This window comes from Sphaerodactylus townsendi, linkage group LG14 (assembly GCF_021028975.2).
Source record: "Sphaerodactylus townsendi isolate TG3544 linkage group LG14, MPM_Stown_v2.3, whole genome shotgun sequence".
Lineage (NCBI taxonomy): Eukaryota > Metazoa > Chordata > Lepidosauria > Squamata > Sphaerodactylidae > Sphaerodactylus > Sphaerodactylus townsendi.
In genome coordinates, this window is record NC_059438.1 from 12870060 (window position 1) to 12942148 (window position 72089).

Genomic DNA, 72089 nt, shown 5'->3' on the forward strand with positions numbered 1-72089 from the left:
AATGGGTCACAGGTGTAACGAGGTCAAAGCGATATCTTGTTCTTCCAAGTATTTCAACAGATAGACAGACTTTTGATTGCGCTATCTATTAAAAATGGCTTTGAACCTTCCGCCAAAGCAGACCACTTCTGCTTTCAGAGAGCAACAAAGGTTTGGTCAGCAGATAAGAATTTCAGACCCGGGAAGGGGTAACGGCTCTCCTTTCATCTGGGCTCTGGTGTGTACATGAACTGTTTGCTTGGCCTGGCCTTTCTATCGTAAGGGCTTTTTAAAAAAAAAGAAAGAAAAAGAATTATCTCATTGATCTGAATCCCACACCCAATTGATAATAAGCAACAAAGAATAATGTCGATTTCGGTGGGGCTGCAGTCCCATGCCCAACACCCCAGTCCTGAAAAACATTTCAATATGTGGTAGGACCACAAGTCCACATAGAGATTTTAAGCTATACTATGTTTCTGTTTGTCCAAAGGTTCAAATTTTACAAGTCGCCAATTGAGTTTCTCCGAGTAAGTTAAATTTGAGTGGAAATTTCGCATATTTCGTGAGAACGAATTCGGTGTTTCAGATTCGCGTTCTGTTTGCAAAACCTAATGTTTGGGGGTCAATACCATTGGCCTACGTTCAGAATTTTAAAAATGCTTATGCAAAAGAGATTGCCAGCATAATATGTGATTGAAGCTAGAAACCTAATTGGAGCTATCTAGACATGAAAGACCTGAATTTAAATCCCCATTTCTCTATGAAACACATACGACAGTCTCTGGTTAAGCAACCACACAAGGTGTTGTGAGGATAAAATGGGGGAAACAATGTGTTGCTGGAAGGAGGAAGATCAAATATACTAGAGAATTTTTGAATGCAAAATCGTTATATTTGCTCCCCAGATATCTGGTTCTCTAGCTCTCATCTTGGATTACTGAATTCAAAATGTTTCCAGATGACTCCAGTCAACCTCTTCTAGTTTGGGGTCAATCCAGTTTATTTCTTAAATAAGCATGTTTGCTTTGAATGACAATTCTGGGCTGCTATTTGGCGATTGTAACTGCCTTTGTGAGTGTTAAACAAGGCTGCACTAACTATTTTGTCGCCCAAGGGAAATGGATTTTTTTTGGTCCCCACAGACACATATCTTTAATGTGTATTTTCTTAGTTCTGTAAAAATGAATCAGCGGTTGTGGGGAGCGCAGAAAATGGAGGAGCAGTTGAGCAAGCTACAATTGTGGGACACATAATTGCCTCCCCATTGTAAAGTCTAGGATGGAAAAAAAGCAGAAATTGTGCTCTCTCCTGAAGGATTTGTCAACTATTCCAGAGTAACAGCAATTTTGCCATCAGTGGCAGCTAGAGTAAGAAGAGTTTGCATTTGTACCCCATCTTTCTCTCCTGTACAGAGTCTCAAAGTGGCTTATAAATCCCTTTCCTTTCTCACCCCACAACAGACACCTTGTGAGGTAGGTGGGGTGAGAGAGTACTGAAAGAACTGTGACTGGCCCAAGATCACTTAGTAGGCTCCATGTGGAGGAATGGGGAAACAAATTCAGTTTACCAGATTAGAGTCGGCCACTCATGCAGAAGAGTAGAGGATCAAACCCGGCTCTCCAGATTAGAGTCCACTGCTCATGTGGAGGAGTGGGGAATCAAACCCAGTTCTCCAGATCAGAGTCCTCCAATCCGTTCTCCAGATCAGAGTCCTCCAATCAGAACCACCACACCATGCCTATTCAAATAGGACAAGAAAACCAAAAAATAAAAAATACAAATGGTTTGGTAAAGTATGAATTGATTAAAAGTGGACAGTTTGATCAGCTACTATTGGTGTTACAAGATTTCAGTAACACCTTTAGTTGTGAAAATTTGGATACTAGCTAAGTTAGTGAGTATCTCAGTTGATATGGAGAGATAAAATTTCTTTCCACAGATCATTTGTCTGCTGCACTTTGGTGTCATGTATTTTGGATCCCAATAAGTAACCAAAATAGCAACAAAAATGAAAAAAAAAATAACCTAAGAATCTACACAGGAATTTTATTCCAGCCACTTCTGGTTTTTTTAAAGGTCTTCATTTATAAAAAATAAAATAAAATAATCATGTAGTAAGTTTGATGAGGCCAGTACTGCAGAGAATTTGTGTTTTTATTCTGTTTCTTAATTCACCTGCTCACGTATTTTGTGATATTCTTTGCTTCCATCTGTTTCAATTGGGAAAGACACTGACAGCTGTAACGTTTGTGTTTCCCAAATTATTCTCTCTGCCATATTTCAGGCCAACTGAAGAAAGAGCCATTCTTTTATGCACATTAAACCTTCTCACATATGCAGTAAATAAAAGGAGAAGCCAATTAGTTATGAATGAGGGGTTTCCCCCCACTTCTCCAACATTCTTAACCAGGATGCGGGATAGTAGATGGGGCCGGGATACTTCTGAACAAACAAACCAGAACTTGATGGGAGCTGTGCAAAATTTGAAATTAAAACAAAAGAACAGGAAGTCTCTAATACATCCGTTCCACTTGCAGGGGCGGGGGGGAGACAAAGTAATTTGGAATGTCAAAGGAGGGGGAGAAATTTGAATGAGGATATTTTGGAAGGATCCATAGAGGGAAATCATGAATACCAGCTAACCTCTACAAAGCATGCAAGCTTGCGAACACATGAAATTGCTCTATACCCAGCGGTGGGATTCAGCCGGTTCGCACCACTTCGGCAGAACCGGTTGTTAAAATGGTGCTTGTAAACAACCAGTTGTTAAATTATTTGAATCCCACCCCCGGACCTGGTTGTTAAATTATTTGAATCCCACCACTGCCTATACTGGATCAGATAATTGATCCAATTGAGCCATCATGGGCCCTTTCCTCACTCACCGTTTGCTGTGCGCTACTCTTGCCGAGTAGCGCGGGGTCCACCTGCACTCCCCACTACAGGGGCGGCAACAATGCAGCCGCTCTTGCATCCCCTCTCTGCTGCTCTTGCGTCCCCTCAGCACGGGTCATTCTGGCGCTGCTCAAAACGGCGCCTTTCGATAACCCCGCGCACAGCGCGAGGCAGTGGGGAAGCCCGGGAACATGACCCTCACGCTAAAAAGGTCCTGGACCAGACGAAACCGACATCATTTTAAAAGTGGGGAAATGGCCGTAGTGAGTTTCCTCTACTGTGACTTGCATTGGCTTCACAGAATATCAGGGAAAGGTGTTGCCTGTCACCTGCGTCCAGGTCCTTTACATCCGGGGCTGCTAGGGATCGAACCTGGGACTTTCTCCACGCCACGCAAATGTTTTATCGCAGAGCCACAGGTCCTCCCGAGCTGCAAGCATTTGGGGCAGGTAGTCAAGAATCAGAAAAACTCCAAATAAAACTGTCACCTGCCGCCAACCCTGTTTTCAGAAAACGCTTGGCTTCGTTTTGCTACCTGCACAGCTTTGTCAACTTCACCCAAACAGGATAAGATTGATTGAGTCTTTCTTCTCCCAAAGACAATTAATAAAAAGAGAGAGAGAGAGGGAAAAAAAGATGTTGGTTCATTGGTCATTGCTTTCCTACGGAAAAGGCAGAAATATAGTGGCATTACTCACAAGTAAACAAGCAAATTGTGCCATTCTTTATTTTTATAACACTTGAAGCAAGAATCATTTGTCCATTTGTCTCCCTGATGTTCTGTTTGCCTGTAATTTGCGGATGTACTAACTACATCTTGCGGTAACAGAACCTGATGGGTTTGTTTGTAATTTTTTTTTTTGTTTAATTTTATCACAGTTCTGCTTCTATGGCAGCATGCCCAGTTGTAATTGTGAGATGCATTTTTCTTTAAAATGGATTTTTCTTGTCATTCAGTCAACTGCATTATTTATTTGGTTGCAGAGTGCTGGATTCCAGAAATACATTTAGTATGGAGATTTGGTTCTTAAGTTTTTTTTCCATTACAAATTGGTGCGATGGAATGAGGGCACACATTGAATCATTCCCCTGTAACGTAAGTAGGGATAAGAACATAAGAACATAAGAACATAAGAACAAGCCAGCTGGATCAGACCAGAGTCCATCTAGTCCAGCTCTCTGCTACTCGCAGTGGCCCACCAGGTGCCTTTGGGAGTTCACATGTAGGATGTGAAAGCAATGGCCTTCTGTGGCTGTTGCTCCCCGAAAGCACCTTGGACTGTTAAGGCATTTGCAACTTCAGATCAAAGAGGATCAAGATTGGTAGCCATAAACCGACTTCTCCTCCATAAATCTGTCCAAGCCCCCTTTAAAGCTATCCAGGTTAGTGGCCATCACCACCTCCTGTATGAGCATATTCCAGTTCAACACCAATCACACGCTATGAAGAAGTGTTTCCTTTATTAGTTCTAATTCTTCCCCAGCATTTTCTGGCAATGAATGCCCCCTGGTTCTAGTGATATTGTGAGAAAGAGAAAAATTTCTCTTGTCAACATTTTCTACTCCCATGCATAATTTTATAGACTCTAATCATATCCCCTCAGACGTCTCCCTTCCAACTAAAGAGTCCCAAAACGCTGCAGCCTTTCCTCATAAGGAAGGTGCTGCAGTCCCTCAATCATCCCTGCCGCCTCTTCTGCACTTTTTCTATCTCTTCAATATCTCTGAGATGTGGGCTTACCCAGAACTGAACACAGTACCTTATGGGTCGCATCTTCACAGCTTCTTTATATAAGGGCATGACAATTCCTTTGCAGTTTTATTCTCACCTCTTTCCTAATTATCCTGTAGCATAGAGTTTGCCTTTTCTACAGCTGTTATTATACATTGAGTTGACATCTCTGGAACTATCAACTAAGACGCCTAAATCCCTTTCCTGGTCTGTGACTGATAGCACTCGACCCCTGTAGCATGTATGTGTTTGGATTTTTTTTTTTGCCCTATGTGCATCACTTTGTGCATTTTGCTACATTGAACTGCATTTGCCATTTCTTAGCTCCACCTACCTAATTTATCAAGGTCCCTTGAGCTCCTCTAATCCTTGTGGTTCTCACCACCCTACAATTTGGTATCATCTGCAAACTTGGCCACCACGCCATACTCCACCCCTACTTCCAGGTCATTTATGAATAGGTTAAAGAGCACTGGTCCCACACGGATCCTTGGGGGACACCACTCCCTACATCTCTCCATTGTGAGAATTTCCCATTTACACCCACTCTTTGCTTCCTGTTTCTCAACCAGTTTTTTATCCATAGGAGGACTTCCCCTCTTATTCCTTCATTGCTGAGTTTTCTCAATAGTCTCTGGTGAGGAATGATTTTGAATTGCTCATTCTTGCTGTTTCTACTCCTAAAACCCTTTTTTTTGATTCTGATTCTTGCTTGTGTAAACCAAACTTTCATACTGGCACACAATCCAAGCACATTTAACAAACCAAAAGCAAAGACTATTAACAATTGACAAAACAGAAAGTGAGATGGGAAACATTTGATCATCCTTAAATACAAGCTGTTTACCACGACAAAATAGTGAATGATGGCTTTGTGACAAGCCTTTGACCTAATACTGAAGTCACACTGTATGATGTGGCTCAATAAAATACAGTATCCAATATTTACCCAACAGATGAATTGCAATACATATTTATACCTTTCCTTGGTACACCCTACCACACAATCACTGTGCATTGTGTCACAGAGGTCCCTTCCGCACATGCAGAATAATGCACTTTCAGTCCATTTTCACAACTGTTTGCAAGTGGATTTTGCTATTCTGCACAGCTGCAAAGTGCATTGAAAGTGGACTGAAAGTGCATTATTATTCTGCATGTGCAGTAGAGGCCAGAGAGAAACTCATGTTATTATGACATGCCTCTGAAGTTGCCAGACATAGAGGCAGGTGAAATATTCAGAGCAAAACTACCTGACCATGGTGAGCCTTGAAAACTCACAACAGCCAGTAGGTTTCTTCTGTGAAAACCTTCAACAAGTCAATACTTAAGTTGCCAGCTTTTTTATTATTCATTCATTCATTCATTCATTCATTCATTCATTCATTCATTCATTCATTCATTCATTCATTCATTTCCCACTTTCTCTCCCATTGGGGACCCAAAATGCCTTACATCACTCTTCTCTCCTTTGCTTTATCCTCATAAAACCCATGCAATATAGATCAGGTTGAGAATGTATGACAGAGTGACAGCAAGACCAATAATTCAGGTGAGGGGCCCAGATAGGACCTAGTTAATTTAGGGGTGGATTCATGCTGAATCTAGGTTTTTCTGGTTTTTCAGGACTCCGGACTGGTTACCTGACAATTTTTAAATTTATTTCTCTATAAAAAGTATATCCTGTGTTCTGCAAGGTACTAAACCAGATGACAACCCATAATTAGAACATGTATGTATGACATTTTCATAATTCTCAAAGAAATGCAGTCTCTTTAATGAGCTTGGAGTAATGATGGTTACATCATCTTCAGCAGTTGAACACAAGCCCTGTAAAATCCAGAAATGTTACAAAGAAACCCGGAGTTTAAATAAATTAGTTCATAATAAACTGGATATTTAATCCAGTTTAAACAGAGATAGATACAATCTACCTTTAAGAAAAGACTTTATCCCAGCTCCCATCTCAGGATTGTCTAGAAGCAATTTCCAAGTACCTGCTAACACTTCAGGATGTTACAGAAAACGTATCCTTGTGCTTTCTACAGTATCTCTTCCCACTCTTCTGGGTAAAACCACAGAGATTTGGAAAATTGCTAGAGCATTGTGCAATGCCATGATATCATTTTCATCACAGAAGAGCCCAAGTGTAACCCATGCCATTTTAGTAATTTTTTGGTTTTGTTGGATCTTAGGGCCCAGAGGATAAAAGCTCACTGAGCATGTGCAGTTGGTAAGCTTGCTTACTTATTACCAACTGCAAGAGCCCCACCCTCCTCAATTGATCTGGCCTGCAGTAGGAGAAGGAAGGCCTACAGCTTAATTGAGGGAATGACTTATTTTTTTTACAGGCCCAAATTGAGGGAAGACCTGCAGCAGCTACATCAGATGCAGAAGGCCAGATGAGAGAAAGAAGCCCTGCTTGATTAATAGTTTGGACTTTCTTGCTATTCTTTCATTACTGGACACTGTTAATGGTGGTAACTGTTCTGAGTGCTTTTTCTTTAAAAGCACTGAAGATTTTGTTCAATTGTGTCGTGCTGCATATATATATATATATATATATATATATAATAGTGAACATATAGTGAACATATATATATATATATATATATATATGTTCACTATTATTTATCCTTAAATGATAGAAAGTTGTGTTAAAGATTAAAGGTTTGTTGATTTGTTCAAGCAATTTCATATTTGTTTGTTAAGCCACAGGGTGCTGTCCTATATTATTTCCTAGGTCTCCAATGGAGATGGATGTGGCCAAGGATAAGTAGGTTACACAAGGGGTTACTGTTACTGGCAATACTAGATATCTGGATCAAAAGGCATTTATGCAAGAAAAGGGATCATGCCCACTTTGCTCCTACAAGCTAATCGTGGTGGGCAACTTATCACAACATTGCAATTTCACGCGATCGTGCTCCAGTGGTGGCACACTTAGGCCCAGCGGTGGGATTCAGCAGGTTCGCACCACTTCGGCAGAACCTGTTGTTAAAATGGTGCTTGTAAACAACCTGTTGTTAAATTATTTGAATCCCACCACTGCTTAGGCCCCTTCTGCACATGAAGAATAATGCACTTTCAAATCCACTTTCACAATTGTTTGCAAGTGGATCTTGCTATTCCGCACAGTAAAATCTGACTGCAAAGTGCATTGAAGGTGGACTGAAAGTGCATTATTCTGCCTGCGCGGAAGGGGCCTTATAGATTTCTTCTCCCCATTACCACTCTTCAGATAACAAGACCAACTAGGTGTGCTATGTTTCCAGAGGCCAAACTTAGTTTGTTCAAGCTATCTAAAAGTTTAACAGATGAATAAAAGGGATACACATGTTCCATTCACTCATTCAGACCAAGCAAGGGAACAAAGAGAAGATGAAAACAATGCAATTCTCTTTCCCTATGCACAGGTCTTATCCTAAATGAGGTCAGACTAGCTTTACTTGAAGTTGCAATAAAGTTCAACATTCCCTTAGTTTGCATGGTCAGGATTTATACCCATTGTCTCTTGCTGCATGGACAAAATGGTCCCTACGTAAAAGCTTCATTTGTCATGGCATGGGTCACCATAGTCAGAATCTGTAGATGGAAGAGATTGTTCTCCATGCCTTGATAATTTATAATCTACCGTGGACCTGGGGACAGTCTGTATGCCCCAGAGTCATTCAGATGCACCTATTCCACAGGGAATAGCACTTTGGCTGTTTCCTGGGTAGTATTTTGCTGAGTCATACCTTCCAGAAGGGGGTGGGATGCTAATCCATTGGCCAGAATCATTAGTATAACAATGTGTTTGATGTCTCCATGCTTCAAGCTTGATGACTTCTTCATTCAATGCCCTCCTTTCTGCCAGTTATGAGTTTGCCACTGGGTTCCTGGGCATGAGAAACGTATAGTCCACATGACCAAAAAACTGGAGTGAATTCTTGGGTGGATGGCCTTTCTTCAAGCACATATACTTTAAATAGTATATTCTCAACTAGAGATGGATCCAGACATTGTGGAAGAGTACCCAATATGCTTCCTAAAATCCATCTGTGGCAGAGACATAGCTAAGTAAAATGGAGCCCGGGACAAAATTTGAGTTTTGCGCCCCCCAAACCCCATATGGGCGACCACCATCCCCCACCACGACCAAACAAAAATAATAAATTAGGGTTAGGGTTAAGGCAAGGGCAGGGGCTCGTGGTTGCCTTAGTATTACGTGGAGTTCTAGGGCACAGTCCGAGAATAGGGCTATGGTCAGTTTCAGGTTTCGGGGTTTTGCCTTAACCCTTGCCCTTGCCTGAACCCTAACCCTAACTTTTTATTTTTATTTAATTTTTTCAGTCATAAATTGTTCCCAAAATTGTTATAAAAACCCGAAACCTAAAACTAACCATAGCCCTATTCTCGGACTGCGCCTAGAACTCAACATAACACTCAGGCAAGCCTGAGCCCCTGGCCTTGCCTTAACCCTAACCCTAACTTATTATTTTGATTTAATTTATTTTTCTTACAATTTTGGGAACAATTTATGATTGAAAAAATTATTGCTAATGAACGCTAGTCTGGAGAACCGGGTTCGATTCCCCACTCTTCCACATGAAGCCTGCTAGGTGACCCTGGTCTGATCACGATTCTCTCTGAATTCTCTCAGCCCCTCCAACCTCACATGGTGTCTACTGGGGGGGAGGAACAGAAGGAGTTTGTAAGATGCTTTGACAGTTGAAGTTGAGGAAAGCGGGTTGTAAATCCAAACTCCTCCTCTTCTTCTTCACTTAGTTATTAATACCCATTGATTAGTAATTTCCCCCAGCCTCTAAGCCTGAGAGCCAGCGTGGTGTAATGGTTAAGAGCAAGTGGATTCTAATCTGGAGAACCAGGTTTGATTCCCCCCTCCTCCCCCCACCAGAGTGGCAGAGGCTTATCTGGTGAACCAGATGTGTTTCCACACTTCTACGTTTCCTCTGGGTGAACTCGGGCCAGTCACAGTTCTTCAGAACTCTCTCTGCCCCACCGACCTCACAAGGTGTCTGTTGTGGGGAGTGGAAGGGAAAGGAGCTTGTAAGCCACCTTGAGTCTTCTTGCAGGAGAGAAAGGTGGGGTATAAATCCAAACTCCTCCTCCTCTTCTTCTTAGACACAGCTTTGTTGGAAGAAACCCCAGTCAGTAGTTTTTTTTGTAAACAAATTGGCATGTCATTTCTTTTTCTTTTTTTTGCAGAGGGGAGAAAGAGAAGATATCTCCCACGGGTCAAATTGTCATTATAGGCGGCAGTTGGCCACATTTAGTGCTAAACCTCCTCTTTTGTTATTGTTGTTGGGGTTTTTTTTTTCCACTGGAGGAGAAAGGATTCTAATTTTCGACCAGTCTAAATTGTTCCGGGCAGCATTATCAGCTGGAAAGACCCTTCTGATTTGACAGGCCCCAATGTATGATGATTAATTACCACTCAGCTTCATTGGACTTTTCTAATTTCCTTTTGCCACTAGCTGTAGGCAACAAGCGATAAGTACTGCTTTTATTATTTTGTGCAAAGGAAAATGTCCATTACAGCCCTGTCTTACAAGTAATCAGAATAAAAGAGACAGCTGATTGGCAAACCTGCAATGATCGCTCTGTCTTTATTTCAGCGGCTCCTGCTGGTTTTTGCTTCCTCTTGCTTTCTCCCTCCCCTGCCTCTGCTGTTGCAAGTTGTTTTACACAGTTTCATGTCAAAATGAGATTTTCCTTAAAGCAAAATGCATCTCATTTATCAAAGGTGTTGACTTTTCACACGCACCTTAACATAGCCCATCTCGTCAATCTCAGCACGGTATAGGCTCAAAATGGAGACAAACTCTCTGAGAATCAACTAGTAAAAAATTTATGCAGTGCCAGTTTCATCCTGAGAAGGAAGTCCCATCAACTGGATCTTACAAGCCAATTTATATTTGGCTTGCCCTTCTTCCACGGAGCATACGTGGTTTTTCCCTCCTGCATTTTATCCTCACAACAGCCCCGTGAAATAAGTTAGGGTGCAAAGGAGTTACTAATCAAAGATCACCCAGGTTTGAGCAAGAACCTGCCACACATTCTTGTCCAGGGAATAAGAGAGGCCCTTGTGACCCCCCCAAAGAGGCTTGTTTGGTGGGTGCGAAGGAAGGGCCTTTTTGGTGGCAGCCCCTAAATTAGGAAACAACCTCTTTAGAGGGTGCACCTGGATCCCTCGCTTTCTATCTTTAGGAGACAGTTGAAGACGGGTTTATTTAGAACTGTAGATGACTAATTTAGGTTTACATATATATATATGTATGTACAGACAGACAGACAGACAGACAGACAGACAGACAGACAGACAGACAGACAGACAGACAGACAGACAGACAGACAGACAGACAGACAGACAGACAGACAGACAGACAGACAGACAGACAGACAGACAGACAGACAGACAGACAGACAGACAGATAGATAGATAGATAGATAGATAGATAGATAGATAGATAGATAGATAGATAGATAGATAGATAGATAGATAGATAGGTTTACATATATATATATGTATGTACAGACAGACAGACAGACAGACAGACAGACAGACAGACAGACAGACAGACAGACAGACAGACAGGATCAAATGGATAGATAGATAGATAGATAGATAGATAGATAGATAGATAGATAGATAGATAGATAGATAGATAGATAGATAGATAGGTTTACATATATATATATGTATGTACAGACAGACAGACAGACAGACAGACAGACAGACAGACAGACAGACAGACAGACAGACAGACAGACAGACAGACAGACAGACAGACAGACAGACAGACCGACAGACAGACAGACAGACAGACAGACAGACAGATAGATAGATAGATAGATAGATAGATAGATAGATAGATAGATAGATAGATAGATAGATAGATAGGTTTACATATATATATATGTATGTACAGACAGACAGACAGACAGAGAGACAGAGAGACAGAGAGACAGACAGACAGACAGACAGACAGACAGACAGACAGACAGACAGACAGACAGACAGACAGACAGACAGACAGACAGATAGATAGATAGATAGATAGATAGATAGATAGATAGATAGATAGATAGATAGATATTTGTCCCTTGTCCTAATATATATATATATTAGCAGTCCAATTTCATTTGTATATATATTCATTTATATGTAAGCCACCTTAAGTTCCACAAGGGACAAAAATCACATAATAAATGTTTTAAATGAATAGAAAAATACTAGTGTCCCAGATCGTACTCAGACATTCTATAGTCTGCCTTAGAAAAAGATGTTGGTAGGGTCATATATTCCTTTGCCACAGAACATTACACAGTAGACCTTCTTTTTTTGTAGAATGTTCTGTCTGGATCTTAGTCCCTACCTAACCCTGCTGCCCCCCTCCCCCCCCCAATACATTTGAAAGTAAAAAATGAATGCTCTTACATCAAAGTACCATGTTTAATAATGCACAAAATAAGTAGTTTTGATAACGGCAGTGCATAAGAATGAATGATAATCCTCATGTTTGTTTGGGACTATCTTTTAATGCAGAAGCATACAATTTTCTCAACCCCTGCAACTCAACTGACGGTGCTGATGTATTTTCCCGAGGCAGAGTATAACCACTACATTATACTGGTTAAAGAATTCTTAAGCAGTCTGTTATTTATGAATAATGCTCCCAACCACTATTTTGGATCATTTGTACTTAAATGGAACACAAAGTTACTCCATTTATTGAACTGAACAGTTCTTAGCACTGAGGTTGCCAACTAACCTAGAGAAAAATCTCCTGTCCCTTTTCCTTTTATAGAAATTTAATACAATTTCATTTAGCAGGTAATGTTATTTACCTCCATGCCATGAAAAACTTCAACTGCCCATTCCCATTATTAATCCTCTATTACAGATACAGGGCATTTTTTCTGTAGGTCCATACCTAACATTCTAGCAAATATAAAGTTTTTAATATATACAGTAGCCTCAGTGCAGCTGGGTACAAGTTTGAATACTTCACACACACACACACACACACACACACACACACACACATACACACACACACACACACACGTGCATATGTATTCTGTGATGTATTCTGTAAAAGGTTATTTGCACTTAACCCGAGGTTGATCTATTCATCAATTTGTTTGTGCTTTATTAAGATATTTGCAGGTCATATTAAAAACACTCTACAGTCTGGTAAACATACTATAAGGAACAGAGAGCGTTACTTTGGTTCTTTTAGAAAGCAGACAATGAAAATGAACAAAGAGTGTGGTCTCCCTTTCCCTTTCCCCTAATAAAACCTGGGAACTTTCCAGTGCTCTTTAGATAAGTTAGGTGACTCCCCTGCACAATTATGTGTGCTTGAACTGGCAGAAAACCTTTGCGATCCTTCTGCTTGTTAATTCTTCCATTTGTTTGATTTTTGGTACAAAAGAAAATGAAAAGAATATGATGAGATTATGGCGTTTTAAGTCAATATTTATTAAAAAATCTATCTCGAAGAAAATCTGCCCGTCCCTCTAATTAGACGAGGCAACTTGAGGTTGATTTTTAATTGCAAAAGTAATTACATGGAGCAGATAGCCAGTGACATTTGATTATCTAGGTGATTGATTAAAAAGTCTAGCTCGTGGAGCAGGCTGTCAGCCGGGGGAATCGAGACAAAAGAGCAAATTAAAAAAGTTGTCCTGTTGGTAATCACAAAATTCAAGGATGAAATTACAAAGCCAAACAGCTCCAAAGCCCCTCGTCTTCATCAGTCAAAGCCGGCGTGCCTTCGCTCGAAAGGAATGGATTGCTGCAGAGGCAATTGCGGGAGCCACGGGCATGGAGGAGAAACGTTGCAGCTGCGAAAAGTGGGATTGAACTGCTGAAATAAGTGTGGAAATAAAGACGCATCTGAGTTCTGATAAAAAGTCTCTTTTCGATACAGTCCTGTTGAAGTCCATCAACTACCATCAATATTGCTTAAGTGGGCAGGGGTGGAGAAAAACAAGACGTCACAGGTCAGAGAGAGGAAAAAAATATTCTTAAGATTGAAAGTAGCATGTGACATAAACTGAGAGAAGGCCTTGGCTGATACGCATTCTGATCTTCAGACGGTGTGGAGAATGTCGCCTGCCCAGCTCAGTCAAGCTTCAGCGGCCAGTTAAAAAGTTGGCAACTCAGGTTGTTGTGATAATTCAGGGCGCCCTTTTTCATGATAAGAACATAAGAACATAAGAGCTAGCCTGCTGGATCAGACCAGAGTCCATCTAGTCCAGCATTCAGCTACTCGCAGTGGCCCACCAGGTGCCTTTGGGAGTTCACAGGCAGGATGTGAAAGCAATGGCCTTCTGCTGCTGCTGCTGCTGCTCCTGAGCTCCTGGTCTGCTAAGGCATTTGCAATCTGAGATCAAGGAGGATCAAGATTGGTAGCCATAAATCGACTTCTCCTCCATAAATCTGTCCAAGCCCTTTTTAAACCTATCCAGGTTAGTGGCCATCACCACCTCCTGTGGCAGCATATTCCAAACACCAATCACACGTTGTGTGAAGAAGTGTTTCCTTTTATTAGTCCTAATTCTTCCCCCCAGCATTTTCAATGATGAGTGCTCTGAACGTTTCCTTGATGGGAATAGCATTTGGGTGGAAGGCCAGATATGGTGATTTGCATGCCTCGGCATTAAGTAGCATATGTGAATGTTTTGGATAGCAGAGCATTCGTTGTGGTGTGTTTATGAATCAAAATATTTATACTGTGTCCTTTTAAGGGATGGGTTATAGGTCAGTTGAAAAGACGTGTGTGTGTGTTGGGGGGGCAGGAGTGTGTGTGTTGGGGAAGCAAGGTCTACAGGATTTTTTTCCCAATAATATATAGTACATATCTTTCATGTCTTAGACTACCAAAGATTCTTTGGACTGCAAGCAAAAGAATAGTTTGGGGTCAAAATTTTGTACTGGTGGTAGCTTGGGGGGCAGGGTAGACTGGCACTTCCAGTTGCATTACCGGAAGTGACATCGTGGCATCACCGTGACTCTCTAGCAATCTCCCAACTCTCTATGGTTTTGCCATAGAGAATTGGGGAATTGCTAGAACAATGCTTCAGTGTGCGACACAACTTCCTGATACACAACCACAAGTGACATGATGGGCATTGCCATGGCAGCTCATTCCTCCCCTGCCCCCATTGTGTCCCACTGTTACACTGGGCGGCAGCAGCAGTAGCAGCCCCAAAGGCTGGCAGTCGTTATTTTTCTGGGAACCAAACCTGGTGCTTCCTTCCATCTCCATTGTCACTCAGTACAGAGAACCTACTGAATCCCTAAATGGTGTTCTTTAATGTCTTTGGTGGAAAGTACCATTAAGTCACAGTCCATTTATGGCAGTGATGGTGAACCTTTTTGAGACCGAGTGCCCAAATTGCAACCCAAACCCCACTTATTTATCGCAAAGTGCCAACTCGGCAATTTAACCTGAATGCTGAAGTTTTAGTTTAGAAAAAAACCGTTGGCTCCCTCTTCTTCTGCCCCACCTGCTCGAGCAGGGGACAGCCTGCTCTAGCCTCCAGCAAGTCCCGCGCGCACCACTCTGTGCCCCTCTAGCATCTCTGCCTCCTCTGCACACACACCCCTCGGGCAGCAGCCACCTGTGAGCACGTCATTCTCAGTGGCCCAAGCTAGCCTAGATGTGTGTGTGGGGGGGATGATTTTCTGCCCTCCACATGACAAACTCTGTGAGCGCGTGCCCACAGAGAGGGCTCCGAGTGCCACCTCTGGCACCCGTGCCATAGGTTCGCCATCACTGATTTATGGTGACACTGTAGAGTTTGCAAAGCAAGAGACAAAGCAAGAGACAAACAGAGTGGTTTGTTATTACCTGCCTCTGCATAGCAACCATGACTTCCGTGTTGGATTCCCACCCAAGTACAAACCATGCTGACCTTACTTAGCTTTCAAGATCAGACAAGGCCGGGCCATCCGGGTTATGGCACAGTGACCTTAAACAGAGGCAACTCTGAAAAGTGTTGCAAGCACAAATCTAGTTGCTAAAGGTTAATGGTTTCTGGACGCATGTGGAACAATGGGCTTTTAATCTACACCACAGTTCCCTCAAGTCGAACAGCCTTAGCAGAAGCTTGGGCTAGCCATGCATAAACCCATCTGCTGTAGCCCTAATAGCTGAGTAGGAAAAGAGGGGAAGCAGCGATGAAAATTAATCCAACCATCTATCATCCTTCCATGGTCATAATATAAAAGAATAGTAGTTGATTGCTGTCAATTCACAGCCAAATTACAGCGTCCCCTCGTGAAGTTTTCAAGACTATAGATAAACAAAGCTGGTTTGCCATTGCCTTCCAGATGTGTTTCTGCACTCCTACATTCCTGCTGAGGGACCTTGGATTAGTCTCAGTTCTCTCAGAACTCCCTCAGCCCCCACCTGTTTCACAAGGTGTCTGTTGTGGGGAAAGGAAGGTAAAGGAGCTTGTAGGCCACCATGAGTCTTCTTACAGGAGAGAAAGGTGGGGTATAAATCCAAACTCTTTTTCTTGTCGTTCTTCCTCTTCATAGTAACTCATCTTCCTTGGCAGTCTCCCATCCAAGTACTAACCTTAGCCAGTCCTCCTTAGCTTTCAAGTGCCAATAAGCTCATAGCCCTCTGGACCATTCAGGCTGCTAGCCTTGATGACGTTCCATCATCTGTATGCTTAATTGGAGGTGATCAGCCTCGGGTTATACACAGTGGTGTGATCCAAAAATTTTAGTAACAGGTTCCCATGGTGGTGGGATTCAAACTGTGGCGTAGCGCCAATGGGGTTGGGCGAGGCACGACGGGGGCGTGGCCAGGCATTCTGGGGCGGGGCATTCCTGGGCAGGGCTGTGGCAAAGACGCAGCTGCTGTGCCAGTCCTTGGCCAAGAAACAAATGCACGCAGGCGCAGGCTGCCACACACGCCGGTGCACCTCCTGCTAGACTGCTTCAAGTGCTGCGCGCTACTGCTGAGAGGAGGGGCGTAACTAAGGCAAAAATCACATGGCAAAATCACCAATTAGTAATCCCCTCTCGGCACACACAAATAATTAGTAACCTACTCTCGGGACCCTGTGAGAACCTGCTGGATCCCACCTCTAGTTATACATTCAGCAGAGGCAAATTTACTGGTGATCCCTGGCCCCTCAATGATGCGGCTGGCCTCCACCTGGGCCAGAGCCTTTACAGCTCTGGCCCCTGCCTGGTGGAACGCTCTTCCTCCAGCTACGCGGGCCCTGCGGGATCTTAATGAATTTCGCAGGGCCTGCAAGACGGAGCTGTTCCACCGGGCCTTTGGGGAGCCCGGCCGCTGATGCCCCCACCCCCACTTTCTAAAATCTGTGGACCCTGCCGTTCCCCCTCCCTCTTCTTTCCTCCCCCCCTCTTTTCTTAGGGGACTACAAGTAGGACGCCATCGGTAATTTTGATAGATGCTGCATTTTAATGGGGGTCGATTTTAACTTATAGAGCCATACTTAATAACTATTTAAAAATTTTGATTTTATTTGTGCTCTATCTATTTGTTTGTTCGCCGCCCTGAGCCCTTCGGGGGAGGGCGGTTTATAAATATAATAAATAATAATAATAATAATAATACATACATGAAGCTGGACTGGACTCACTGTTTTTTAGCACTCCACTTTCCAGTGAGCTTTCTCAGTGCTTATAAGAAGTGACTCCCGACTGTAAGTAGAATCCACAGGTCTTAATTTCACACAGGTCACTTGGCCAGGCATACAAGCCTAAATGAATGACCGTTTTATAAATTCCTTGAGCAGATCTTTTACTAAAAGTTATGTTTTTAAAAAAAACATTCAGCTAGATCTGCTCAGAAAAAAGAAGTGGAAGATAGGCACATATTTAGAAATGCCAGACTTTTAATCTCAAGCTGCACTTTTGTATCACTTTTAATAACACCCTAATCCTGCAAAGTCTGTAGGCTGGAGGTTGGGGGATTAACTGAAGCTTGCATATTTGCGAGCTTCCATTTTCGGCTGCAATCTTTAGAAAATAGTGAAAAAAAAATCACTTAAACTAATACCTGTTGCAAGGGTGCAAATAACAGCGAGGGAAACTGTTAAACTGGATGTCTAGTTTTGACGTGAACTTTCTCCGTGGAAAACAAGAAAAGAAAATCTAAGGATGTCAGAACATAAGAAGGTCCCAAATGGAGCAGCCATTTACTAGTATGGTAGAATTTAGTGTACTGTACAGGGCTGTCAGCCATCATAATAAATCAAAATAGATAAAATACAAAATATAGCAAAATACATATAAAACTTAAATGTATAGGGTACAAATCATATATGTTGTATGAAAATATCCAAAGCAATTATATCATAAAATACACTAAAACGATGTAAATAGCATTCAACTAGTTGTAGTGGGTTTTCCAGGCTGTGTGGCCGTGGTCTGGTAGATCTTGTTCCTAACGTTTCGCCTGCATCTGTGGCTGGCATCATCAGAGGTGTATCACCGAGGAAAGTCTGTTTCATACTGTGTCTAGTTAGAAGTGGAAAGTTTAGTGGGGTGTATTGTCCATGTCCCAGGGTGGGGAACCAATCAGTAAGTGTTTGGGTGGAACTTGCTATGCAAAGGTGTGATTGAGTGCATAAATAGCATACAGTTCGTAATTTTTTTAAAAAAAAAAATCTAGTTGGAGTTTTTAGTGGTATATTTGGATGGTAACCAGGGCAAAAAGTGAAGTTCTGTAGGAAATAAATGGGTCTATATCAGATAAAACGAGCATCCATTTTTTGAGGTCAGAAGCGTTCTACTAGTTCAGCATCATGTTTTCTACCACGACCAACCAGAAATTCTGGAACACCCATAAGAAGCATTGTGCCATGAGAACCATGGGAGCCAATATGGTGCACTGAATGTCAAACTAAGATCTGTGAGAACTGCGTTCAAATCCCCAGTCTGCCATGGAAACTTGCTGGGCCAATCATATGCTTTCATCTTAACCTACCTCATACAGTTGTTCTGAGGATAAAATGGCAGAGAGGAGAAAAATGTGCTACGAGCTACGAGCACGCACCAGAAACAACCACTGTTCAACTCCATAGATGCATTGATTGTGCCGATGTAACACAGGTCTTGAGTTCAAAATAAATGTCATTGTTCACTGCAAAAATTATTCTTCACTGGTCCAGTCTTGATCAACAGGTTTTTTTTACAATAAGACGTTCTTTATTGAAGTCCAGATTCCATGGAGTATCAATAGTCGCTGTGCTTCAGAGAGTACTTTTGTCATTGTTGGCTGAGTGAAAACAACATCCTCAACTAAATTCTCTCAGCTGAACAGAGGTGCATCTAGGGAAAATGTAGCCCGGTGCAAAATCTGAGTTTTCTGCCCCATATGGGTGGCTGCCTTCCCTCACCACGACCAAACAACTTTTTTTTTGCACCAGCTCATCTCAAAGTCAGGTGGACCCGGGGGGAAGGAGGAGGGGCGTGGGGTGATTTTCTGCCCCCCACGTGACTAAACGGCCACAGCCTAGGGCAGTGGTGGCGAACCTATGGCACACGTGCCAGAGGTGGCACTCAGAGCTCTCTCTGTGGGCACTCGCAGAGTGCCCTCCCGCCCCCCCCACATCGAGGCTGGCCTGGGCCACTGGGCTCGATTATTAGCACAAAACCTAAGACCTAGTTTTGGGGAAGCAGTGTAGGTAACCCTGTTAAGCGCTGCTAAACCCCATGGATTTTCATGCAAAGAAAAAAAGTGTGATCCTTTACCTGGGAGTAAGCTCAGTTGCTGGCAATGGGGCTTGCTTCTGAGTAAACCCTCCTAGGGTCGTGATTCACCCGTTGGAAGAGTTGCATGGTTGCTTCAAAGCAAAGCCACCAACTACCACCACGCTTACTCCCGAGTAACGCACGCCTTGGAGCCGAGCGTTTTTTCTAAACTAAAACCTCAGTATTAACCTCAGGTTAAATTGCCGTGTCGGCACTTTGCGATGAATAAGTGGGTTTTGGTTTGCAATTTGGGCACTCAGTCTCAAAAAGGTTCGCCATCACTGGGACATTTGATCCCATATGTCCCCCTGGGCGGTACACCCCTGCAGCTGGAAGACAGGCTGGTTTACTTGCATGATTGCAAAGGTGCCTTGAGAAACTGGTGGTGTGTCCTCTTGGAGGCCAGAAGCCAGAACGCCTTTCACATTCAGGAGAAGCAACTCAAACCATCTGTTTCAGGCCAGAAGAGCACTACCCATTGTCTTCAGCTTCCCTAGAAATGGAGAATCACACCAGGGGAGATGAGCTGTGTCTGTCACCATAACGAAACGGCAGCTTCTGGCTTCTGTGGGGAATTTTGCTTCTCGGGGTCTGGCAGAAGATGTGTGGGAATCGGAACTCGTTGCTGGGAGAACTGTTGGCTGATTTGGGCATATGCAATGGGCTGATCCACATCCCCCATAATCTTCCGGCTTAGTTCATGCTTTCCTCCCCAGGGGGGTGAGGAGGCCATGCACAGCATGAGCAAGAACAATCCCTTGTTCCTACAACTGCAAACAAATTTGCCAACGGCAACAACTGGAAAATGCACAATGCCATACAAATCCAGTGCTGGATGCGGTTGGAACGGATACAGATTCCCCGTGGTCCAAAATTCTTAATGGATTTTATAATCAACTGTGCTCTGATGATGGGATAGTTTGCTTTTCCGTCTTCACAGAAAACCGTGAGACTGGGGAAGATGTAAAGGCTTCAATATGGGCACGGAGCAAGATCGCTTGGACCCAGAAGCCGTCATTCTATTTATTTATTGCTTTATTAAACTTGATAAAGCCCGTTCCCAGCAAAGCCGGGCTCAAGGCACCTCCCGCACACTATTTAATCACATCAAAAATATCATAAAACCATGCAATTCAAAATCAATTCAAATAATAGTCCAACAATTTAACATTAACACACAATACACAGTTCCGTTTTGATGGCAACCAGTCGGTTGTCCATAAAGGATCCTGAAGGAGCCTAGAAATCTATCCACCCCCGTCTCATCGTAGACCCACTCACTGTGAGGGTGGGAAGATGGGACAAGATCCGGAGCCAACGTGATGGAAGAGGTTAAGGCATTCCACCAAGTAGGGGTCAGAGCAATTCCCAGAAATATGGGATATATGGCCCAGACAGGTGTTTGTGTGCATTTGTATATGGCAGTGGTGGCGAACCTTTGGCACTCCAGATGTTATGGACTATAATTCCCATCAGCCCCTGCCAGCATGGCCAATTGGCCATGCTGGCAGGGGCTGATGGGAATTGTAGTCCATAACATCTGGAGTGCCAAAGGTTCACCACCACGGGTATATGGAATCGAATACTTGTTTTTTTAAAAAAGCCATGCTTATAACAAAAATGCCATTTACCAGCTGTCGGGACCAGCTCTGAATCACGTCCAGATAATTTTTACCTCCAGGAGGTTGACCGTTCAGATCCAGTTAAGCTGCAGTTGCCTGGAGCTTTGGCAAGAGCAGAGGCTATGCTGGTGGGTTTTTTTTAACAAGACAAACAAAAAAGAATCCTTGTAAATCAACCCCCCTCCCCTCCCCTCCCCTGCCAGTTTGCGCCTTGAAGCACTAGGCTGTTCGCTCAGCAGGCCAACACAATGCAACGGCATTATGACATTTCCACGAAGTTGACCAGATTTTGCGGGATCAGTGGAGTGGTCCTAACGTCTTGGGAGCAGCTGATTGAGCCTTGCTGATACTTTGCATTTTGCTCTAGCCTCCTCGGCAACTCCAGCCCCTCCAGTTAATCTCCACTGCAAAGATTAGTTCATTCGATTGTGCTATTCTTACAGACCGATGCAAAGTAATTGGTTACAAGTGATTGCCAACCTTTTAACAGCTACCAAAAGAGAGAGGGGGAGCGAGAGAGAGAGACAGAGGGAGAAGATTCAATAAAGTAATCTTTCCCCCTTTTCCTTTTATATGATTGGAAAAGAAATTGAAAATGAATTTCAGTTATTGCTTGTGTTTTAAATATGAGATAAAGGTCAGCCCCCCTCGAGCTATCTCCCTAGATGGAGATTAACGGGAGCATGTTCCATTATAAAATCATAGAGTGAGTTTGCAAATCTGTCAAGTCATCTACAAATATATAATTAGAGCGTTAGATTTAGAAATCAATAAACGGTGACTTTTTCGGCGCGGTGCTTTGGAAGCCGGAGGAGAAGGCTCTTGAAGTCTAGGGGGAAAAGAAAGGTTGTGCCATGTTGCTTATCTGAATTGCTTTTGTAGGCTTCAAACCATCTTGGACTATAATGTATGTAGGCCACTTGTCATTTGAAAAAATGACAGAAGGGGGGAATCACCCCCTTCCTTTGTTTCCCCTTTTAAAATTTTCCCATTTCTCGTGGCTATACGAGAGAGGGTCGGCCGCAAAAAGGACCTTCGAATGGGGAAAGTTGCCGATTCCTCTCCCCTCCACGTCTGGTTCGGCTCCAGTAAGTCAGAGGCCGGGGCTGTTTTGTAACGCAACATTCGTAGACATATTTATCCGGGCCAAGTGCTGAGTGTTTGTCATCTCTTGTCACACGACATGATTTCCCAGGTCAGGAAATTGACTTCAGAGCCTGACCCTCCAGATTCGAGTTGCCTGTTTGCTTATTCTGGTTCAAGAGACGATGTCGCAAGCTGTCCTATTAGAGGCACCTCTTCACATTGACTTTGCTCAGGTTGATCATAATGATACTGGAAGGACCACCGTTTGATGTTGAATAGAGACTGGGGGGGGGGGGGAAGGAGCTCGGCTGAAAAGGACAGCGTTGACAGCCAGAGATGACGCTGGGAGGGGGAAGAGAAGATCGCTGGCACTTTAGCATCGCGTAATCATGTTTCTTGTGGGGGGTGCAGACTTTAACAGGGGAGCAAATTAATTCGGCAGCAATCTGATGGGGCCTTAATTAACGGACTGATCTTATCTTCCGGGTACTAACTGAATGGCTTTTATGGTAGGGTGGCAGCGTTAAAGTGATGCTCTCATTCTGCACTAGGAAGGATCCTGTTTTTTTGTTTTTTCCTTTGTCCCAGTCTGGTGTTAGAGAGAGAGAGAGAGAGAGAGAGAGAGAGAGACTAAGGCCCCTTCCACACATGCAGAATAATGCACTTTCAATGCACTTTGCAGCTGGATTTTACTGTGCGGAATAGCAAAATCCACTTGCAAACAATTGTGAAAGTGGACTGAAAGTGCATTATTCTGCATGTGCGGAAAGGGCCTAAACTAAAACTTGAGCATGTAGCTGTATCTCAAGAGAGCTAGCATCAAGTCAGAGTTGTAGTTTTGCACCAGGACAGTGATGGTGAACAAATGACATATGTTTCAAAGGTGACATGCCATGAAACTTTGGGTGATGCCAGCATTCGCCAACATCCGACAACACCTATTCTCTCTGAGTCTGGGTCATTTCCCTAATTGTTAGATACATAGCACCACACAGGATTGGACTGTATGTTTCTTAAAAATGTGTAAAGAACTGTTTCTCTTCTGTTCGGCAGGAGGGTGACATGCTAACAGAGTCAAGTTAGGCCTTTTTGACACGCTGAGCCCCAAAGATTTGTCATCACTAGCATCTGGAAAAGAAGGATTCATATCCCAGGATGAGTGATATATACACAGAGAGGCAGTTAATTAATTCACTAACCTTGTGTGTTGTGCTTCCATGTTGTTTGTGGGCTATAATAAAGATTGACTGAGGGGTGGTGTATAGTTCTTCTCAAGAGAGCTAGTACCATGTTAGAGTTGCAGTCAGAGGCATAGCTCCAAGGGGGTGGGGTGGGGGGCACTGCGCCCCGGGCATGCGCCCTGAGGGGGTGTGGCAAGGCCATTCTGGGGACATGGTGGGACCATGGTAGGGGCATGGCAGGGGCATGGCAGGACCGGGCAGAGGACGCACATGTGCATCGGGCGTTTTCCCCCCTTGCTACGCCTTTGGTTGCAGTGCTGAACTAGGGTTCAGATCTTGGGTTCAGATCTTGACCTGAACTGGGGAGGATACTGTGTTTCCTTTCTATGACATGCTTCAGTGTGACTAAGACAAGGAACCTGAGGCAGGGGTGGTAGTTGTAGTGGAAAGGGCTGTCAAATCACAGCTGACGTATGGAGACCCCATAGGGCAGGGGTCTGCAACCTGTGGCTCTCCAGACGTTCATGGACTACAATTCCCAGCAGCCCCTGCCAGCATGACCAATTGTCCATTGGCCATCAGCAGGGGCTGATGGGATTTGTAGTCTGTGTACACCTGGAGAGCCGCATAGGGTGTTCAAGGCAAGGTATGAACAAAGTAGCTTACCATTGTCTGCCTCTGTGTAGCAACTCTGGTATTCTTTGGTGGTCTCTCATCCAAGTGCTAACCAAGGCTGACCCTGCTTAGCATCTTGAGATCTGATGAGATAGGGCTAGCCTGGGTCATACAGTTCAGGGCAACTGTGATTCCCCATAATGCAGGGGGTGGGACAAAGTCATTTGTCCAGGGCACCAAAAACCCTTGTGCAGGCTTTGGAGGGAGGAGAAAGGAAGGTAATGTCATGGGCACTGTCCAATACACACTTAATATTTTTGTAACATGCAGGGAATTTCCAGAACAGGTTTCTGGAGGTGTACATGTACTTCCAAGGCCATCTATTAGCCTGCCTTTCACCATTACTAACTAGGTTATCCAAGGGCTGTTGAATCCCCACTATTTGTGAATGCATCCTTAGTAACTACAGCATCACAAGTTGTAGGATCTTTCTCCACTACTGGAGGAAAATATGTTATCACATGCTGTAAATAATAGTTAGACCAATGCTTGATGACTCAATCTCTCTGGGGAAAAGCTGAGTTTCCAATGAGGGAATCTTCACTATCAGGCCTACAAAACTGTTCCTTAAACAGATCCTTGGACAGCTTTCTCTTCTTTGGTAGCTTTCAGCGGCACATAAATAGAAGCAGTGAGCTTTTAAAATCTGCTAATATTTTCTCTTGCTAAGCGGGAAAGGTCATGGACTTCCTACATTTCTGCGGCATCATAAAAATTACAATGTATAAAGGTCACGGTTCTAAAATGCGGGGGAGGCCTTTGAGCTGTCTAGCTGTGGTTTGTCAGAACTGAATGCAAAGTAGCAATTACAGGAGGGCGTGCGTGACGAAAAATTGCAAATGCGGTAGGGGCTCTCGGATAGAGGAAGAGAACTTATTAGCTCACCCATTGATGTACGCTGAAGTTGACCACTAAATTGCACCCAAAGGAGAGTTTTAGGGTGCCAGCAGGGGTCGGTTGGTAGAACTGCCTTAATAACATATATGACATTTGAACTGTGGTTTAACCAATCCCCTTTATGCAGCCATTTCTTCTATCCAAGACCAGAACAGAATATTGTTACCTATTCTCAGATTATTTGCACTCTCACTGAATCATGGTATGCTTCCAGATATTCCAACTGACTGCAGAGGAGCTTGGTGGGAGCAAATAATAACATATATGACATTAGAACTGCAGTCTGTCCAATCCCCTTTGTGCTGCTATTTCTTCCATCCCAGGCTAGACAGAATATTCTCTTTTGCCCCCAGAGGGAGGGATGATTGCCCGGGTAACAAACACACAACTTATTAAAATAAACACAGACACTTTATTTGTGGAATAAAATTGGCCATAGCCATAGCGTTTATTGGCAGAAAACTGAAGAGTGTGGCGCAGCATGGGGGTCTGATCCGATAGCTGGGCAGCCAGGCAGGCTGACCCAAAGCCGCTTTCCTCGAACTCACTGTTTGAGAAAAATGAACTCACCCTTGAGTTACCGGCGGGCAGGCAAGAAAGTGGGAATTCCAGACGGGCAGAGGGGCATTCTGGAGAATCCCCATTTGCTGAGGGGGGCGCAAGCTGTCTCAACCTGCTATAGGGCTGCCAGACCCCAGGCTTGCTCCACCCCTCTACCTCATAGGGAGGTTCTGGGGCAAGCAAGGCAGCTTCCGGACAAGATCAGTTCCCCATGCGCAAATCGACAATGGCTATGACAAGGATACAAGAACAATAGCCCCTGAACCCCTGAACAGAACAAAGGGGTGGGTGGGTGGGACGATCTCAGCGACGGGGCGAAAGAGGGGCTGCACGTGGCTCGTCGCCAGCTTAAATGGAGAAGGAGCAGTCTGGGGAGGCCGACGCCAGGGCTCTGCGACCTGACGTCACCCCCCATCCAATCAGCGAGCGAGGCCCTGCCTGCCTCATCACTGAGGGACGAGACCGCCCCCACCATGGCCAGAAGAGGCGGAGTAGCCTGGTGCCGGCAAATGGCGGCCTTCCCTGGCGGCAAATGGCGGCCGCGGTAAGTCACGGGCCACCTCCATATGCTCAGTCTATTTGCAGTCTCACTGAATCATGGTATGCTCCCTGATGATCTGACTACCAAAGCACTTGGTCAGATAAAAGACAAAACACCTTTCAGAAGTCCACGAGGGCAAAGTATCTCAGTGGCAGAGTACATGCCTTGCACTCAGATGATCTCAGAATTTGTGACATTGCTGGTTGAATAATTTGGGGTAAAAGACCCTTTTTGTTCAGAGACCCTGAGGAACCACAGCCAGTCTGACCACAGAACACTGAGCTGGGAGAACCAGTGTTTGACATTTTCATATCTATAATGAAGGTGAATGAAAAAGAAGAGGAAGAGGAGGAGTTTGGATTTATATCCCACCTTTCTCTCCTGTAAGGAGACTCCAGGTGGCTTACAAGCTCCTTTCCCTTCCTGTCCCCACAACAGATATCTTGTGAGGTAGGTGGGGCTGAGACAGTTTTGAGAGAACTGTGACTAGTCCCAGGTCACCCTGCAGGAATGGAGGAGTGTGGAAACACATCTGGTCCACCAGATAAGCCTCTGCCACTCGGGTGGAGGAGTGGGGAATCAAACCTGGTTCTCCAGATTAGAATCTACTTGCTCTTAACCACTACACCACGCTGGCTCTCAGGCTTAGAGGCTGGGGAAAATTACTAATCAATGGGTATTAATAACTAAGTGAAGAAGAAGAGGAGGAGTTTGGGATTTACAACCCCTCTTTTCCTCAACTTCAGCTCTTGTGCCATCTTACAAACTCCTTCTTGTTCCTCCCCCCCACAGTAGACACGTGTGCGGTGAGAGGTTGGAGGGGCTGAGAGAATTCAGAGAGAATCGTGATCAGACCAGGGTTACCTAGCAGGCTTCATGTGGAAGAGTGGGGAATCGAACCTGGTTCTCCAGATGAGAGTTCACTGTTCATGTGTAGGAGTGGGGAAACAAACCTGGTTCTCCAGATGAGGGGCCATCAGTCTTAATCACCACATCATGTTGGAAAATTATGGTGGTGTCCAGTTCTGGTGGTGGCAACAGATAACTGCAGGGTTTGTGTGTGTGTGTGTGTGTGTGTGTGTGTGTGAGAGAGAGAGAGAGAGAGAGAGAGAGAGAGAGAGAGAGAGAGAGAGAGGCCCTGCTCTGTCCTGCTTGCCCAGGGAACTGCCTGAAAATTCAAACCCTGGGAAACTGGGTTTGATGTGGGGCCCCACAGCGATGGTGGGCTGATCTCCATTCAAAAAAGTGCTATTGAAAAAAAAACCCTTTAATAATAAAATGCTGGTATTGGTTTTCTCTCTTCTTTTCCTGCTAATTTTTCACCGTGCCCAGCATTAGGAGAAGCCGTTTGGCTGTTCCTCACTGAAGCTCCATTTACAGAAAACAAAGATGTGCCCTCACATACGTATATTAAAGAGCACTAAACTCGACATGATTTCTAAAGGTGCTTATTTGCAGCCGCGTTTGAGAATCTGAGCCGCCCTGAGAGTCAACTTGATCCCCCCCCCCCCCACAAGACATCCTGTGCGATGTGCTAATTGTGTTTCACGTCTTTGAAGAGTGTCCAAATGGCATAATACATTTTTTAAAACATCTATCTGCTTTAGGCAGAGCCTGTAAACCACTGGCCGGCTTTTCTTCCCCTCTCTCCCCCGCCCTTTTCTCCCCTTCTTATACAAAATAGAGTTAGTTGGTCAAGTTGATGCTTTGTTTGAAATTCAATCACGGGCATTAAAGTGTAAACCAGTTGGAAAAACAAAGAGCTTAGGGAAATAGGTTGCAACAGCAAACAAGCCCCGGATAATCTTCTTAGAGAAATTAATGAGGGGACCCCCCCCCTTTGCATCGAAGGGCCGAGGAAAGAGAGGATAGTGATCCTCAGCTATCATATAACAAACCCAAAAGGTTTAGGAAGAAGGTGTGAATTCAGAAAGCTGGATTAGGCCAAACTCCTTTCAGCAGAAAACGAAACAAAAGTGGAGATAAAGTTGCCCTTCCTGCCAAGGTGGCACAGGAGGGTTATATCAGAAGCTGCCGGGGCTTAAATTAATTCTGGTCTTCTTTGTTCTAAAACCTTGATCACCAAGAAATGTTATTGAGATATTTCGACAGTTAATTTCCTTGCACTGTGAAAGCTGACCTTGTTTTGGGCATCGCTACCAAAGGAGGGATTCCTAAGAGATGCTATTTCTTATTTCCAGAATTGAGTGACCCCTCTCCAATCAACTAAATGCGGTTCTGAACTCTTGTAAGCTCATTGATTTGAGGAGGCTTTGGGGCTGACTTAAAGAGACATTATTATTTAATTCAATTAGTTCACTTTTGTTGGTACTTTCACAGGGCGATCCTACCATTCAGTTTAGGTCCATGGTGGTGAACCTTTGGCACTCCAGATGTTATGGACTACAATTCCCATCAGCCCCTGCTAGCATGGCCAATTAGGCCATGCTGGCAGAAAAGGAAGAACTGATGGGAGTTGCAGTCCATAACATCTGGAGTGCCAAAGGTTCGCCACCATTGGTTTAGGTCCTCCCTGCTCCTGTTATGGTTCAGCCTGGTCTGGCTGGGGACTCCTGGGAGGAAGACTCAGATGGAGAGGAGGGGACAGGTTTGGTTCCAGACTCCCAGGCACTACCTGTAAATGCAGAGCCTGAACAGTCAGTAGTTCCTGCAGGACCAGGACCAGAGGCTCAGGCAGAGCATTCAGGCTGGGATCCACAGCCAGGTCCAAGCTCTGAGATTTTTCAGCCAGGTTCTAGCTCTGAGATTCTTCAGTCTCTTGATACTAAGGCAGAGGGGACCCCATCACCCCCCCCCCGCCTCATGAGCCTCAGGAGCAATGCAGAAGGAGACTGCATGCTTGTTTATAGCAAAGGGGATGCAGCAGCAGGTTAGCAGCCATGGGTCAACTGGATTAGATGCAAAGTCTTTGCAGGAGCCAGACTAAAGCAACCCAGCTGCAAGAGGCTATTGTTACAGCAGGTGCAGTAGAGTGAATCATATCTAGGATGCCCTGAAATTCCCATCAGCCCCTGCCAGCATGGCCAATTGGCCATACTGGAAGGGGCTGATGGGAATTGTAGTCTATAACATCTGGAGTGCCAAAGGTTCACCACCACGGCTGTAGTGAATGGAAAGCTAGCTATAAAAGAGAGGTTGCAGCTGAGCTACCCTGTGGCAGCAACTTTGTGGTTCAGTTTGCAGGTCACTATTTCTGCTTTTAGCCTTGCCTTGGTTCCAAGATCTGTGTATCCATTAAATGGTCAAACCCACTAAGAACTGTGTCCAGACTGTCTGTTGGTTCCTGAGGGCCTGTCTATGACAGCCTCTTGGATGGCAAAGGAAAATTGCTGAAGATGGCAATATGATGATGTCACCTCTGGCACTATAGCATCTGTCATTATATGAGATGACACTGTAGCATCTGCCCCAAATTCTGTGGTTAAACCATAGAATTTTGGGCGAATACTAGAGCCAGCATAGTGTAGTGGTTAAGAGTGGTGGACTTTAATCTGGAGAACTGGGTTTCATTCCTCACTCCTCCTCCACATGAGCAGAGGATTCTTATCTATCTTTGTTCCTCCAGTTCTTCACATAAAGCCTGCTGTGTGATCTTGGGCTAGTCCCAGCTCTCTCTGGACTCTCTCATCCCCACCTACCTTACAAGGCATCTGTTATGGGGAGAGGAATGGAAAAGGAGTCTGTAAACTGCCTTGAGACTCCTTACAGGAGAGAAAGGTGAAATATAAATCCAAACTCTTCTACTCTTCTTCTTCAATGAGCTACATGGTCAAATGACCCAGGTAGATGTTCTAACCATTATACCACAACAGGAAGATGAATGTTGATATGCAGTTCTAGGTTCTACAGATTATCCAAAGAGTATATCTGGATGTGGGGCTGTGACTTGGTGTCTCTGTTTTGTACCCAAAAGATAACAGGTTCAATCCCTGGCAACTTCAGGTTAAAAGATTGGATTGTAGGTGATGGGAAAAAATGTTTCCTGAGACCTTGGAGAACCACTGTTAGTTTAAGGACACAGTACTTCCTTTGATGGACCAATGAGTTGATTCAGTACAAGGCAGCCTCATGTGCTCATGCTGCAGCAGATATGGTTCTTCCACAAGGACATTGACTAGCTGGGACAGGTCCAGAGGAGGACAACCAAAATGGTCAAAAGTCTGGAATCCATGCCCTATGCGGAGAGACTTAGGGAGCTGGATATGTTTAGTTTGCGGAAGAGAAGGTTAAGAGGTGACATGTTAGCCATGTTTAGATATTTGAAGGGATGTCATGTTGGTGAGGGAGCAAGCTTGTTTTCTGCAGCTCCAGAGACTAGGACCAGGAGTCATGGGTTCAAGGTGAAGGAAAAGAGATTCCACCTGAACATCAGGAAAAACAGGAAGGGCTGTTCAACAGTGGAATGGACTACCTCGTAGTGTGGTGGAGTCTCCTTCTTTGGAGGTTTTTAAAGAGAAGCTGGTTGGCCATCTGTCAGGAGTACTTTGATTGTGTGTTCCTGCATTGCAGGGGGTTGGACGTGATGGCCCTTGGGGTCCCTTCCAACTCTATGATTTTAGGATTTTATGATCTTTGGCGAAGCAGAGACTCTGGGTTGGACCTGTGGTGAGGTCTGAGATCTTTGAGCTAATGTCAAGGTGAGTCTATAGTTTGCATAGTGCATTGGGAAATCAAAAGTATGGTTGCACCATGCCTTTTACTACTCAAAATACTGTATAACTTTTCAGTGGGGTCCAAGAACCATTGTACACGTTCTGCCAAATTAGAAGTTCCCGCTTGCAGAATTCTTTCAGGGGTTTATTTATTTGGGGGAGGGGATGTTTGAAAGCCCCCACCAAACCGTTCCTTGTGAAACATATCCCATTTGTTTAACTGCTGAGGAAGGGGCCTTGCGTTACAGGGCCTGTATTAAGCCTCCAAGCATAACTTGTTTCTTTTCTTTATTTTTTTTGAATGTCCTGGTGTAACCCACATTCCACAGCAGGAACGGGGGCAGCTTGGAGGGGGAAAAGCTCACCAATGTACCCGTTCAGCCTCTCAGTCCATGATGTATTTCATTTGCTACGGTCAGGACCATTGTGAGGGCGCCTTTCATTTTCTTATGGCTGAAAATGATTTTCTTTCTGTGAGGGCATTCTTCGAGACAGAGAGGGAGACCAACCCCCTTTTCAGCCACCTCCCCTTCCAGGGTATCATTTGCAATTTAAAGCTAACCTGGGGAGTGTACTAACAATAGGCTTTCCCATAAAAGGGTTCAAGGCCTCCCTGCATTCCTAATGAGGTCGATGTTGAGCTATTTAGCCTTTTGTCATCCCATAATATCTACTTAATGCAATTCAATGGGAGTGGATTGTTAGAAGTATTAAAGATTCTATTAAGTCTTTATCAAAGCCACTCCAACCTCTTCCAGCTGTAGAATAGCCAGAGTATGAAATCTGAGAACGTAAGGGAAACAAGAATATTTTGAGGAGCATGCAAAGAATCTATTTTTTTAAGGAATACAGTTCTTCACCAACAGTGAAGACCTGTTGCTGGTGTATCTGGTTCTAGAAATTTTTTTTGGGGGGGGGGGAGGTAGACCTTCCCAGAGTTTTATTCAAAAACAATTAACCACAGGGAATCAAAATTAGTTTCGAGCACCACAGAGACCAACACGGTTTTGGGGATGTAAGCTTTTGAGAGTCAAGTCAAGACTCCAATCAAAGTGTAATTTTGAAACAAAATGGTGTGATTACATTTCTCCCTCCTCCATCCCCACCTTCCGAATTACCAGATCAAAACAAAAACCCAGCCAGTGGGTTTGCCATGGTTCCAAACCAGCATCAGAAACGATCCCATGGAAATGAGCGCCATTAATTTCCATGGGGTTTTCTTCCACGTAAACACATTTAGGATTGGGGTGGATGTTCCCTTAGAAAGGGAAAGCATTTTTTTTTTTTTTGGTCTAGATACATTTGCAAAAGCCGGGTCAAATTGGATAGACTTTGGAACATTGGGAGGTGATTTGGGCAAAGGATGACTCATTTGGCAAGCCACTTGGCAACGGAAGGGTTCTCTTTGTGTTTTATTTTAATTAGGAGTGTATGGTGCTAACCATCAGCATTGGAAGAAGGGGAGGGGAGGGGGAAAAAAGAGGTGTTGTGGCCAGAATTTCACACAGTTGGCATTGACTTGGCTTGAAGAGGCGAGCGCTAAGCTTCCTTTTCAACCCTAGAAGAAAAAAAAAAAACCCGCTCCATCTGGCCACCCTAAAACTCCTCTTAGCTTGTTCAACTTGCTGTCGGCTGATTGGGCTTTGTGAAGCAGAAGTAACAACATCAATGGTTTAAACCCTTGCCACTTGAGAGTATTACATTTCATTTCATGCTTGACTTAATCAAAACTGGGGGAATGAAATTTACACCTTTTTGATGTTCTTTTCCCTGCTGTTTAAGGAGAAGAATCTTAACCCATCTGATCTTCGCATGCACCCAATAAATGACCAAATATGCCCAGTTGCCAAAAGCAGACGGCTGCCAGTTGCCAGTTGACGCTGGGTCACTTTGAATACAGAGAGCTTCACACAACATATTCTTAAGGGGGATTTCCCCCTCCCTGATATATCTGTGTGTTTATTTTCAAGATAAGAAATGGTCAGACAGCTGGGCAACTTTGCTGTCTTTCCCTCGGTATAAATTAAGCCTAAAGGAAAATCAAAGAAAATCAAAGAATTCACCATCGTCGATACCACAAAAACGATATATTTATTTAAATATGTTTACCTCAGTTTTCCCGCACTGCACACGGCACCTTACAGTTCCAAGGTTAAAAACATGCAAATGCGCTGGTAACCATGTTGCCTGGCTAGCGTGAGCTTAATATTAAATGATTTTGAGTTGCACACTCAGATCTTGAATGTTTGGCTCTCCATGATATGCTGAGAAGCTGAGAAGCTGCAGCTAACAGTTAAATTTCACAGAGTGGATCTATGTCGTCAACAGTACGGTTGTCTCTTAGCTTTGTGAGGGAGATGTTAGATGTTGAAGCTAAACTGGACAAATTTAGAACTTTGCTTGCAGTGAACTTTTCTATTATAATAATTTTTGTACTGTCTAGTTAGGCCATTTTTTTTTGCATGTGCTACGATGCAATGACCAAATATGCCCAGTTGCCAAAAGCAGCTAAACTGAAGTGACAAGAGTTAGCAAATGACCATTTGACCAGGGTCTACAACTGCAACCTTTTCCATCGAAGGGGCTGCCCTCCAGATGCTATTAGATGCTTAAAGTGCTTTATGTCCTCCATTGGTGCAAATTGTATCTCAGCATTTCACGTCTTAGGCAGGATCCATGGGGAACTTCTTCTGAGCAAGCTCCATTGAAATGCACAAGAGAACTTGACCCAGAGTCAACGGGCAACTGACAGCCATCTGCTTTTGGCAACTGGGCATAGTTGGTCGTTTCTGGGGTGCATGTGAGAAGAGAATTTTCTGGCGACATGCACAAAAGCCAGTCCAGGTAGACAGGGGTGCCAACTCTGGGTGGGAAATTCCTGGAGATTTGTGGGTGGAGCCTTGGGAGAGTAGGTTTTGGGTGAGTGGGGACATCCTCAGGGCATAATGCCACAGACTCCACTCGGCAAAGTAGCCATTTTCTCCAGGGAAACTCAGTAGTCTGGAGATCAGCTGTAATTCCAAGAGATCTCCACGCCCTCAACCACACCTTATGAATCAGGCCCCTTGTTTGTTTACAGTGCAGGTACATTATATTTTTGCATTCTCATGAATCAGTTCCTATACACTCCCTTGCAAAGGCATTTATAGGGGAAATGGAGCCCTGGAGTGAAATCTGAGTTCCATTTTCCCTAGATATGTAGCGGGGAAAGAGAGAGATGGAGCACCCAGGTCTACCACCCGGAGCCAACTACAGGGCCCAGGTCTACTACCGGAGCCAGCAACAGGGCCCAGATCTACCACCGGAGCCAACTACAGGGCCCAGGTCTACCACCTGGAGCCAACTACAGGGCCCAGGTCTACCACCCAGAGCCGGCTAGTGTGGCCCAGGCACAGAGGGAGCCACCAGGTGCAACGACCCAGCCAGCACCCAGTACCCCCCACAATGTGACTGGCTAGCATGTGCCCAGGGACATGTGACCCCACATGTCCCCTTTAGCACTCCGCCCTTGCTCCCTTGAGCTTCTTGGAGGTGATAGATTGACTGCTACTTAAATGATTGACCCTACTTAAATGAAGGTCAGGCATGTGAGAAACTGAAACCTTTAACACCATGGTGGCGAACCTATGGCATTCCAGATGTTAATGGACTACAATTCCCATCAGTCCCTGCCAGCATGGCTAATTCTAATGGCTTGTTGGTCTCTGGCAGGGGCTGATGGGAATTGTAGTCCATGACCAACTGGAGTGCCATAGGTTCGCCACCACTGCTTTAACGTGAGGAATCCATGGATGAGATGAGTGTTAGCAACCCTTATTTCCAATCCACACATTAATTTGCACTCCAGGGATTATTGGCACACGTTGGGTCCCCAATGAAGTTAAAACTGCAGCTTTTCAGCAGCCACCATGATTAGCATGGAAAAGAGATGTTAGGTCAGTGTTCTTGTGAACTAGAGCTGCCATTTGAACAACTCCAAGAATGGAGGGACTTTGCAGAGATATGGCCCATATTCCCACGGGAGCGGTTAACTTGCAAAGTAAAGGGGGTCCATTGTAATCATGGTGCAATTTTGGAAGAAGCAGCTCACCCTTAAAATGGGGGACATCTGCCAACTTTACATACATTTATCCTGAGCCCAAACAATATGCTAAGGAGGTGGGTGGGAACCTAGAACTTCCAACTTTCCAGCGTCTGTTCTCCTCTCTCCAACAGATGTTTTGTCTTCCTTTCTGTTTCTCCGAGGGTCCTCATTTATAACTTCATGAACGCATTTGGCAATAGACCGTCAAATGTGTCGACGTTTTCAGGGACAATGTTCTAGCTGTTAAATATAAATTAACACTAATGCACAGGCCGCCTCTTCTTTCTCTCCCCGCCTCCCCATCACAGCCGACCATGACAAGACGGAGGAAAAGCAAAGGGTTTTTTGACAACCTTTCAGTGGGGCAGCCGGGGGGCCCCCGCGAAAAGAAAGCCGAAGCCCGTAAAGAAACTTGTCTAGAATGGTGACCCTCCGACAGCCCTTGTGTGACAAGATACATAGTTTCCATTGTGATGTGGCCAGATTATTGGTTACTATAGTTTCACTAATGTTCAAATGGAGTTAAGGCCTAAGCTAAACAGAATAGGTTAAAAGGTGCCGGTGTTTGGGCCTGCTAAACCACATGTTGAGAGTCAGAGACTGAACAAGACAATGCTCACATCTCTCTGGTCTTTGATGTCTTCTCTGAGGGATGCAAAGGAAGGGGGGAACGTTGAGAAGGGGCAGGCAGGGGGGGTTGGGGAAGGCTCCGTATAACCCTAGCCCTGGATCCAGACATTTGACTGATTCGGTGACAATACATTTCGGATGGGAGCCAAAATGGCAAGACCGCACCCTTCCTCTTAAAGAACTGTTTTGTGCAGGACTCAAAGAAAAAAAAAGAAACCGGCAACTCTTTTAGTTTTACAGCGTGGCATTTTATAGCTTGATAGTTGCCAACTCTCCCATTCCTAAGGTTTGTCTATTTGGGCACCCTCTGCAAGAAACAAAAGTTGGCAGATGCAGGGGATGCTGGGAAAACTTCAATTTCATGTGCAAAGTTTTTTCCCCCTGTTATCTCCTCTCCAATTGCTTTGACTTTGCTGATTACTTATAAAAATAACATTGCTCAAAAGAGCTGCGCTTCCTTTTCCCCTTCTACAGTTTCTGCTGCGAAACTTCCACAAAGATCGGAGGGTTTTTTTTTTTGCTGAATGACTTTACTGTGCATGATTTTGCTGCGTCTCAATTTTGCCAACTCGGTGGACTTTCCAAACAAGTAGTAGGGGCAGTGACTAAATCAAAAGGGTTGCAAAACGGTGTTGCGTTTCTCACCAGATGGATTAAAATAAATTCTTCCTCCTGTTGCTGGAGAAGATTTTGCCAGACCCTGTAGAAAAAACGGGAAAAAAACCACTTCATTGAGAGAGTTCTAAATACTGATTTGTACATCAAAGTTCATGCAAACCAACGGTGATACCCACTACACCTTGTGAATTTTCCTTCTTTTCCCTGCAATTTCCCCTCTTTATTTGCTTTGTTTTGTCTGCTTCCCCCCCCCCCACTTTTTGCTTGTTTGCACCTGCACCTTTTGAAAAGAAATAAATTCCTGAATGCAACCAGTCTTTAGAGGCCTGTTATTGTTATTCTGATAGCCGTTATCTCTTTATGCTGTTCTCAAAAAAATATATCTAATTGTAACAACTGTACTCCCAGAGTGAACATATTACTTGAATTCAAATGTTAAGAATGGCAATAGGATAACTGTCCTTGAATTCACGTCCTTTGTGGGACTTCAATAGGCTTACAATGTGTTGTATTAGAAAGCATATTAATGGCCAGATCCGACGCCAGCCCCATTCTTTCGACCCAAATCTTCTTATGCAAATACCTCATGAATCCAGTTCAAAGAGGTAGCTTTAAAATGAGTTTCTCCTGCTTGCATTGAGATGGATCTTTTCACCCTCCACGATGGGGGGAGGGAGGGGGGCTGGGATTGAAGGTGACATGAGAAAAGTTTGGACACTTGTTTTTATAACTGAACATGATCTTGTTATCATAATCTGATACTGGTCACCGGCATTGCCTGGTTGTCGAATTTAAGCCTTTAAACAGAGGGAGATAATCTCGGCTTTTGTGCATGAATGTACTGAATCCTACGCTCAGTGAAAAGCTATCAGTGAGAATGGCGGCCCATGGATTTCTCAAACAAAACTTTTTCATGCTTCAAAAAAAAAGGGGGGGGGAGAGGGAAGCTTTGTATCCTATAAGAATTACCCAGCAATCACACTAGAACATCAGCAAAGTCCCATGGAGTATAAACTATTACGAGGCATTCAGGCAGAGGGAGGAGGAAAGAGAATAATTCACCTTATTGCACCACAAATGGTCAAATCAACAGCGTTCCCTTACTTTGTTAAACTCTATGGTAATGAGGGAGTGATGAAAAATGCTGACAGCCTCCTGTTATTTTTCTCTTTTCTTTTGTTGGCCAGAATGCTTCTCTTGGAGCTGCTGTTTTTAATGGTTTAATTACCAGGAGGAGAATCCACCAGAGGGTAACCCAGTTATGTGGCTTCTTGGCCACAAACAGTTCCCTGATTTTGATTGGTTGCTGTCTTTAAATGTAGTGTCCATGCACCAGTTCCATGAGTTCTTGACATTTCCAATTTGTAATGTGTGTGTGTGTGTGTGTGTGTGTGTGTGAAAAACAGACTGGAAAAAGTTTCCTTGAATTATAATGGGAACCATCTAGAATATCAGCACAACTAGATTTTTTTAAAAAAAACTTTAACAAGAAACAAGTGATGTTCACCATGCAAAAGACACATTTCTGCAGAAAACAAATGACCCAAAGGCATTATTCTAAATATTATGTCCACTTATAATTTCACCTTTGAGACAGAAACAGTGGGAAAGTGTGAAATGTTTATCCTTTCTCTCTCATTTTATTTTCCTACAAAAGTATAGCACAGTACAGCCAAGTAGGAGAACCCGAAGAGACAGAATCAAATATATCAACAGGAGAACCAATTAAATCCATGAGAGTTTAGAAAAAAGTATCGGTAGAGCCTGTGTTACTTTAGAGACCCATTGAATTTTTTTTCTAATAGTCCACGTATTTAATTCAGTACCTGATCCAAGAATGTGGATCAAAAGAGTTGGCACAATAGGGCCAGGGCCAGACAGGGGAGATGTTTTTACAAATCTAAAAAAAAAATTAACTGAAGAAAGTGGATTTTTTTAAAAGAAATTGGTGAGTGCACCTGTGTACACATTGAAGCTTTTAAAAAATGCTGACCAGGATTTTGCAAGCTCACAATTGGCACTGAGGGATTGCATCACAACACCATAGATGCAGCAACTTAAAAAATAAGGAAGGGCCAAAGGAAGGGAAAGAAAACAGGAAAGGGGGAGAGAAAGAGGGGGAGAGGCAGTAGCTGTGGTGCCAGGGAAGTAGCGGTAATGGGAACGGAAATGTGGGGAAGGGGCCAACAATGACAACATCAAAAAACTCATTATGATATTGAGGTGCATATAATAGTTCACGTTTTTCTAAGGCCCCTTCCACACATGCAGAATAATTCACTTTCAAGCCACTTTCACAATTGTTTGCAGGTGGATTTTGCTATTCCGCACAGTAATATCCAGCTGCAAAGTGCATTGCAAATGGATTGAAAGTGAATTATTCTATATGTGTGGAAGAGGCCTAAGTGGTTCAGCATCTTCCCTTGCTTTTTATGCTACCTACCTACCTACCTACCTATCTTCTATCTTCTATCTTCTATCTTCTACCTACCTGCCTGCCTGCCTGCCTGCCTGTCTGTCTGTCTGTCTATCTATCTATCTATCTATCATCGGCACAATGTTGACAGGATAATGAAGAAAATGTATAACAAATCCAACATGCCATGGCAGCAAAGACTGGAAAGCGTGATCACATATTAGTCTCAACAAGCAATAGGTGCCATCTGCTTTCTTCTCCCCTTCTTTCTTATTTGGCGTTCCCCTCCCCTCCCCCCTCCCCCTGCACTCCCCATATACATTTCCTTTCATCGTAGGGCACTTAAAATCATGAGAAAAAAAAATAAAACTTCTATCGAGAAAATCGGAGCAGCATCAGCTTACCATTTAATTTTGAAGATACGGCAAATGGAATTTGAAGATACCATAGACCACTAGGTTGCTTTTCAGGCTGAGCTGAAAACTTAATTAAAATATCCTTAATCCTCAGAATGATGTCATTTTGGGCCTGAATAGAACGAATATTGTGGCATGCTGTTTTAAATAAGGAAATCAGTATTTTTTTTTAAAAAAAAATCAGCAGGCTACTAATGGATTTCACCTCTGTTACCTTGATGAACAATGGAAAAGAAACCAAAGTTTTCTTGGTGATCAGAAGGACACAGAGCTTTAATTATGTCAATTTGTCACTATATATATAATAACTGATTGATTGACTCCTCCCATCTCTATGTCCTCCCTTTCTCATCTCAACCATGTTTGGATCTTATCACTGTTGAATGGGGAGCATATTCACGTCTGCAGCTAGAAATTGAATCCTCCATGTCCCGAAGTAATATATCTGAGTTTAGTACACTGTGAAAAAGGACAATGTGGAGGAATAAAGAGAGAAGGAAGAGGTAACATTAGGCCAGCAGTGTTTAAAAAACAACAACAACACACACACAGCCCTTCTAATGGTTCAGAAATGGTAGCCAGAAGAAAACGGCTGAAAAATTTGGTGAGCTGGGGAAGGCTGGAAGGAGCAACCCGGATAAAGAATTACGCTTCCTGTTTAGCTGTTTTGCTTTGTGGGGAAAAGCAAAGTGACAGGAAAGGCCAAGCTCTGCCAGCATTTGAAAAATGCACAGCTTCTCTGCTCTGCTCTGGAATAGCTTCAGAAAGGGGGAAAAATCAATGTATTAAGGAAAGTCTATGGCAGGGGTAGGGAACCTGCGGCTCTCCAGATGTTCAGGAACTACAATTCCCATCAGCCTCTGTCAGCATGGCCAATTGGCCTTGCTGGTAGGGGCTGATGGGAATTGTAGTTCCTGAACATCTGGAGAGCCGCAGGTTCCCTACCCCTGGACTCTATGGGCACTTTCGCACATGGAGAATAATGCACTTTCAATCCACTTTCAATGCACTTTGCAGCTGAATTTTACTGGGCGAAATAGCAGAATCCACTTGCAAACAGTCGTGAAAGTGGATTGAAAGTGCATCATTCTCCATGTGCAAAAGTGCCCATATTTGAAGCAGAACGCAAGTGCATAAATGGCTATACTTTCAGCAGAAAACAATTTTTTAAAAAAAAAATCAAGGCCAGGTATACGTAGAGGAGTGGATTTATATAACCCCTTTCTCTCCTGAAGGAGACTCAAAGGGGCTTACAATCTCCTTGCCCTTCCCCCCTCACAACAAACACCCTGTGAGGTGGGTGGGGCTGAGAGAGCTCCAAGAAGCTGTGACTAGCCCAAGGTCACCCAGCTGGCATGTGTGGGAGTGTACAGGCTAATCTGAATTCCCCAGATAAGCCTCCACAACTCAAGCGGCAGAGCTGGGAATCAAACCCGGTTCCTCCAGATTAGATACATGAGCTCTTAAACTCCTACACCACTGCTGCTTCCTCCCTAAGCCCCACTGCCTCACGCATTACACAAGAACACATGGAAACTGCCACTGAATCCAGGGCCATCCAGTTCATTAGGAGGTCCAGTATTGTGTCATCCTTGCTCCGAAGGAGCAGGTAGCAGCTCACCAGAATCCCTGGTAGAGGTCTTTCGCAACCTGATCCTTCTTCATCGGAGTTGACTGAGACTGATACTGCGATTTTCTGTTTCTTCTGCATGCCAGTCAGTTGCTCCACCTCTAACCCATGACCCGCCCCTTCAGTTGCACAGTTTAGAATAGTCCCCTACCTGTCTTTCAGCAGCAGTGGCAAAGTGGCTAAGAGCAGTGGCTAAGAGCAGGGGCACTCTGATCTGGAGGAACCGGGTTTGATTCCCAGCTCTGCCGCTTGAGTTGTGGAGGCTTATCTGGGGAATTCAGATTAGCCTGAACACTCCCACACACGCCAGCTGGGTGACCTTGGGCTAGTCACAGTTCTTCTGAGCTCTCTCAGCCCCACCCACCTCACAGGGTGTTTGTTGTGATGGGGGAAGGGCAAGGAGATTGTAAGCCCCTTTGAGTCTCTTACAGGAGAGAAAGGGGGGATATAAATCCAAACTCTTCTTCTTCTTCTTCTTTCAGCCATGTTGACCTTCTGGGGCCCACATCCCATGCCTTCAACATCTGGAATGGATGCTTACAGGCTCTTAAATGAGATTTACTCTGGACAGAAGCCCTGGCAGACTTAATTTTAGTAGAGGGTTTTGGTAGGGTAAGTCAAGTCCGTCAGCGAGCATTTCTGCTGAGGTGGACAGAAAAAGACTGTTTAGAAATACTTACTTTGTGATATTTTAATAGATAGTATTTCAGGCCCTTTTTTAAAGGCTCTTTTCCCCTAATGAAATTGATTCTGCTTTGCAGCTTCAGCCGTAGCTATTGCCAACGCTAAGGGACAGCCTGCAGACACCCAAAGCTGAGCTGGCTGAGTCCTTCCATTTTTTTAAACTTTCTTGGCCTCCAATGTCCTTTCTCCTAAATTGTTTCTCCTTGGATGTCTGAAGTGGCTAATGCTGTGCCCTGCAACATGTTGACGCATAGGCTAACTTGTTGGATTTTATTCTACTCCGCTGTTTTGCTGCTGCTCTGTAAGCCAACCTTTAGCCAATTAGAGCCCACAAGAAGAATTAACGTTCTGTAGTAAGTTAAATAGCTCTGGCCTGGAGGCTCAGGCTAGCCTGACTTCAGCAGATCTTTGAAGCTAAGTGGAGTTGGCCCTAGTGAGTACTTGGATGGGAGACTGCCAAGGAAGGGTTGGCACACAGAGGCAGGCAATGGCAAACCACCTCTGCTCCTCTCTTGCCTGGAACACCCTTTGAGAATCACCGTCAATCAGCTGTGAATTAATGGTACTTTCCACCATCAGCAGCATTCCAGAGATCACAGAGTTTGAGATTGCATGCATCCTAGAAAAGTCCCATGTAAGCAGTGGTGGGATCCAAAAATTTTAGTAACAAGTTCCCATGGTGGTGGGATTCAAACAGTGGCGTAGCGCCAATGGGGCTGGGCGGGGCATGACGGGGGCATGGCTGGGCATTCCGGGGCACGGCATTGCTGGGCAGGGCTGTGGCAAGGACGCAGGAAATGGGCAGGAAATGAATGCACGCAGGCTGCCACGCACGCCGGTGCACCTCCTGCTAGATCGCTTCAAGTTCTGTGCGCTACTGCTGGGGAGTGGAGGAGGGGCGTAACTAAGGCAAAAATCACATGGCAAAATAACCAATTAGTAACCCCCTCTTGGCACACACAAATAATTAGTAACCTACTCTCGGGAACCTGTGAGAACCTGCTGGATCCCACCTCTGCATGTAAGTTGTTGTTTCAGAGTAAGATACCTAAAGCGAGCTGCGTCTGTGCATTCAAGCAATCAAACTTTGCCTTGTCTATCCTAGAATGAACCGTGGGAATTATTCAATGTGTAAAGTCCATGCTGTCAGGGCTGCTGAGAGGTGAAGATGGGTTTTATGAGAGTTGGAGGCAGGTTTTGTTCAATTCTCTGGACCCAGGTTGTCCAAGAATGACTAACAGAGGGCCCTGTTGAATAGCCAGCTCCCCAAGTCTCTCCTCGTAGTAGGGCATGGATTCCAAACCTTTTACCATTTTGGTTGCTCTCCCCTGGACCCGTTCCAGCTTGTCAGTGGATCGTAACAATTTTATTACCAATGAAATAAAATCCCCCCCCCCCACCCAGATTCCAGGGACCTTGGATTTTCATATCATGTGATTTAATGTTAACGTAATAAAGCTTTCGATATGCTTGCCCACTAAGGACTTCAGGTATGGACTGTCCCCTTGGGAACACTTCCCCCACCTAACAGTTCTCCTTTTCATGTTAAAAACCCAATAAATGAAAATTATCCGGATACTCAAGTAATAAAGGAAAGCCTGACTCGGTGCCTGCTTTGACCATTAATGAGCTTTTCTTCCGCCCTCTTATTATCTTGATTACCTTGCTGAATGAAGCACATGATACGGAGGCCTACGTGGAACTTAGATAGCCTTTCATTCAGTCACTCTCTTAGTAGGGTAAGTGGTGATTCAAGTTTGGCATCTGTTCAAATGGCAGCTCCTTTAATGGATGGGCAAGCAACCCAAGAGCCCATTCTTCAATGTGCTTCTTTCCATTTAAGAGCTGATTGGTACATGTACAAACACACACACACACACACACACAAGTAGACACGCATGCCCTATTGTGCTAAAAGTTACATGTGCTAAAGATTACAAATTGGAGCATTCTACCAATAGTAGCCATCTTGAATAGCCCAAGCTACACTGATCTCATCAGATCAAGGAAATTAAGCAGAATTGGCCTTGGTTAATATGTCTTCAAAACTGACCAATCAACATCTGACATATTCAGAAGGTAGCCCTGCTGGGATCAGCACGAATATTATGCTGATACATTACAGCATAGGTGTCAAACTTGCGGCCCTCCAGATGTTATGGACTGCAGTTCCCATCATCCCCTGCCAGCATCATGCTGGCAGGGGATGATGGGAACTGTAGTCCATAACATCTGGAGGGCCGCGAGTTTGACACCTGTGCATTACAGTGTCTTAGGCTCCGGGTGAGGCTCAAGTTGTAATGAAAGGCCAACAACAACCAGCTAAAGAACTGGCAGCTGCAGTGGCGTATCAACAGAAAATGGAGCCCGGGGCAATTTCTGAGTTTCCTGAACTCCCAGAACTGAGTTTTCCACACACACACACACCCAGGGATGGCTACCCACCTTCTCACATTCCCCCCTTTGTCCCAAAACTCACCTACCTTCCCAAGAAGCCCCAGGGCAGGACGGGCAAGCCAGGCCAGGCTGGGCCAGACAAGGGGAGGCCAGCTGTAGGGACGTCAAAGCCTCCTCCTCCTCTGTTGGAGCCAGGAAGATCACAATGGGCCGGGAGAGCCCGAAGCGGGCCACTATGGCCAGCAGCAGTGTGGGGGTGCCTTTCCGCCGTTGGAGTGTGGGGGCAATTTTCCACCCCATGTGATTACATGGGCACTGCCCGGGGACATTTGCCCCCTATGTCCCTCTGGCTGGTACGCCCCGGGCAGCTGTGACATTAAACAAAATTCAATAATAATAAACAGTGACAATATTTTTACTCTGCCTTTCGATCCAGTCATGGTCTCCGAGGCAGAATGCCTGCCCAGATAGTCAAAAACACATTTTCCCCAGAAACATCATCTATTCAAAGGTTGTCTGCCCGGCAAGAAAAATCCATTATTCCCCTCAAGCTCCAGAGCTTCTCGGGTGCTACTTAGTAAACCACTTCTGGAATCTAACAAGGTATTGCCTGAAAGTAATATATATTACTTCCTTAATTAAATGTAACTTTTAAGAACAAGTTGGCGGGTCCTTGCCGTCTCTATTGGAAGGGCCCAACGATTTTTAATTTATCTGCTCAATAGCCTGGGATTTAGCATAGATTTTGTGAGCTTAATGAACTTGCCCATCCTGCAGCACGCACACCCAGCCAAACAATACCCCAACAAGGCCCCAATTCTCCGTTGTGTCTCTTCATTTCTTAATGCTGCCGGATGTTCTTTTGATTAAATACCGGATACAGGGCAGAGAAGCAGGGTTTGCATGTCTGAGCCATGTCACACGTGAGAGTGGAATAGGATGCCGGTCACTGGTGACCACTTTGGAAATGAAAAGACTGTCTTTTTCTTTCTTTTCTTTTCTTTCACCCTTTCTTCCATTTTAGAAACGTACAACGGGATCTCTGGTTTCCTGAGCTCTAGAACGCCCTTACTACTCGAGAGAAAATGAAAAAGGTGCATTTATAGCCAGTGTGCAAACTTAACAGCCAAACGTTCACCCTCCTTTTCCAATTGCAATGGCATCTCTGCTTTTTAATTCAAAATGGCAGTTCTAAAGAACAGTGGGACTAAGTTGTTTGACAGAGTAGGAATCTAAGAACATGCTTTTAAGTTTTTGGATTAGCCTCACACTAAAGGCAGCCAAAACAATACATTTTTAAAATCTGAACTCACAGAGGAAGCTGCCGTATGCTGAATCAGAACATCAACCTATCAAGGTCACAATGGTATATTTAATCTGGCAATGTGATTCTGGGCTGTATCAATAGGAGTATACTAGTGTCTAGATTGAGGGATGTAATTGTGCCTCCCTATTCTGCATTAGTTAGACCTCACCTGGAATACTGTGTACAGTTCTGGGCACCGTAACTCAAGAAGAATATTGACAAGCTGGAAAGGGTCCAGAGGAGGGCAACCAAAATGGTCAAAGGTCTGGAATCCATGCCCTACGAGGAAAGACTTAGGGAGCTGGGGATGTTTAGTTTGGTGAAGAGAAGGTTAAGAGGTGACATGATAGCCATGTTTAGATATTTGAAAGGATGTTGTGTTGGTGAGGGAGCAAGCTTGTTTCCTGCTGCTCCAGAGACTAGGACAAGGAGTAATGGGTTCAAGGTGAAGGAAAAGAGATTCCACCTAAACATCAGGGAAAAAAAAACTTCCTGATAGTAAGGGCTGTTCGACAGTGGAATGCACTGCCTCAGAGAGTGGTGGAGTCTCCTTCTTTGGAGGTTTTTAAACAGAGGCTGGATGGCCACCTGTCAGGAGTGGTTTGATTATTTGTTCCTGCATTGCAGGGGGTTGGACTTGATGGCCCTTGGGGTCTCTTCCAACGCTATGATTCTATGGTTCCCCAGGGTCTCAAACTGACATCTTGCACATCCCCTGTTGCCTGGTTCTTTTTAAAACTGCAGATGCTGGGGGTTGAATCTAGGACCTTTGCCATGCCAAGGTGAGACTCTACCACAGTGCCACATAACCCTTGATCTAAGTTAGCTATTTGCCCTAGAGCAGTGGTTCCCAACCTGGGGATGGATCATAAGAACATCAGAACAAAAGTAGAGCCCTGTTGGATCAGACCAGTGGCCCATCTAGCATCCTGTTTTGTGACACAGCAAAACACTGGAGAGACAAACAAATTGGATCCTTCCAGCTTTTCTCCTTGATCTCACCTGACACTCCCTCCTCACTGGAGCCACTGTCTTAAGAAGAAGAAGAAGAAGAAGAAGAAGAAGAAGAAGAAGAAGAAGAAGAAGAAGAAGAAGAAGAAGAAGAAGAAGAAGAAGAAGAAGAAGAAGAAGAAGAAGAAGAAGAAGAATTTGGATTTATATCCCCCTTTTCTCTCCTATAGGAGACTCAAAGGGGCTTACAATCTCCTTGCCCTTCCCCCCTCACAACAAACACCCTGTGAGGTGGGTGGGGCTGAGAGAGCTCTGAAAAGCTGTGACTAGCCCAAGGTCACCCAGCTGGCGTGTGTGGGAGTGCACAGGCTAATCTGAAACCCCAGATAAGCCTCCACAACTCAAGTGGCAGAGCGGGGAATCAAACCCGGTTCCTCCAGATCAGAGTGTACTTGTTCTTAGCCACTACGCCACTACTGCTCCTTATGAGCCTTTTATTCCCATGGGTCCAGAAATCGTAGCATTTTCAGTGGTCACAAGAGATATTTTACCCACTCTCTTCCTAATACAAAGTTGTAGCCCAACCAACTGTCTTTGTTAAGCTTAGTTGAATATTATTCTGGGTTGGGAGAGACAATAAACAAAACACCAATCCCATTTCAGTAGCCAAACTTTGGCAATCAATCAATCAACCTTCCTTCTTTCCTTTTATATAACACACTTGGTGGATAAGGGGGTAACCCAAAAAGCTGACTTTGCTCAGACACCCTTGTCAAGATCATACAAAACCTCATGCACATTTCACGAATTATTTCAGGATAGCTCTCGCATGGCAACACCCGCTCAATTCACCCAGCGCGCTGCCAGAGAGGGATGCCCAAAGTCTCCTGTTAACAAAGAGGAAATGTGCATTTAACACCCATCAAAACCTGCTTTCCCTTTGATAATGGCAGGCTCCATTACATTTAATAATACCCTGCGAAGGTTAACATGATGTCATACATGGGCAAGACAAACAAACTTTAGGTATGTGGTTCATCCATAACTACCATCAGCTGGGTGTGTTTCGATTATTTTTTTTCACACATTTACAGAAAAAGAACTATTCGGCTTCTTCTTACTACGTTTGGCTCAGATCTTGATGAAAGGGGTGGGGAGGAGGGGGGGCGTCAGCAACCAAGAACGTCGGCTTGTTAAGCTGTATTAATTAAGCATCCTTAATACATAGCACCTTTAAAACACTTCTTGTCTTCGACACTCTTTCATAAACATTTTGCTAATTAATCCTTGTAGCATTTGTGGGGGTTTAATAAGTGCTTATGGTGATGACAGAACAGTTTCTTTCTCTGTTTTTTTTTGAGGATATGGAATAATTTGCTCAAGGCAACAGGAGGTAAAATTAAGAATCAGCAGTTCTTGGCAAGGAAGGCCCTGCTGAAATGAATGTCAGGTTGCCCTCTCCTTTACCGCTCCCTTAGTCTTTTCAAACCCAAATCACATGATCAGCATTCCACTACAGGTGAGGGATTGTGTGTCCTTGCTTTAAAAATCAGGAGCAGCAGTGGTGTAGGAGGTTAAGAGCTCGTGTATCTAATCTGGAGGAACCGGGTTTGATTCCCAGCTCTGCTGCCTGAGCTGTGGAGGCTTATCTGGGGAATTCAGATTAGCCTGTACACTCCCACACACGCCAGCTGGGTGACCCAGGTTAGCACTTGGATGGGAGAGCACCAAAGACATCCAGGTTTGCTGTGCAGAAGCAGGTAACACCAAACCACCTCTGAACACCTCTTGACTTGACCTGAATGGCCTAGGCTAATCCAATATCATCACATCTTGGAAGCTAAGCAGGGTCAGCCTTGGTTAGTGCTTGGATGGGAGCCCACCAAGGAAGTCTATGATTGCTGTGCAGAGGCAGGCAATGCCAAACCACCTCTGAACACCTCTTGACTTGACCTGAATGGCCTAGGCCCTAGGCTAATCCAATATCATCACATCTTGGAAGCTAACCAGGGTTGGCCTTAGTTAGTGCTTGGATGGGAGACCACCAAGGAAGTCTATGGTTGCTGTGCAGAGGCAGGCAACGCCAAACCACCTCTGAACACCTCTTGCCTTGACCTGAATGGCCCAGGCTAACCCAATATCATCACATTTTGGAAGCTGACCAGGGTTGGCCTTGGTTAGTGCTTGAATGGGGGACCACAAAGGAAGTCTATGGTTGCTGTGCAGAGGCAGGCAACACCAAACCACCTCTGAACACCTTTTGCCTTCACCTGAATGGCCCAGGCTAACCCAATATCATCAAATCTGGGAAGCTAAGCAGGGTCAGCCTTGGTTAGTGCTTGGATGGGAGCCCACTAAGGAAGTTTATGGTTGCTGTGCAGAGGCAGGCAACGCCAAACCACCTCTGAACACCTCTTACCTTGACCTGAATGGCCCAGGCTAATCCAATATCATCAGACCTGGGAAACTAAGCAGGGTCAGCCTTGGTTAGTGCTTGGATGGGAGCCCACCAAGGAAGTCTATGGTTGCTGTGCAGAGGCAGGCAACGCCAAACCACCTCTGAACACCTCTTGCCTTGACCTGAATGGTCCAGGCTAACCCAATATCATCAGATCTGGGAAGCTAAGCAGGGTCAGCCTTGGTTAGTGCTTGGATGGGAGCCCACCAAGGAAGACTATGGTTGCTGTGCAGAGGCAGGCAACGCCAAACCACCTCTGAACACCTCTTGCCTTGACCTGAATGGTCCAGGCTAACCCAATATCATCAGATCTGGGAAGCTAAGCAGGGTCAGCCTTGGTTAGTGCTTGGATGGGAGACCACCAAGAAAGTCTATGGTTGCTGTGCAGAAGCAGGCAATGCCAAACCACCTATGTTTGTCTCTTGCCTTGAGTAAGTTGGTGAGTTGATGGTACTTTCTAGCTGCCCCACTGCAAGCGGTCCTGTTGCTATAGATGAGCCGGAGATACCGAAGGGACAGTGTCTGTGATATGAAGAATAACTAAACATTCCCCCTCATGTCCACATTGTTTCAAAAAGTTTTTTTAAAAATTGACAATGCAATCGTACCAGTTACTCCAGTCTACGTCAATTGAAATCACTCAGTTAAGACTGGAATACCTCTCCATCAGATCACGCCGAGAAAATTTTTCCTGATTTTTTTTTGAGCTTGTATCTATGTTCACTTATCTGCATGTAGTATTCCAGTTGCCTTAAGACACAACCCGCCACAGACTGCTTTGACTTAGGGGTGAAATTGACCAGACCAGATACGGAACACTCTCGGATCTGGTCAATTTCATTTGTTTTGCTGGAACTGGGGACACATTTGCCATTCAGAATTATTTTATTCATGTTATGTTTCCTGCAACACTGACGCCCCTTCCGCACATGCAGAATAATGCACTTTCAATCCACTTTATTTATTTATTATTAGTTTTATATACCGCCCTCCCCCTGAGGGCTCAGGGCGGTTCACAACAGGTTAAAACATACATTAAAACATAATTTAAATACAAATTACATAAAAACAGAACCCATTAAAAAATGTGGACGGAGTCTGGCTACCCCCCTCCCCACCTTGTGCCCACAGGAGGCCAGATGACACGGTAGATGTATTTTTAACCAGGTTGGCCAAACGCCTGGCGGAACAGGTCCGTCTTGCGGGCCCTGCGGAAACTCTGTAAGTCCCGCAGGGCCCTGATCTCCCTAGGGAGACTGTTCCACCAGGTAGGGGCCAGGGCTGAAAAGGCCCTGCCCCTCGTCAAGGCCAGCCTGATCATTTTCACAATTGTTTGCAAATAGATTCTGCTATTCCACACAGCTGTAAAGTGTATTGAAAGTATATCGAAAATATATTATTTTGTATGTGCAGAAGGGGCCTGAGATAATATATAGGTGGTTATCAAGTAATCACTGGTTTGGAGGTAGTTTCGTAAAGCTGCCTCCCCTTACTTTGCAAAATAAAAAAAAAGATTGCTAACAATGTTGATACCCTTGTGAGTCAGTGAGACATGTAAAGGGTCTTTCCTATACTTGGAGAAGTCCTTGAATATTCCAGTCATCTGAAAGGCCAATTAAAAATAATATAAAGGGATACTTTCTGTTCCTAGGTAATGTAACTGAATCACCTTCTCTTTATTGATAATTCATTATATGTTGGTCCTATCACTCTGCGGTTCTGAAATGCTTTTTACTATAATGATTTTATACTGGGAACACCTTAATGGCTTCTGCCTGTGTCAATCAGCACCATTTGCGTGTACCTTAATATTATTCTGCCGTCTGTCTTGGGAAAATGCTTAAAAGCATTCTCTCATTTTCTCCATTTAACTCATGTGTTACCCAGGTTTTTACATTAAATGGCCATCCTTAATATCCCGTGACATGTCACCTATATTCTGGGGAGGATACTGATACAGTACTTACCCGATTCCAAAATCCATACTAATCTAATTAGGCTTTGCCCACTTCAACCAAGAGTGGTTCGTTTGGTGCATCAGCATTTAATCTGGAGGAGGAATTTAGGAGAAAGTACAAAAACAATTTGAGCTGCAGTTGGCTAAATGCGGGCAGGGCTGATGCAATTTATTTTGTGAAAAGGAATTAGCAGAAATTGAAGTCAAGTTGAGGGAAGAAGGTCACAGAGATACAGATTTATTGCCAGCAAGCGAGCTACAACGTTAGCAAAGGTAGCTAGCCAACAAGTTAGGGGAAAAAAACCATGGCTATAATACTAGAATGACAGTATTTTTAAAAAATCCAAATTTAGATCTCTGAATCTGAAAACGCAAGAGCTGGTTACAGATTTAGATCTAGAGTCTTTGAAACTGAAAGTGTCAAGAGACTACAAGAGCATTTGATTGATCAGGAAAACAGCATCCTGTTACTGCAGGAAGTGTTTCCTGATTGGCTGTTGTGGGTTTTCTGCACCATTGGACTATTGGTCTCAGTCCCCCCATGTGTTCTCTCATCGGCCCTCAGCCCGCTTTCTCTTCCTGGCCTGTGGGGGGAAGAGGAGCCAAATCCCCCCATGTGACCTAAGTGCGTGGGGCCTGGGTTGTGAGACACCCCCCCCCGCCTTCCAAGATATGCTCTTGGGCAGAGGCGTACCTAGGGTAAATGGTGCCCGGAGACAAATTGTCTCCAGGATGCCCCCCAGGCTCTGCCTCCCTGCCCCGCCCCACCCCCAGGCTCTGCCCCACCCCACCCCAGCTCCACCCCCACTGCTCTTGACCCCACCCATGTCACCCTCCCCCCAGACTCCCCCTGCCGGCTGGGCTCCCAGCCAGCAGCCTGCAGTCTCTTCTGACCTCCCCTCCAGGCAGGCCAGAAGAGACTTCCTGCTCCCCAAGCCCCACCCCAGCCTCAGTGCTTATAAAAGAAGGTCTCCGAAGCCAGGGCTGCAGTCTCTTCTGGCCTGCCCAGAGGGAGCCCAGCCAGCAGCGGGGGAAGGAAGGGAGGGGGGAGTCCAAGGCAGGGTTGAGGGTGCTTGGAGGCAGCAGGAAGTCCTGCTGTTTCGTCATTTTTGCGTGCCTCGGATGGGGTTGAGGCACCCGAAAATGACGAGACAGCAGGACTTTCTGGTCATGTGGGGGGTTGATTTTGCGTGCCCCCCACATGACCAGAAGAGTGGCGCCTGGGGACAAGGGGTACCCCTTGTCCCTAGGCAGATACGCCACTGCTCTTGGGGGAGGGTACTATTTCCAGTGGAGAAATAGCATGGGAGAAAAACCCAGCCTTCCTTCATGGCCTTAATTCAACTCCCTTCCCCCCATGACCAATTTTAAAGGAAGCCAGATATGTCAAGAGAAGCCCAGTGGCACTGAGTTGTAAGTTGTAGTACTGTCATTAAAGCTCGGCTCAAGACCTGAGGTAGCCATTCTTCGGAGATTAGTAAAATTAATACCCAGCTTGCTGGGGGTAAAGTGTAGATGACTGAGGAAGGCAGTGGCAAACCACCCCATAAACAGTCTGCCTAGTAAATGTTGTGATGGGATGGTACCCCATAGGTCAATGATGAGCCAGTGCTTGCACAGGGGACTACCTACTCCGGTCCTATACCAACTACACTGGCTGCCGATCGAGTACCGGGTCATGTTTAAAGTTTTGGTATTGACCTTTAAAGCCATTCGTGGCCTTGGCCCTGCTTATCTAAGGGACTGTCTCTCCCTATATCGCCCTTCTAGGCCCCTCCACTCATCAGAGGCGGACCTACTGGTGATCCCTGGCCCCAAGGCGATCTGGCTGGCCTCTACAAGGGCCAGGGCTTTTACGGCTCTGGCCCCTACCTGGTGGAACAGGCTTCCAGGTGAGATCAGGGGCCTGCGGGACTTACAAAGTTTCCGCAGGGCCTGTAAAACAGACCTGTTCCGCCAGGCGTTTGGCCAGCCGGGATGATGTCAACTAGCCATAAAAACATCTGGCCTCCCATGGGTTCATAAAGGGGAATAGAAGAGCTGAAGCCATCTATAGTTTAATATTTTATGTATTTTAGATAAATTATATATATATGATGTTTTAAATTTTTATTGTTGATAGAAACCGCCCCGAGCCTTCGGGGAGGGCGGTATATAAATATCACAAATAAATAAAATAAATAAATAAAGACATCAAGAGATCTGGTTGTGGATCTCATACTTTTCATTTTTTTTTTTGCACTAAACAATAGCGATCAATGAGACCCATCATCCAAAAACAAGGGATGCTCTTTTTGCATCAGAAGTATTGTTTTATTCATACGGAATCAATTGATCAATTCATTGATTAAGACTCATCAGATCAACTCAGCAAGGTACCCTTAATTAAGTGACCAAACCTCTAAAAAAAAATAATCCATGTTGTGGAAATGTGGAAATGTGAAAGAATGCGCTCTCCTTGGGAGCATGTGTTTGTGATAGTTGTTGAACTATTGAACCAGTCGAAGGTTTTTAAAAGCATGAATAAAACCGGTTGTTTTTTTTGCACATCATATTTTTTTTCTTCCCAGGGCAGATCCAGGAAAGGGAAGCGGCCCCTTTCTCTAACGCTAACCTTTCCTTCCTAGTGACAAGAGTTACCAACCTCCCAGAGGATCTAATAGGGAAATCATTTGTCTTAAAGGCCTAGAAAACATGTCACATCTGATTAGAAAACTAGGTATTGCTTTAAAAAACACTCTATTACGCCTGTTGTTGATATGCATGCTGCACGCTGGGATTCGGATAATTATCTTAAAAAACATAATGATTTTTAACCAGTGATGAATTCACTCTAAATAAGAAACTACTGCTAAATTTAGATCAGTGGTAGTACGAGTCAATTGAGAAATTCAAGTTAGCATCCTCCTAGATGCCATCTTGTTATTAGCTGATTTTAATGTTTATGTTTTTTGTATTGTTTTTATACTATTGTATTTTTATTATGTTTATATATGTAAGCTGCCTCGAGTCCCTCGGCGTGTTTCTGCACTCCTACACTCCTGCTGGGTGACCTTGGGCTAGTCTCAGCCCCATCTCACAAGGTGTCTGTTGTGGGGAGAGGAAGGGAAAGGAGTTTGCAAGCCACCTTGAGTCTTCTTACAGGAGAGAAAGGTGGGGTATAAATCCAAACTCTTCTTCTTCTGCTGCACCATGTAAATGCTAGGCATTAGGCATTTTATTGTATTTTAAAGTAATCTCCCATTGGCTGTCATGCGTTTTCTTGGCTGTGTGATCATGGTCTGGTAGCTTTCGTGCCTCACATTTTGCCTGCATCTAAACATCTACCCCACCACACAATCACTCCAAACTGTGCTGTGGAAAGAAACACATCTCACTGTCACTTGCCTCTGAAGATGCCAGCCATAGATGCTGGCAAAACATTAGGAACAGAAACTACCAGATCATTGCCACACAGTATGAAAAACCCACAACAGCCAGTTGATTCAGAGAGCAGCAGTGGCGTAGTGGTTAAGAGCAGGTGCATTCTAATCTGGAGGAACTAGGTTTGATTCCCCGCTCTGCCGCCTGAGCTGTGGAGGCTTATCTGGGGAATTCAGATTAGCCTGTGCACTCCCACACACGCCAGCTGGATGACCTTGGGCTAGTCACAGTTCTTCTGAGCTCTCTCAGCCCCACCTACCTCACAGGGTGCTTGTTGTGAGGGGGAAACGGCAAGGAGATTGTAAGCCCCTTTGAGTCTCCTTCAAGAGAGAAAGGGGGGGGGATATAAATCCAAACTCTTGATTCTGGTTGTGAAAGCCTTCAACAATACATGACTTTCCTGTTGTTTCTTACGTTCCCCGCTTTAAGACAAGATAGCAGGGATCAGGAAAAAAAAAGAGAGAGAGATTGTCTTGATCTCCTGCCATTTTCCTAGCCGAGTGAAACTGTGTGCTCACATCCCTGGTTTATTTCTGCAAGTGACTCCCTACACTTAACACCCTCCAATAATTGAGGTTGTCACACTTCTTGTTCATTATTTTTTCAATCCCTCTTCCTGCTGCCCCCAGCCAAGGCGAGAATGCAAATATTGTGGCCATTAATTCCCTCCCCCCCGCACCTTTTCACTTTGAGCTCCTCACTGGTTTGATCTCATGAACAGGGCTGAAGGTGTCCGGGGTTCCGTGTGGGGCTGGTGGTGGACCAAGGGGAGAGGGGTTGGGGAGGGAAGAGGAACCCATCGGAGAATGTCTCCGGGAGGTCATCAATCACAGCCGCTGACAACCGTTTTGCCTTCCTTTGTTACAGATGTGAACATGGTTAATTATTTGTAGTGTAATTAGTTCATGAAATGTCAGGAAATGTCAAACTGTGTTCATGGCACACATTTGGCTGGAAGGACCAGGGGGAGAGTCACATGTTAATGGGGAGATGGCGAGGATAGATTAGGGGGGGAGAGCTGCGTCTGTGGGGAACTGAGTCGGAGGGGCAAATGAGGGATAACGTCGTTAAGATTTGGACTTCGGGGGGGGTGAGCCCCTCTTGGAGCACCCCAAAGAGCCGTTCGAGGGGGAAAAGACATCTCCACAAAATAAGCTTCACTACCGGTACTGCTTTCCAAAGGAGAAGGAAGATGCACACCTCCGATATCAGGCACCAAGTCAAAAGGAAGTTTTGATGGGAAGGGGGAATTGTATTTTTGGTATGTTGTTGAATCAGTTACTTAAACACACACACACACACACACATTACTAGTGAGGATTAAAATTAGAGGAATTAATAAATCAGTAATTAAGGCTATAAGTAATTGTTAATCTCTTCTTCTTCATACATAACTTTGCGAAGACAAAGTTGTTTGGTTGGCATAGTTGAGATTTGAGGACAAGACATCCCCACCCTTCGCACAGGTACAAGTGCCACTGTCTATATGGGAAACTGGATTAAGAACATAAGAACATAAGAACATGCCAGCTGGATCAGACCAGAGTCCATCTAGTCCAGCTCTCTGCTACTCGCAGTGGCCCAACAGGTGCCTTTGGGAGCTCACAGGCAGGATGTGAAAGCAATGGCCTTCTGCGGCTGTTGCTCCCGAGCACCTGGTCTGTTAAGGCATTTGCAATCTCAGATCAAAGAGGATTGATTTTATTGTTGATATTGTTGTTAGCCACCCTGACCTTGTCAGTATAAGGGTGGATTATAAATAAATAAATAAATAAATAAATAAATAAATAAATAAATAAATAAATAAATAAATAAATAAATAAATAAAAGTACTCCTCTCAGTGTCATTAAGATACACAAAAACCAAACGTATTTCCTTTCTCCTGGACCATAATTATTGACTTTCAGCAGAAACAGAAGGCTCAGCTGGCCCAAGGAAAGGATAGTCAACTTGTTTCTTTTGCCTTCAGTTTTTTTCACATACGTTTACTTTGCCCGCCATTGTGTCGAAAGCATATTTTTGAGAAGCTTGATGACAGTCAATTGACAGACATGACAAAAGGGTTTTTTTTAAAAAAAAAAACACCTCTCATTGATTGACAATTTGGACTTTAAAAAATTCCTGGATGACTCTCCACTGGCCAGTGGAGCAAGACAATCTTGAGATGGCCAAGCTGGTCACCAATGCAGGCATCGATGTCACTGCTAAATCAGTAAGTGATAACAGATGCTTCACTGGTTCCTCCAGCTCGGTTTATATAGAGCTATTTATGCATGCATTTCCAAGTGGCTTGGCTCTCTGTTCTTGAGCTTCACGAAAGTGGCGTCCTTAAACAAACAAACACATCTCTTTCTAGATCCATCCTCTGCAGACATCAAATAGTGGCATTTAACCATCTCGACAAAATAAGAACGCCTAGGCGACTTGTCTTTTCTATGTGCCCGTCTGACTTGCATTCATCCTTTTGATGAAGTCTTCGCTTCCTCGTTTCTCGATATTCTGCTGTTATATCCCAGATTTCAGCTTTTATTGCATTTCTTGGAAGAGAAACAAAGGAAACATTTAGGTGAGCTTGTCGGTGCATTACGGAGTCCTAATTGCGCACACGGCCTACTTGAAACAGATCTGCTCTGGAGACTGGCTCCCCAATTTTCATTTAACTTGCTCTTGGTGTAGGTAGACTTAGAAATGAAGGGGGCAGCCATCTCCTTACAGGACGGTTGTATGCCCTCGCAGGTGTCTGTCTCAACGAATCCACTGGGATTCTCTTCCAAGTACCTTGCTGAAATACTTCAAGCACTGAATTAGCTTTCAGCTTTCAAGTGACTCCCAGGAGCTTTATATTAAACACAACAAGGGGGTAGAGGGAGAAAGAATTATGCTTGACACCTGAGTCTGATCCTGATGGAAGTTAGTTTCAGGTAACTGGTTCAAGGTTGGCTCAGCCTTCCATCCTTCTGAGATCAGTAAAATGAGTACCCAGCTTGCAGGGGGTAAAGTGCAGATGACTGGGGAAAGCAATGGCAAACCACCCCGTAAACACATTCTGCCTAGTAAATGTCATGATGCAACACCACTAGAGGTGGGATCCAGCAGGTTCTCACAAGTTCCCGAGAGTAGGTTACTAATTATTTGTGTGTGCCGAGAGGGGGTTACTAATTGGTGATTTTGCCACGTGATTTTTGCCTTAGTTATGCCCCTCCTCTCAGCAGTAGCGCACAGAACTTGAAGCAGTCTAGCAGGAGGTGCACCGGCATGCATGGCAGACTGCCCCTGCATGCATTCGTTTCCCGCCCAAGGACCGGTGCAGCGGCTGCGTCCGTGCCACAGCCCCGCCCAGGAATGCCCTGTCCCCATCATGCCCCGCCAAGCCCCATTGGCTCTACGCCACAGTTTGAATCCCACCACCATGGGAACCTGTAACTAAAAACTTTTGATCCCACCACTGGACACCACCTTATGGATCAGTACTGGCCCAGTGCTGGTACAGGAGCTACCTTTACCTTTCAGAGGAGAGAAATAATTATGGAGAAATGTGGGAAGTTACTCTACAGTGTGTTACAATTTTTAATAGTATTCATTGAGTATGCTCTTCACAGACTAATTAGCGGAGGAGGAGGAGGAGGAGGAGGAGGAAAAGGAGGAGGAGGAGGAGTTTGGATTTATGCCCCACCTTTCTCTCCTGTAAGGAGACTCAAGGTGGCTTACAAGCTCCTTTCCCTTCCTCTCCACATGACACGTTGGGAGGTAGGTGAGGCTGCAAGAGGTTTGAGAGAACTGTGACTAGCCCAAGGTCACCCAGCAGAGATGTAGGGGTGTGGAAACACATCTGGTTCACCAGATAAGCCTCTGCTGCTCAGGTGGAGGAATGGGGGATCAAACCCAGTTCTCCAGATTAGAATCCACCTGCTCTTAACCACTACACCACGCTGACTCTCCATGCCCACATTGCATTCCAATGTAGAGCATATCCACATTGCATTCCAGAACAGTCCATTCCAACTGGTGTTGTAGTAAGTGTGTCAAATTATAACTGGGTGGCACCCAGTTTCAAATCCCCACTGATTCCTCATAGAGTTGTTGTGAGTTGAAAATGGAGTGAAGAAAACCATGAAATTGGAGTGAAGAAAGCCAAGAAAACCCTTGGAAGAAAGACATGATGCTACAAGGATCTTGAGATGTGAATGTGCCTTTCACCTTCTTTTCCATTTTTTTGTTTCATTTTGCATCCAGCCAATCGAAGAATCCTATGATACTCTGAAGCTAGTTCACTGCTTTGTGCTTTTCAGTCAGTTCTGACAAGGAATATTGTCCCAATCTGAATTGTCCAGATTAGCCCAGTCTCACCAGATTTTAGAAGCTAAACCAAGTTGGTCCTGGTTATACTTGGATTGGACACCCCCAAGGAAGTCCTGGGTTGCTAGGCAGAAACAGGCCATGGCAAACCACCTCTGTTTGTCTCTGAGGCTCATTCCGCACATGTAGAATAATGCACTTTCAAACTGCTTTCAGTGCTCTTTGAAGCTGTGCGGAATGGCAAAATCCACTTGCAAACAGTTGTGAAAGTGGTTTGAAAATGCATTATTTTGCATGTGTGGAAGGGGCCTGAGCTTGAAAACCGTACAGGATTGCCATAAATTGGCTTCACCTTGATGGCATGCTCCACTTCCAATAGAGATACTCCGCTATTTGCCCTCACAGTCCACTTTGACAGCCTGTATCTTTTGCATGGGCAAGATTACAATCCTCAACTGGACCAAAAAGTCTCAACTACGCGGATGGTTTCCCACGGCCCCTAAAAAAGATCTTTGCGAGCAAAGCTCACATTTCCCACATTTTTTTTAAAGTACAGATATTCAGATGGCCTCAGCTATCCCAAAGGTTTGCCAAACCCAGACAGCAACAATGGACATCCAGACTCATTTACCAAGCTGGCGAATCCTGAGTTCTTCCAGCCTTCAAGTTCAAATGGCACCCCCCCCCCCCCAATTCTATTTGCAGTCAGCATCTGTCTGCTTCCAACCTTCAGCGTGTGGAGTCTCTTTTCAAGGTGAACGCAGTCCCTTGGTTTATCTTGGAAACAACATCATATACTTAATTTTTTTTCTCCCAGCCTTTTCATTTTCAAATAGATGGAGGCAACCTATTTAACAGTTTATTCGAAGTGCCGGAGGCTGAGGCTGTGTTACAGTCAATAAAAATGGAAAGCTCCAGTGCACCCTTTCCCACCTTTTGTGTGTGAAGTGGCAGCCGTGAATTTAATAGAGGGAGAATGCTGTGATTATTTAATGGCTTCCCACACAGCCATGGCCTGGAGAATTAAATTTCACATCTGCTTTCATGGTGTTAATCTTGCTTCTCACATCCCGCCTGTTATGACGTGCGCGCGAGAGATAATGTTTAAACTGACTAAAGCAAAGTAAACCAGACAAGTCTGTTATTGGCTTTATAATTACATAATTAACTTTTTGTCTCTAATCGTTACGGAGGTAATGGTGCCGTTAAAATGGGCTTCTGGTGAGCAGAAACTAAATCAAAAATCAATAATCCATAGAACACCATTAGGGCCTGTAACAGCCCTTGTTGAATTCACACAAATTTTTGTACCGCAAATGAATTTCATTAGGACACACCGAATGTTATCGCCGGGGCTGACTTTCCAGCGATAGGGGGAAGAGCGGATGCCGTCGTAATCAGGGGCTGGCAGGAAAAACGGACAAAAATGTTACCATAAATTACCCCGTGCTTGTAAAGCCGCTATTGCCGAGCTATTGACCTCTCGGAAAATTAATTCTATTTTCCACGAACCCTCCTTTATTTCTAATTTACATTACGATCATATATGTCTGAAAAATGATATCATAAAAAAGATTAATGTACTAATTACTCCTCTCCTTATCTACTCCCCTGATGCCTACACCTTTCGACCAGCCCTCTTCAGCGTGTAAGTATGTCACTTATTTCATTGTGACAGGGGTAATGTATTTGTAAACTGTACCATAAATAGTGGAATCTCATATGCCGACAGCGGCATATCTCATATTCAGACAGCGGCGGGGTGTTTTTTTTCTTGAGCTGTGGGGCGGGAGAGCGTGTGCGTGCACGTGTGTGTTTTTTTTTCCAAATGAATTTGGAATTGACAAAAATTTTCAAAGCCAAATTACTAGTGTGTCACTGTGAAATTAGGTTCTTGACCCCGCTTCTGATGTATGCTTATTTTTCCCCCACATTTTCTTCTTCAATTTTATGCATCGCTATTCACTGCTGGAACCAGTGACATGGCTTTCCCAAAAGGGGGTAAGTAATTCTTTAATACACCTATGAAATGAGTCTGCCTTTTTTCATGAATATTCTGAAAGCTGGCTGTCACCGCCGTCAATTGATATTCCTACGCTTCGTTGCAGAGACGACAGAACTTTTTATGACAGGGCATACCTTACTAAACTTTATATTTTTTTTATCTCCCCTGCCATTGTCTGCTTTCATTATTCCAAGTTGACTATTATTTTAAGGATGGGGGTTAAACTTTGGTGGGGGAAAGGAAGAGGGCTTCAGATTAAACCCAAAGGCTTTAAAGGGCAAGAAAAGCTCAACTTGGAAGTTAGCAAAGGTTCGAGAGACTGGCCGGAAGAATTGGCCGGAAGAATTATGAAACAGGGGCAAAACCCAGTGGCCAGTCGTTTCTACTTTGCAACTGCTGCGATGATCCTGTTTCAGTGGGGTGTTGTGGTTGAGAGCGGTGGACTCTGATCTGGAGAACCGGGTTGGATTGCCCGGGTTGGATTGCTCCTCATGAGTGACAAATTCTTATCTGGTGTACCGGACGTGTTTCCCCACTTCTCCAGATGAAGCCTGCTGGGTGACCTTCAGCTAGTCACAGTTCTCTCAGAACTCTCTCAGGCCCACTCACCTCACAAGGTGTCTGTTGAGAGAGAGGAAGGAAGGAGTTTGTACACCACTTGGAGACTTCTTACAGAAGAGAAAAGCATGGTTTAAATCCAAACTACTACTACTACTAAGACTACTACTATGACTATGACTATGACTATGACTATGACTATGACTATGACTATGACTATGACGACGACGACGACGACGACTACTACTACTACTACTACTACTACTACTACTACTACTACTCTTCTTGCCAGCAAGTCACAGCTGACTTATAGGGTCCCTGTAGAGTTTTCAAGGCAAGATACATTCAGAGGTTGTTTGCCATTGCTTGCCTGTACATCACAACCCTGGTATTCCTTGGAGGTCTCCCATGCTAACCTTTGGATGTCCTTATAGTTCATTTGTTCATTCATTATATTATTTATAGTCCACCTTTCTCACTCAGCCTCAAGGTGGATTACACAACAGCAACTCAACACAATCTCTAAGATGGGGCACCCAATAAAACAATATGATAGGATTTGTATTGTACATAAGAAGAGCCCTGCTGGATCAGATCAGTGATTTACCAGTCCAACATCCTTTTTCACACAATGGCCAAACAGTTAATCTGGAGGTCCAACCATAGGTCATAGAAGCCAAGACCTTATAGTGTCTCCTGGCATTGATAGTCAGAGGTTTATTTAGTAGCCCCTAGTAGACCTGTCCTTCATCAATCTGTAATCCTCTCTTAAAGCTGCCTATGCCTATGATCATCACTTGTAGAAGTCTAGAACCAACCATAAATCTGAAAATAGAACTGAAGCAAAGCAGAAGTATTAACACAACTCCTTAAACATTGCCAGAATTACATAGGAAGATTCTACTTACAGCAGCAAGCAACATGAGTTATTCATAGTAGTATAGAGTCATAGAATCATAGAGTTGGGAGAGACCACAAGGGCTATGAAGTCCAACCCCCTGCCATGCAGGAACACACAATCAAAGCACTCCTGACATATGTTTATCCAGCCTCTGTATAAAAACCTCCAAAGAAGGAGACTCCACCAGTCTCCAAGGCACTGCATTCCACTGCCGAAGAGCCCTGACGGTCACAAAGTTCTTCCTAATGTTTAGGTGGAATCTCTTTTCCTGCACCTTGAATCCATTGCTCCATGTCATAGTCTTTGAGGCAGCAGAAAATAAGCTTGCTCCCTCTTCAACATGGCATTCCTTCAAATATTAAACATAGCTATCAAGTCCCCCCTTAACCTTCACTTCTTCAGACTAAACATTCCCAGCTCCCTAAGCCTCTCTTTGTAGGGCATGGATTCCAGATCTTTTACCATTTTGGTTGCCCTCCTCTGGACATGTTCCATCTTGTCAATATCCTTCTGAAATTGTGGTGCCCAGAACTGAACACAGTACTCTAGGTGAGGTCTGACCAATGCAGAGTAAAGTGGTACAATTGCATCACAGTGCCTAACCCATTATCATAGTATCTTTCTGCACCCTTCTATTAGAGTACAGCCCTACTACAGTTTCTCCAAACCCGTTACAGGCGCCTTCCGCACATGCAAAATAATGCATTTTCAAACCACTTTCACAACTGTTTGCAAGTGGATTTTGCCATTCCACACAGCTTCAAAGAGCACTGAAAGCAGTTTGAAAGTGCATTATTCTGCATGTGCGGAATGAGCCACAGTTGTGTATTCTGTTTCACATACAGATGTTAATTTGGTCAGAGGCACTGCAACAGTTGAGAACATTGTATGCTTCCGCATTAGAACATAGTCTTGAATGAACATGGGAATTATCACTCATTTTTATGCACTGCTTTTGTGAAAACCATTATTTTGGTACTTTGATACAAGAGCATTGATGCCAAAATGTATTTTTACTTTCAGACTTCCAAACGGATGCAAGGAGCAGGACTCGGACCCAGGTGGAGCATTCTACAACAAAGAAGGTCCGATACACTTTATTCTGTGGCCGATATACAATCTTCTAACATCTTTATGTGAAACAGAGTGTACATGGGTTTATGTAACAAATCCTGACATTGTATGTATGAGTCTCAAGTGGGTACAAGGCAGTCCTCACACACAATCCCCTCCTTATTAGTTTCAGTAGAGAGAGTCAGTCCGCATGGATGTTTCTGTGAACGTGTGAAGCTGATGCCTCTGCTTAAATGATTGGGGATGCCTTGGTAAACATGGAACTTCATAAGAAAATAAGGAAGAGCCTGCTGGATCAAACCGGAGTCCATCTAGTCCAGCACTCTGCTACATGCAGATGCCTTTGGGATCTCACATACAGAAAGCAATGTGAAAGCAATGGCCTCCTCCTGCTGCTGCTGCTGCTGCTCCTGAGCACCTGGTCTGCTAAAGCCTTTGCAATCTCAGATCAAGGAGCATCAAGATTGGTAGCGATAGATTGACTTCTGCTCCATAAATCAGTCCAAGCCCCTTTTAAAGCTATCCAGGTTAGTGGCCATCACCACCTCCTGTGGTAGCATATTCCATATTCCAAACACCAATCATGTGTTGCATGAAGAAATGTTTCCTTTTATTAGTCCTAATTCTTCCCCCCAGCATTTTCAATGTATGCCCTGTGGTTTTCCCTATGCTGAGCGTGTGAACGTGTACTTGTGGCTCCAGCCCTGCGAGTTTGGAGTAGCCCCGCTTGCTTCCAAAGCCTATATACTTCAAAGACGTGGGCCTATTTATCTGGGACATTGTGTCATTTTCTTCCAATAATTTTGCTGAAAAACTAAGATCCTAATTGGAAGCCAAGATGTATTAAAATATACAGTTGAAGGGATGGAGTTGATTTCTGGTAGGGTTTCTCTTGCTGTCAGACCCCACACTGAGAGCGTAGAGTCAGTCTCTCTCATTTCTAAGCACCCATGGGGTGGGGAGGGATGGCAAATTATTTCCCTTTGCAACAGGAGAAAAAAAATATTTTGTCATTGATGCTGCTGACGCCCCTCTTTGTCAGTCGTGGACCTTTTCATTCCCTGCCACACGTTTTTGTCGCTTGCGTTAGACATCCACATGTTTCTTTTATGCCCTTTCTTACAGTTCCTGTACCAATTATTATGCAAGGGATCAAAAATAATAATAATAACGTTCAGAATTGCATGCCTTCGCCAGGGACAATTGGAATGCAGAAAACAGCACCAAAATTAAGACTTGTGGATTTTACATGCACAGAACAAGGAGTGAAAGCAACATGGGGATCGTGAAGCCAACGAAGCCGAGGGGTGCTGCAGAAATGTAGTAGTGTCGCTAATTGGCACTTGGGGGTTCGAGACAGGTAACAGCCAGATTCTCCCAGAGCAAAACATAAGCTCCTGTCTAGCTCGAAACTCAAAAGTGCATCCTAGGCCGGCTGACACGGTGCTCTATATTTCAGAAGATACACTGGATGTTCAGCCCGATCTAGCTGCCGGAGTCAGCTCTTTAATAATTCCCCCCCCCCATTCTAATTTTGAAACTGTAGATGCGCAGAACAGTTTACATTTCCTGCTACTCAGCATCGAGGGAATCGAAAAGGAAGAAAGAGGGAGAGAAATGGCAGACGCTCGAAAAGTGGCATCGCCCGTTCAGAAAAGCATGCTCCGCAATCATGCCCCCCCTCCCGCCGTCCAATTTTATTTGGTGCCAACAGCTGCTTTTGACTGCTTTCATCCTCTCCCCCCAGATACATCTATTGAGTTTTTAAAAAATGCACAAGAGAGATTTCCCCACTCCAACACGCCCCAAAGGTAACCCCTTCCCCACCCAGCCCGGAACGCCATCCCTTTCTTCAACTAGAGAATCATTTGTTTGCTGTCTTTCTCACTCTCCTTCCTTCCATCTTCCCAAGTGTCATTGGGGTTAGCTGGTTTCAGATGGGGAACTGTTGTTGTTGTTACAGGTATGCAAAAGCCATAGACAGTATCCGTTCAATTAAATTCCAAGGCTGCTATCAGATCCCGGCAGCTCTTTTGCCACACTGCGATAATTTCTGGAGGCAAGACACCTGGCTGAGCGGAGCAGTGATTAATTTTATGAGTTTAGGGCGCAGTCATCACTCACAAAGAGGCTTAGGGTTTGGGTGATGGATGATGGGTAAAGTGTAACCTGATCGGACACAGCCCATGAATCTGTTCTACATCATCAGCTCCTTTGATCACTGGCAGAAGTTCAGAGATATTTCTCTCTTTTTTCTTCTTCTTCTTCTTCTTTTTTTGCATCTGTCCAAAACAAACAACGCTACCAACCCACCTACCCCCTTTTTCCTCAGCAATCTTCATTTCCAACAGGCTCGCTTGATGGAGGCGGAAGAAAACTGCAAGACTTTTTTTTTCCCTTTTGCGGTTGCGGCATGTGAACAGCGATTGTGACATGGGCTTATGAGCGCTTTCCTTTCAGAAAACACGCCTGCATCTTGTTGATGCCTGTGCCGTCGGCTGCCGTTTCCAAATTTTAACATCTTCCCGGCCTCGATGGCAGCTGCACAAAACTTAGCCTCGAATGACTTGGGCGATGACTGAGAGGAGACATGAGAGAGGTTTATAGAATTACGCGTGAGGTGGAATGGGTTCGGCCAAAAGAGCTTTTCTTCCCTCTCTCCGAATGCGAGAACTAGAGAGCATCCAACGAAGCTGATGATGGGCGGCAGATTTGGGGTGAACAAAAGGAAATACTTTTACGACGAGTGATAAAAATGTGGAATTCGTTGCCAGAGGATGTACTGGGGGCCCGTAGGCAGAGATGGCTTTAAAGACAGGTTCATGGAGGACAATTTATCTGTGGCTGCTGGTTATGGTGATTAAAGGGAACCACCTCTTTCAGAGGTAGTAAACCTCTGGATACCAGAGCCAGGAGGCAACATGGCAGAAAGGCCTCAACCTCTGTGCCCTGTTGTTGGACCTCCAGAGGAGCTGGTTCACTGTGTGAGGCAGAATATTGGACAATATTCTGTCTCAGAAAAAGATGTTAGTAGATTGTATATTCCTCCGCCACAGAACTCAACATACCGGATCTTCTTGGCCGTAGAATGCTCCATTTGGGTCCTAGTGCCTGCCCAGTCCTGTTGCCCCATCCATTTGAAAGTTTGATGACAGTGGCGTAGGAGGTTAAGAACCGGGTTTGATTCTCTGCTCTGCCGCCTGAGCTATGGAGGCTTATCTGGGGAATTCAGATTAGCCTGTACACTCCCACACACGCCAGCTGGATGACCTTGGGTGAGTCACAGCTTCTCGGAGCTGTCTCAGCCCCACCTACCTCACAGGGTGTTTGTTGTGAGGGGGGAAGGGCAAGGAGATTATAAGCCCCTTTGAGTCTCCTGCAGGAGAGAAAGGGGGGATATAAATCCAAACTCTTCTTCTTCTTCTTCTTCTTCTTCTTCTTCTTCTTCTTCTTCTTCTTCTTCTTCTTCTTCTTCTTCTTCTTCTTCTTCTTCTTCTTCTTCTTCTTCATGAACTGTGAATGCTCTTGTATCAAAGTGCCACATTTATAATGCACAAAATAATGGTTTTGACAAAGAAGATGAATGATAATTCTCATATTCATTGGGGGCTATATTCTAATGTAAAAGCATACAGTTTTCTCAACCACTGCACCTCAATTGACCATACTAACATCTTTATCTGAGACAGAGTATAGACAGATCACTTATCTAACCCAACAGTGCCCTTCTTATGTTCTTAACTCATTTGCCCATCTCAGTCATGTATAAAGTGGGAAGGAGATGGCTGTTTTTATAGCGAAAAGCCTGAACTGCCCCCTATATCTGCCCTGGATGGAAGATGTTGATGACTGTTAGCCAACATGGCCTTCCGAAACCTCCATGTTCCAATGCAGTCTACTGCAGGATGCCAACAGGTGCGGGGAGATGCCTTAATGGCATGTTCATGGGCTGCCCACAGACTTGCAGAGGCAGTGATCACCACAAGCGTGGCCATGAAAGAGGACTGGACAGATCAATGGAGACATCTATCAATGGCAACTAGCTGACTAAATGGAGCCTCCAAATCCAAAGGTGCTTTAAGTAGGGCTGAGAGGCAGCTTGTGTATAATCCTCAGTTTCCATAAACCTGTTTTTCTTGTTTGGCTCTCCGGGGCAACAGGTGAGCCTCTCTGTGCATTGCAGTGGAGTAGATGTACCACTGACTCTCCGTATGTTTCTCTGACCTCCTCGGGAAATAGTACAGTAGAGAATATGGATTTTCGATCCATGCAGGATTTAACCACATGAACCACATGGATTTTCGATCCAGCAGGTTTTAACCACATGAACTACATTTTTATCCCAACCTGCCTCCTAACAGCTTTAGGCAATATACACGATTCCCTTTCCACATTTTATCATCACCGTGTCCCTGTGGAGTTGTCGGGGCTGCGAGGTAGGCCATCCAGTGAGCTATGTGGAAGAGTGGGGATTCGAACCTGGATTCTCCAGTTCCTAGCCTGACCCTTTAACCTCTACACTACACAGTATAATGTCCTCTGAGAAAACCGGAAGCCTTCATCATTTTTCTCCCAGGATGGAAACAGGTACGGTAACAACACAATCCCAGTTTTATTCCCCCCACCCTCCGGTAAAGAAACCTCTATGTTGGCTTATAATGTTGTCAGTGGACACCGAGATGTTATCCGAGTTTCCCTGCCTTGTCACTGTGGCAGGTGGAGAGAAGGTATCGTTAATCTTCCCCCATCAAAGAGAGCACGGAGGAGGGAAGCAACCTGTTTTTCATACCCAGCAATTTCAAGCCAGGGGAGCGATCCTCCCCTCGGCCTGGAAAAGCAGACCTTTCTTTTTACACTTCAATTAGCAAAGTCCAATTTGGGTAATTGAAAGCAAATGTTTCCCCCTTTTATCACATGGTTTTTCTCCAGTGTTTTTTTTAACCAATACTGTCCCCTACAGGGTAGAGAAAAATCAGATCTCCGAGATTAGAACTGATATAAATATATATATTTGTTTTTTTTAAAAAAAAAACAGAGGGAATAGGGAAGATGGAATTAACCGGCACAAAAGGCTAAAGTATATGTCAGTCTTGCTCTTGGTTTTATTTTCTCGGATCCCCTGTCAAGCGAGCGCAACTTACAACTTACATCATATCAAATTACCTCCTCAAATACATGTCAACAAGTATTAATGTGTACATACAATGCAGGAGAAAATACACACACACACACGTCGGACTCATATCTTATTTATCAAATACAGCTAATGTTTCTTTTTCATCATCCCGCCCTGCCTGTGTTCTGCTTCGCATTGAGTCACGGAGCTCCGTGGTGTTTGCCCGTTCTTTGAAGTGTCTCATCAAATACAACAAGGAAAGCCCCCTGATATCTTTAATGGACTTCCTCGTAGGTTATCTGGTTTAAGATGATGAGGAACAGCTGTGGTGTTGTGGAACGAGAACTGCCGAAACAGGACTGGGAAAAGATCACCTGATGCCAAGCAGTTCGAGGACCAGGTTGGCCGTTGGTCTAAGTCAGGGGTAGGGAACCTGCGGCTCGAGAGCCACATGCGGCTCTTCTGCCCTTGCACTGTGGCTCCACGAGCCGAGCCGCCGGCCCCATCCTTGCCCGCCCTGCAGGCAGCAGGGTGGGCGCACCAACTGCCCACGGTTGGCTGGGCCGCGCCGCGGGCTTCCTCTCTCGCCCGCCCCGTTGGAGCGGGGCGAGCGCTTTCCTGGCGGCTGGCGAGGCTGAGCCGCCGGCTTCATCCTTGCCCACCCTGCAGGCAGCAGGGCAGGAGCATCCATGCGCTTCTCAGAATGAGCAGAGTAAAAGGTTAAAAAAACCCTATATATATATATATATATATATAGTGTTGTCTTTATTTTAAATGTCAAAAATTATTTGCGGCTCCAATTGTTTTCTTTTCCCGTGGAAAACGGGTCCAAATGGCTCTTTGAGTGTTAAAGGTTCCCTACCCCTGGTCTAAGTGCACTGAAGAGCCCTCGCTGAATCCGTGGCTTGGAAGTCGTGGAGCTACCAGATGGCTCTCGTGGTGAGGCTTTAAAGACTTTCTGCTCTGGGACTTTTCTCCTACAAATGGACCTTTGTTTTGTCTGGAGGTTCTAGCAGGGGAGCGCAGCTATTGTAAAGCCTTTACCGAAGAACAGCACACCCCTATTTGGGATGGTCATCCTCTTCCACTGAGCGTGGAGCTTCGGGAAGGATGCACAGGGAGTGGGGAGGGAGGGGACATCCGCCTAGCCGGCCAGATCAGCTGGATCAACTCTGGTGACCAATGGGGTGAGAGATGTCGCGGCCAGATCATCCTCACAGCCAAAAACTGTGGCCTTTCTGAATCCCTGGTCCTATTAAAGCAGGAGTGTCGAACTCATTATGAGGGTTGGAAATTACATAGATATGATTTGGTCAAACCATGCCCTGGGGAGGGAGGGAGGGAGGGAGGGAGGCAGGGAGGGGGGTGGCCCCAGAACAGCAAGGGGGGGGAGTGCCTGGGCTATTGAATTCACGGCAGGGTGGGATGCCTGCCTTGAGAGGACTTATCAGGCTCATAATCAGGAGTGAGGGAGGGGGTTGCCTCAGCTGTCTTGCAGACCTGATAAGCCCCCTCAAGGAGCTGGATCCAGCCCCCAGGCCACATGTTTGACAGCCCTATGTTAGAGGGATCTGTTTGTTCACTTGTTTGTTTATGTGATTTTTGTCCCACTCTCCTCCACCGCAGCTGGCTTGGAGCAACTCACAATCCAATAAAACGATCAAATTTGCAATAGAATCTTGCCCTACATAACTGCCTTATGTTGCGATGATGACCCCTCAGCCAATAAGAGTCCAGGAGAGTCCCTGTGCACCCCATTGGCTGACGCTGCATGCGCATGTTCCAAAGGCCCAGCAATGTCTTCCCGATTCCCCCGCTCCACCCGCACCAGACCATCATGGCCGGCAGAGCAGGGGGGTTGGTGGGGCTGTCAAATACATTGCCATGGAAACAGATGTGGGTTGGAATGCACCAGAAATGATGTCACCACAAAGTGTCACAGGTCTGCTAGGGATGCCAGCATCCAGGTGGGACCTGGGGACGCCCTGCAATTACAGCTCATCTTCAACCTACATGTATCAGTTTCCCTGGAGAAAGTGGATGCTTCAGAGGATGGGTTCTATGGTATTGTACCCCACTGAGTTCTCTCTCCTCCCCAGGCTCCACCCCCAGACCTCCAGGAGTTTCCCAATCTGCAACTGGCAACCCTACCTCCGTCTCCTGCTGGTGGCCAAGGGGGGACTTACCAAATCTAAGAGTGATCTAGACAGCCAGCATGGTGTGGTGGATAAGAACAGGTGGATTCTAATCTGGAGAACCAGGTTTGATTCCCCACTCCTCCACCTGAGTGGCAGAGGCTTATCTGGTGAACCAGATGTGTTTCCCCACTCCTACATTCTTGCTTGGTGACCTTGGGCTAGCCACAATTCTCTCAGAACTCTCTCAGCCCCACCTACCTCACCAGGTGTCTGTTGTGGGGAGAGGAAGGGAAAGGAGCTTGTAAGCCACCTTGAGTCTCCTTACAAGAAAGAAAGGTGGGGTATAAATCCAAACTCTTCTTCTTTTTCTATATAAAAGAGGTGCTAAGAGACAATGAAGGTGGTAAGAGACATTGCAGAGGAGTTGGTAGAGCTCTGGCCGTGTTCTTGATCTCTTCTGGTACTACAAAGAGTTGGAAGATGACAAGGGATAGGACTACCTGGGGCCCGGACACAACACCTGTTTCTCATGCAGAAGATCCTGGGTTCATTCCTTGGAATCTTGAGATGATGACCAAGAGCAGAGTAATTAAGGCCAAGCATTGACCAAGGTAGACAAAAGACCCAGCTAGCCATAATCTCTGAGCCAACAGAATTTCAAAATGTTTTCAACAAAGATTCATATTTGAGATAAGAACTTCCATATGGTCTTTTCTTTCAGAACTCCCTGGCTTGACGGGACTGCACAGAGGAGGGAACCCATCTCAAGAATAAACTCCAAGAGGCCGATTAGACAACCCCAGGTTGAATACGACTGAAGAAGAGTGAACTGATTTAAATATCATTTGCCATATAATTATTGCAAACGTATTCAGCTAAGCTAATATAAACCAATATAAAATTAACTCCCTTCTAGCCATTGGGGATCCACCCGCTAGATTCATTTGGAAAGCAAAATTTATATAAAAAATGCCGATTGCCTGAGGCTACACTAATTGCTTGGAGGGTTTTTTGTTTTGTTTTGTATAATAAAGAAATATTCTGGAAATAAAAGTGCTCAGAAGAGATCCATAAATATGAGGGGATACATGGCAGAGTACACAAACGTAATCTCAGCATTCAACCTGTCAAGAGAGAAAGAAACGGGTAACAATAGTCATTAAATGGCTGTGTTTCTGGACTCGGGAAGATGTTCACCGCATTGATCTTCAATGGGGCGCGTTCCATATTCCATCTATTAGAATCTTTTGACCTTTCCCTAACACTATTAAAAGATAAAATGTTAATCTGCCGAAGAAACGATGCCTGACCTTTGCAAAAAGAAACATGCCACTTTATGGTCCGCCGTCATTAATGGACTTGATGTTCAAGAGCCCTGCATTATATGTATCATACCAACATAATTGTTTAGAATAATGTAAGTGCTCGAGCGAGGAGGTCTACACCGCACACAACATAAATTAGAACGAGAACGTGGTGAACTTTCGAGCCGCCGATTAAGTTAACCTGTCAAATCAGGGCTCATAGTTTTGCTAATCAGCCATAACCTCGGGATCTTTTCTCTTTCCTGTTATGCTGAGATATACATCCAGGAGACTTTTTTTTTTTTTACAGAGAAAGAAAGAGAAAAAGATTAGGATCACAGACACACAAATGAGGCTGCCTTATATGGAATGAGACCATTGGTCCATCAAGGCCAGTATTGTCTACCAGAGGCACATCTAGAGAAAATGTAGCCCGGTGCAAAATCTGAGTATGTGCCCCCCGGTATAGGCGACCACCCTCCCCCACCGTGACCAAACAACTTTTTTTTGCACCAGGTCTTGAAGTCAGTGTATGGACCCAGGGGGAAGGAGGATGGGTATGGGGGGCGATTTTCCGCCCCAAGTGACTAAATGGCTGCATCCAGGTGACATTTGACCCCATATGTCCCCCTGGGCAGTATGCCCCCATATTTCACTGAACTGCAGCCCCTCCTCATCATGAAGCTGCCTTATATTTAATAGGCCCATTGGTCCATCAAATTCAGTTTTGTCTCCTCGAACTAAGGGGAGTCTTCCTCCGATTTCTTGATTGCAGTCTTTGTTTTGATTGATAACTGAGCCAAGGTATCGGAAATCTGCAACAACTTTAATTACTTCATTGTTGACCTTAAAGTTGTGGAATTCTTCAGTTGTCTTCTTGACAATCATCTATTTTAATAAGTTGCCATTTTAGTGATCTGGGCTAAGTGTAAAGTAAGGTCCCGATTAAAAAAATGTTCTGCATAAAAACCTCTTGCACAGAAACACAGTACTTGGAATTGAAGCCTGTTTCTCTTCTCCAGTCAACAGGGATCCTTTCTGCACCAATCCCTGAAAATGTTTCTAAAACGTTTCAGGCCCTACCCCTTAACAATGAGGTATGTCTGTACTCGCTCCCTTAACA